Source organism: Hypanus sabinus, chromosome 8, assembly GCF_030144855.1.
Source record: "Hypanus sabinus isolate sHypSab1 chromosome 8, sHypSab1.hap1, whole genome shotgun sequence".
Classification (NCBI taxonomy): Eukaryota; Metazoa; Chordata; class Chondrichthyes; order Myliobatiformes; family Dasyatidae; genus Hypanus; species Hypanus sabinus.
In genome coordinates, this window is record NC_082713.1 from 52,104,965 (window position 1) to 52,177,053 (window position 72,089).

General features: G+C 42.8%; 1 protein-coding gene across 2 annotated transcripts; it reads left to right on the plus strand.

Annotated features, from left to right (window-relative positions):
* The first annotated feature begins 3,834 nt into the window (after window positions 1-3,834).
* Window positions 3,835-54,347, plus strand: glod5 (glyoxalase domain containing 5). 2 transcript variants are annotated; one of them, XM_059977169.1, is made up of 5 exons: window positions 3,835-3,940; window positions 17,768-17,911; window positions 47,961-48,098; window positions 49,962-50,126; window positions 50,609-54,347. In XM_059977169.1, exons 1-5 carry the CDS (start codon window positions 3,881-3,883, stop codon window positions 50,738-50,740), a joined length of 639 nt encoding a protein of 212 aa, XP_059833152.1. In that variant the 5' UTR covers window positions 3,835-3,880; the 3' UTR covers window positions 50,741-54,347. The 2 variants fall into 2 exon arrangements, with proteins under 2 accessions (XP_059833152.1, XP_059833153.1); XM_059977170.1 differs by lacking the exon at window positions 47,961-48,098 and having other exon boundaries at window positions 49,971-50,126.
* The last annotated feature ends 17,742 nt before the right edge of the window (window positions 54,348-72,089 follow it).

Genomic DNA, 72,089 nt, shown 5'->3' on the forward strand with positions numbered 1-72,089 from the left:
ATAAGGTTATTTTAGGGCCATGTGTCTTACTCTGCTTCCATGTTGGTTCTGACCCATAACACCACAGTCAAGCCTTTATTAAACGGTGGTCACGTGACCCACTAAACTCTGGTCCTTAAATGAAACCTTACATAAAATACTATAAGATGATAAAATAATCATGAATTTGTGACAAAAACAGGTAAACATCTCAATGAAACCTGTCTCTGAGACAGTTACAATACATATACAGTATCCCAGATTATTGTTTTTTTTTTAGGCACATCTACTGTATAATTGCAACTTATTCATGAGCATATTTCTTGTGTGGACAAGAGGATGCCCCTGGCATCAAATTGCATTTGGTTAACCTTGGCATCAAGGAGCACAAATCCAACAAAAGATCGCTGAACTGCCCACTTTGGTATTCATTAGCTTTGCTATTATCAAGTCCCTTACCATCAACATCCTGGTAGTCAACTTTGACCATAAACTCTACTGGACCAGCTAAATAAAGGCAATGACCAGAGCTGAGTATCCTGTGATGAATCACTACAAAATTTTACCCACATCTACCAGACACAAGTCAGGAGCATGATGGAATATTTTCCACTTGCCCAGACATCTTCAGCTCCAACAGTTCTCGACACAATCTAGGACAAAGCAATCTGCTTGATTAACATCCTATCAACCACCATCAATATTCATTCTGTCCACAACTTTGCACTGTGGTTAAAAGATTTGCCGTGGTTATCCACCTGGATGACTCCAATTGCTCCTCTTACACCCAAATTATTGATCACAGGCTTGGGGGTTCATAAGAAAATCACCAACTGGATGTTTCTCTGCAAGCTTCACACCATGTGGATTTGGAAATACTTTTCATTATCACTGGGTCTAAATTTTAGAACTTACTGCCCAGCACTGTGGGAGCATCCCCACTAGAAAGACTGAGGTAGCTTTAGAAGCAGATATAGCACATGAGCTAGTTTCTCAATGGATGAGGTTACATGCTACGAGTTTAGTGGGTCAACATTTGGAAAATTGCTAAGGTCAAACTACAGTTCCTGCTGGTAAACTGCATGCAGTAGCAAGGAATGTGGAGGAGACCAGCATCAACTTCCCTTGTGGCTTTTCACAGATGTAGTCTATTTTTTCCAGCGTTTATCTAATGGACTGTTCTACTAGCATATACACTTCCAAGTATTATGCAGTGTTCCATGCCCAGCTTCCAATCTAGAATAAACGGATGTAGCTAAGCACTGCATTGGAAGCTCAGCTCACCATGATCAATCTTCATTTTTTTCCCATCATGGCTGTGACTTTTCACAAGAGATTGTAGACTATCACAGATAATCAACAGATTACTGTCTTACTGAGGTATGGCCGGTAGAAGATATTCAGCTCATACCTACTACTCTGTCTCAGGATGGAAGCATTTGTAACACCAGTAAAGCTACACTTCCCACAATGCAGTTAACATGCAATTCCTTCCTGAACTTCTTGTTAAAAATTGTTTTCTGAAAACCCTGCTAAGATAGTACTTACTAACCCTTCCATCTGCTTCTCCTCCTCCTTTTTTGTGTCCACCTTAATGCTTATCTAAGGGAAATACCTACCAATGCCCCATCCCTGGGAGCAATTGTACATAAATCTCAACACCATAACAATGTCCATCAGCATTTGGCATGTTAGTCTCAGTAGACTGCAAAAAATTCAAAGAATACCAAAAAAAACATGGAACCTGTGGAGAATTGCAACAGCAGTCAGAGAAAACCTATTAGCACCTCTCTTACAAAGAAATGATAATCCTTTTAAACAGCTCTTGATGGAGAGGGAGGCAGGTTCACCTGTGCAGGGTTAAGGTAGAGGTCAGCTGGCTTTTAGTTATAGACTTGTAGAGTCTGCAATATACAGCAGATACAGGCCCTTCAACCCATACGAATACATCCATGCCAACCATGGTTGCCACTGATCCAGTTCCAGTGTCCTGCATTCAGCCAATCTATCTGTAAGCCACACCCTTCAATTCAGGTGCTTCTGCCTCAACCACTTTCTCTGGCAGCTCATTCCATATAATCACCACCCTCTACATGAAAAAGTATCCCCTCCAGTTTCTTTGAACCTTTCCGCTCTCATTATAAATCTATGTCCCCTAGTCTTTAACTCTCCTACCCTGCAGAAAGATCTGGAATGACAACAGTGGTATCAAATTGATGATTAACTATCTGCCTGGTCAACAGTGCTTGACCAGCCATCAGCACCACCAACAGTTACTCATATTAATATATTTGTCAATATGTTACCACTGTGTTGTCACTCGCCTTGGAAACCTCAACACAGCTGACTGGCATACAAAATGCCTGATTTCCAGAACCACCATTCATGATACTCAGACAGGAATGCAACCATTAGGTCCAAGGAAGTTCTATCATCTTCAAAAACCCGGAAAAAGAAGCACCTAATTTATATTAAATTACCATATATATGGAAAATTACTGAATTGTTTCTTGATTCTTCCAGTCCTGAGGAAGGGTCTTGGCTTGAAATATTGTCTTTTGGTTTCCCTCCAAAGATAAACACAGGAAAGTCTGTAGATGCTGGAAATCCAAAGCAATACACACAAAAAGCTGGTGAAACTCAGCAGGCGAGGCAGCATCTATGGAAATGAAAAAAAAACTCAGCATTATAGGCTGAGACCCTTCTTCAGGACCAAAAAAGAAGGGGGAAGATGTCAGAGTAAAAAGGTGGGAGGAGGGAAAGAGGATAGCTAGAAGGTGATAGGTGAAGCCAAGTGGACTGAAAAGATAAATGGCTGGAGAAGAATGAATCTAATAGGAGAGGAAAGTAGACCATAGGAGAAAGGGAAGGAGGAGGGTCCCGAGTGAGATAATAGGTGAAATGTTGGCCAAAGGTAATAGAAGAAGAGGGGGGTGGGGAGAAATCAATATTCGTGCCATCAGGTTTGAGGCTACCCAGACAGAGTATAAGGTGTTGCTCCTCCACTTTGAGGATAGCTTCATTTTGGCACAAGAGGTGGCCACAGAGCAACATGATGGAACGGGAAAGAGAATGGGAATTAAAATGTTTTGCTGCTGGGAAGTTCTGCTTCTGGTGTATGGAGCAGAGCAGCTTGACAAAGTGGTCCCCCAACTTACCATGGGTCTCACCAAAGTAGAGGAGGCTGAATCAGGAGCAACAGACACAATAGGCAACCCCAGCAGACTCACAGGTGAAGCATTGCCTCACCTGGAAAGACTGTTTGGGGCCCTGAATGGAAGTGAGGGAGGTGGTGAATGGACAGGTGTAGCAATTAGGCTGCCGGCAGGGTTAAGGACCAGGAAGGAGATTAAGTGGGGGAGGACTACCGGACAAAGGAATCACAGGAAGAACAATCCCTGCAGAAAGCGGGGTGGGGGGGGGGGGGTGCAGGTAAAGCATCCCTCCAAAGACACTGTATTCCCCCAGCGTTTTGCGGGTGTCCAATTGTATATTAGGTGTTTTTCTACAATGTGCGTTCTTTGTTTAAATTATTCTCTTGTATATATTAATAATATAGTATATAATAAATAAAATTAAATCAACTATTTAAATGCTTTAAGCGCGAAGTCGTGAATATTAATTACTGATTAATAAAGGTGTTTGTTATGAAGGATCAACGGTTTCACTGTATGACTGACGAAACAAAGAGGTTTTTGTAAGTTAATCAAAATACTAGAGAGACTTTATTGCTAATGCTATTTAACCTGGAGCTTATTGATATTCGGGGCAAAAGTATACTCAAGACACGGGCCCCACTGTACCCTTCCAGGTAGTTGTAGTCACTGTACTCTTTCGGGTTGTTATAGTACAGAGAATACGGTGCTACGAATCCAATCCAGGAAGTACTTCAGCAATCAACATGGCGCTTTTGAAAGGGCTTCTCCCCACAGTTTTGCGTTATTGTGGCGTTTATCCTCAGGTAATTTTATTTCAACATTATATGGAAAAATATTCAAGCGGCGAAAGTCGCGAATCGAGTGGTTTCACGGAACTTTTCGTGAGGCTCTGGTCACGGTTCGGTTTGAAACTATTCTCCGTTCTGAGCCTGATTACGGGACTGATTTGCGAGGAATGAATGCGGTCTCATTCCGGGTGGGTGGTCGTTCTGTCGTCTCATTCGTGATGTTCAAGGCTCCACTGAGTACCTTGGACGGTTCCAGACCACGCTCTCCAGAATCATGCTGTGAAAAGCACTTGACTGGGATTTATTCTGCTTGTTGTGCTGGTTACAACACGGGAAAGAACTCGTCATTCCATTCCCACACGAACTTCCCTGTTCCTGATTCTCTCTGGCATGCCCATCACATCCCCTGCTCGTGCTCTTCTCACCTGCCCTCACCATGGGGTGATTTAGGATGTGGATGAAATACGGAGCACAGGGGGAACCGGCGTGGCAGTGACGAGATCATGTAAGTTTTGCGCACAGCGGCAAAGAAAGATCAAATGGGGCCTTTGAAACAGTGAGGCAGCTGTTCTACCCACTGCACTCCTCCCCATACCAAACCAAGTATATCTTCAACTTCCACCACCTTCATAGGGAAGGCAATCCTGTCCTCAACAACACAGAGAAGTAAAACGCATACATTATGACGACGATTTTAATAACGTCTGATGTTTGAGGGAAATAGCATTTCTCTTTTTGCTTTCTCAACACCTCCAATTATTTTGGACACATCAATTGTCAACTCTTGGTTTTCTCTATTTGTAACTAATCTACACTGACTTTCTGTCCCCTTTCTAAGTCGATTTCTGTGTCTCAAGAATGATAAGTTTGGCATGAGATGGGGATTAATTGTGAAATTCCTGATGCTCTTGGTTCAATTCTCCATAAATAAATTGATCCTGGTTTGCTCAAAGGTCAGGATACCTTATTTCTGCTTTCAATTTTCATGTATAGAGTTCCTTTTAACTACCTAATTGGCTTAAGACCATAAGACATAGGAGTAGAATTAGGCCCTTTAATCATGTCTGATTTATTGCCCCTCTCCCCATAACTTCTGACACCCTGACTGACCGAGAGGCTGTCACCTTCCACTTTAAACAGACTGAATGCTTTGGCCTCTACAATAAATTCAACAGATGCATTAGCCTCTGGGTAAAGAAATTCCTCCACATCCAGGTTCTAAATGAACCTATCTCTATCCTGAGGCTGTGTCGACTGGTCCTAGACGCAGTCACTATAGGGAACATCCTCTCCACATCCACTCTATCTAGGCCATTCAATTTTGATAGCTTTCAATGATCCCCCATCCCCTCCCATTCTTCTAAACTCCAGCGAGTACAGGCTCAGGGCCATCAAACACTCCTCTTACATTAACCCTTTCATTCTCTGAATTATTCCTGTGAACCTCCTTTGGGCCTCCTCCAATACCAGCTCATCTTTCCATACATAAAAGGCCCAGAGCTGCTCACAATACTCCAATTTCAGTCTGACCAATACCTTATAAAGACTTAGCATTACATCTTTGCTCTTATATTTTGGTCCTCACAAAATGTATGCTGTTATTTAATTTGCCTTCTTTACCACCAACTCAACCTGCATGTTAAACATTAGGGATTCCTGCACAAGGACTCCCAAGTCCCTGTGCACCAATATTTTGAATTTTCTCCCCATTTAGAAAATAGTCTATAGTACACCTCTATTCTTTCTAGCAAAGTGCATGACCATACTACACTATATTCCATCCGCTACTTCATTACCTCCTCTCCCAGTCCAAGTTCTGCAGTCTCCCTGCTTCCTCAACACTCTGTGCCCCTCCATTTGTCTTCGTGTTGTCCAGAAACTTGACCTCCAAGCCATCAATTCTGTCATCCGAACCATTCACCTAAAATGTGAAAAGAAGCAGTCCCATCACCAACCCCTGCAGAACACCACTAGTCATGACAGCCAACCAAAAAGTCCCCTTTTATTCTCACTCTTTGCCTCCTGCCAACCAGCCAGTGCTCTCTCCATGCTAGTATCTTTCCTGTAATATCCTGGGCTCTTGTTAAGCAGTCACATGTATAGCTCCTTGTCAAGGGCCTTTTGAAAATCCAGGTAAAAAATAAGTACTGGCTCTCCTTCGTCTACCCTGCCTTCAAGCATTTCATCAGATTTTCCAGGCAAGATTTCCCCACAAGGAAACCATGCTTAGGCCTATTTTATCATGTGTCTCCAGGTACTGAAACTTCATCCTTATTAATGTACTCCAACTTCATCCCCATGACTGAAATGAGGTTAACTCGCCCATAAATTCCTTTTGGTTGAGGGCCAACCTCTTTTGCCACTGAAAAGATCTCCAGATGAGCAGAGCTAGGTGCGGAGTAAACTCAGGACTCGATAGTAGAAATCAATGATGAGGATTAATTAGGGGGATACTACAAGGAGTCATCAAACTAGGAGCTCACTTACTCAGGATTTGAGCGCACAGAACACCAGGTCACACAGAAATCAAATCCAGGACTCAGCGATGAGCACGGGTCCAGAATAACCTCAAACAGAACATAAAACACAGGAGACCTATGCAGCTCAAAATCAAAAACTAATCCCTTAAGAAGGAAAAGCTGAAGGAAATCATATTCGCATAATGAAAACACAGTCACAGCTTAATGATAAAAGTCGTCATTAAACAACTCTAATTAATTTTTAAAAATGACATTCAGGTGCATCAAGATGCCCCTCATTGGTCTGGATGGTTCATGACAGCCTCCCTCCCTTCTTAAAGAGCGGAGTGACATTTGCAATTTTCCAATCTTCCGGAACCATTCCAGAATCAAGTGAATGTTGAATGATCACTACTAATGGCTCCACACTCTCCTCAGTTTTATCTTTTAAAACCCTGGTGTGTAGTCCATCTGGACCAGGTGACTTACCTAGCTTCAGACCTTTCAGCTTCTCGAGCAACTTCCTCTTAGTAATAGCAATGGCACACACTTTTTCCCTTGACACTCTTGAATTTCTGGCATTATGCTAGCGTCTTCCACAGTTAAGACTGACACAAAATACTTAGGAAGTTCATCTACCATTTCTTTGTCTCCCCTTTACTTTCTCTCCAGCATCATTTTCCAGCAGTCCTCTATCTACTCTCGGCTCTCTTTATTTATCTGAAGAAATGTTTGGTACAGGTGTCCCCTGTTTTTCGAACGTTCATTTTACGACAACTCGCTGTTACGAAAGACCTAAATTAGTTACCTGTTTTCACTAACAGAGGTGTTTTCACTGTTATGAAAAAAGGCAGCGCGCACGCCGAGCAGCCAAGCTCCTCGCTGGGAACTGCGTTATAGCCGGCATTGCTTAAACACGTGCCTGTGAGCTTCTGTGCTTTATGTCGATTTATTTTGTGTATCTATTAGCAAGATGAGTTCTAAGGTATTGGAAAAGCCTAAAAGAGCGCGTAAGGCTGTAACACTTAGTGTAGAACTAGACTTAATAAAGTGTTTCAATCGTGGTGAACAAATTAAGGATATAGTGAGTTTGGCTAAGGGTTTGTGGAAGTTGACGAGGATGATGTTGAAGAGGTTTTGGCATCCCATGACCTAGAACTGAGAGATGAAGAGCTGATGATGAGGAAAGGATAACAATTGAAGCCGAACGCAGTAGCGAACGGCCAGAAAGTGAAGTCGTCCAGGAACTGTATGTGAAGCAATTTTGTGAGATTTTCGCTGCGATTGACAACGGTGCATTGAGTGCAGAAAAGTATGACTAATTTTGAAAGGGTACGTAGGTTTAGGGCATATTTGCAAGATGGTTTGAGTGCTTACAAAGAAGTGTATGATGGAAAAATGCGCGAGGCTAAGCAGTCAAGCATACTGTCGTTTTTCAAGCCTTCCACATCAGCCACAGCAGACAACGAGCCTCGATCTTTGATATCGAGGCAGGCAGACATTGAAGAAGGTGACCTGCCTGCCCTGATGGTAAAAGACGATGATGAGATGACACCTCAGTTTCCTCTACCTCCCACCACCTCAACCTCCGACGACTCAGCCTAACACACCATCATCAGTGTGTTCACTGTCTTCCTGATTCTGGTAAATGAAACTACACTGGACTTACATTATTTCTACTTTATATAGGCTGTGTATTTTTATGTGTTACTTGGTACGATTTGGCAGCTTCGTAGCTTAAAAGTTACTGGAAAGAGTGCTTCTGCCGTGAGTGCTTGTGCCGCGTGTTTCTGCCGGGAGTGCTTGTGCCGCGTGTTTCTGCCGGGAGCGCTTGTGCCGCGTGTTTCTGCCGGGAGCGCTTGTGCCGCGTGTTTCTGCCGGGAGTGCTTGTGCCGCGTGTTTCTGCCGGGAGCGCTTGTGCCGCGTGTTTCTGCCGGGAGCGCTTGTGCCGCGTGTTTCTGCCGGGAGCGCTTGCGCCGTGTGTTTTTGCCGCGAGTGCTGCCATGAGCACTTGCGTGAGATTTTTGCTGCGGTGGACAGTGCTGCAATAATTACAGAAAAGTATTCCTACATTATATAGGCTGTGTATTATCAGATCATTCCTGCTTTTAATAAATATTACTGTTATTTTCGGTTTTATGTGTTATTTGGCATGATTTGGTAGGTTATTTTTTGGGTCTGCAAACGCTCACACATTTATCTCATATAAATAAATGGTAATTGCTTCTTCACTTTAGGACATTCTGGCTTACGAACCATTTCATAGGAACACTCTACCTTCAAATAGTGGGGGAAACCTGTATCTTTCTTTATATTTATCTAGCTTCCATTCAGATTTCATCTTTTCTTTCCTTATGCTTTTTAGTTGTCGTCTGTTGGTTTTTAAAAGCTTCCTAATCCTTTACTTTCTCACCAATTGTTGCTATATTATGTCCCCTCTCTTTTGCTTTTATGCTGTCTTTGACTTACTTTGCCAACCATGGTTGCCTCATCCTCCTTTTAGAGTACTTCTTCATCTTTGAGATGCATCTATCCTGTGCTTTATGAATTGCTCACAGAAACTGGATTCTGCCATCATTCCTGCTAGTGTCCCTTTCCAAGCAACTTTGGCTAGTTCCTTTCTCATGCCTTTGTAATTTCCTTTATTCCACTGTAATATTCATACATCTGGCTTTATCTTCTCCCTCTTGAACTGCAGGTGAATTCTGTCATATTATGATCTCTGTCTCCTAAGGGTTTCTTTACCTCAAGCTCCCTAATCAAATCTGGTTCATTAGTTGGGGTAATGTACTAGGTCCGGTGCCCCCGGTGTGGCATGCTGTTTATCAGTGAGAGCTGACGTAGATTGGGAGTCCATTTTGCCAAGCACCTACACTCAGTCTGCCAAAAAATGAAGGATCTTTCAATGGCCACCCATTTTAATTCCACTTTCCAATCCCATTCTAATATGGCTATCCATGGTCTTCTCCACCGTCGTGATGAGGCCACACTTAAGTTGGAGGAACAACACCTTATATTTTGTCTGGGTAGCCTCCAACCTGATGACATGGACATCAATTTCTTGAACTTATGGTAATCCCCCATCCTTGCTTTCACCTCTCCCCATCCCCTTTTCTCCCTCTCACCTTATCTACTTGCCTGCCCATCACTTCCCTCTGCTGCTCCTCCCCCCTTTGCTTTCTTCCATGTCCACTTCTATCAGACTCCCCCTTCTCCAGCCATGTATCACTTTCACTAATCAACTTCCCAACTGTTTACTTCATTCCTCCACCTTCAGGTTTCACCTGTCATCTTGTGTTTCTCTCTCCCTTCCCCCCACTTTTTAAATCTACACCTCAGCTTTTTTCTGCAGTCCTGCCAAAGGGTCTCAGCTCAAAATGTCGTCTGATCTTTTTTCAGTAGGTGCTGGCTGGCCTGCTGAGTCCTCCAGCATTTTATGTGTGTTGATTTTCCCCTAGTGGGTTCAACCACAAGCTACTCTAAAAAGCTATCACAAAGGCATTCTACAAATTCCCTCTCTTGGGATCCAGTACCAACCTCATTTTCACAAACTACCTGCATATTGAAATCCCCCATGACTATCAGTTCAATGCCTCTTTGCATGTCTTTTCAACTTCCCATTGTAGTTTGTAGCCCGCATTCTGGCTACTATATTTAGCTCCCAATAGGTATTTTTACCCTTGTACCCATATCTGCATTTACATTCTACATCTTTTGATCCTACATCATTTCTTTCAAAGAATTTGATTTCATTTTTTACCAACAGAACCTCAGTACCCCCTCTGCCTGACTGCCTGCCCTTTCAATACAACGTGTATCCTTGGATGTTAAGCTCCCAACTGTGATCTTCCTTCAGCCACGACTTAGTGATGACAACATCATATCTGACAATTTCTAGCTGCACTACCTGATCATCTACTTTATTCTGCATACTGCGTGCATAAAAATATTAACACCTTCAGTCCAGTTTTTGTCACCCTATTTGAGTTCTCCCCCATTTTACACTTAAACTCATCCCATTGGCTGCAATTTTGCCCTATCATCTGCCTGTCCTTCCTCACAGTCTGACTACACATGTGTGCATTTATTTGTATACCAACTGCTCGATCACTCTGGTTCCCATTCCCCTGGCAAATTAGTTTAAACCATCTCCAACAGCTCTAGCAACCCTGCCCACACAGATAGTGTTCCCCTTGCGTTCAGGTGTAACCATCCTCTTTCCGCAAGCTTCGAAACATTAAAGTAACTCAAAGGAACCAATGGGAGTACAAAGTGCAGGTCCAGCTTCATCTTTACTCCCAGCAAGGAACATATGTACCATGTGGTAGAGGGATGATACATATTCTTAGATATACCAGTATCTGTAACCCGTAATGAATTATGTAAACGAACAAGAATGATTAATCTATATATATATATATATATATATATATATATATATATATATACACACACACACAAGTACTCACATTATTTAAATATTAAATACACAACAATATCTTCTGCAGAAGAGATGCCAATGATCCACAAATCTAATACCCCTCTCCCCGCACATATTCCTCAGCTATGCATTCATTTGCCAAATTATCCTTCTCTTACTCTCACTGGCATGTGCACAGGCAACAATTCAGGGATTACTACCTTGGAAGTTCTGTTTTTCAGTTTTCCACCTCGTTTTCTAAACTCTCTTTTCAGGACCTCCTCTCTTTTCCTACCTATATTGTGGGTAGCAATATGTAGCATGCCCTCAAGCTGTTCACTGTCCCCTTGAGAATGTTGACCTGATCCAAGACATCCCTGACACTGGCACCTGTAAGGCAAAATACCAACCAGGTATCCCTTTCACATCCACAGATTCTCCTGTATGACTATGGAATTCCCTATCATTGCTGCACTCCTCTTCTCCCCCCTTCCCTTCTGAGCCATAGAGCCAGACTCAGTCGTTGCAACTTCTTCTGGTAAATTGCCCTCTCCAACATTATGCAAAGTGGTATATCTATTATTGAGGGGAACTTCCACTGTGGTACCTTCACTGGCTGCCTAATCCCCTTTCCTCTTCTATAAGTCAGTTAGGCACCTGCTTCCTGTAACTTAAGGGTGACTACTTCCCTGTAGCCCCAATCTATAACTGCTTATGAGCTGAAGGACATCGACCTGCAGCTCCAGTTCCTTAACATGGTCTATAAGAGCTGCAGCTTGGGTGTATTTTATGCAGATGTAGTTAGTGGAGACTAGAGGTCTCCTAGGATACCCACAGCTCACACAAAGAACATACCACTAAATTCGGGCCAATTTCCAGTGCACTAGCTATGTACTAATAGACAAAAAGAGAGAAAAAAATTACTAGAAACTTACTTAGAACCTCAGCCTGTGCTTGCTCATTCCCATTTTAGCCCATTGAGCCAAAGGCTCCCACTTTAACACTGGCCCACTCCAAATGTGGCCATTCCAATAATGATGATGTTACATAGGAGCAGATTTAGGCCATTTTGCACATTAAGTCTACTCTGCCATTCAATCGTGGCTGATTTATTATCCCTCTCAACCCCATTCTCCTGTCTTTATCTCAGAACCTCAAAACCTATCAACCTCCACTTTACTACTACGTTGATTCAGGCCTAGGGGGCTGGCGTTGGGCATGATGACGGACTCTCCACTCCTCCCTCTCCCTTATCAGTGTGTTCAGTTCATCTACATTAGCTGCGCTGCTATCTTCTAGGAGGGTGTTGACCATAGTCTTGGGAGGGCGCCCGGGGTTCACCCTCCCACGCTTGGGCTCCCATGTAATGACTAGGCTGGCAGGTAGCTCAGGGTGGCGTAGATAGTGCCCTGCTAGTTGCAGTCTTCTCACCTTGATTTTAGTAGTGAGCATCGTTAGGTCGTCATAGAGCTCGACGTTCGTCATGTGCTGTTGCCAACTCACATCAGAGCCATCCGGAGCATTCGTGTATAGCAACCATCTAGTGACTTTCACATGGTCTTGGTGAGTGTCCGTGTCTCACATCCGTATGTGAGAAGGAACTCTGACTGCTATGAAGATCCTCTTTTTGAGCCCTCTGGTCAGGTTCGACCTCCAGATTCCCTTCACGTCATTCATAGCCCTCCACGCCAGCGCCTTCCCTGTATTTATGTCCTTCTCCAAACTCATCATTCTTGACCCGAGGTCCTTAAAGTCTAAGACTTTCTTAATGCTATCATTCTTTACGGTCTTGAGACTACCTTTGTCGCAGTTGAACGCCATGTACTCTCTCTTTTTAGCATTTAGGTGAAGTCCAACTTTGTTGCACTCAATTTCCACTTTTATCAGTAGCTGCTGTGCTTCCTCCATCTGGTCAGAGAGCAGGACTATGTCATCTGCAAAATCGAGATCTGTGAGCATAACTGGTCTGACCCTTTTGGTTCGTCCTGGTTTTAAATATACCTAATAACTTGACCTCCATAGCTGCCTGTGGCAAAGAATTCCACAGATTCCCCGCCCTCTGGCTAAAGCAATTCCTGCTACAGCTTGCATCTGCAGCTCTTGGACTGAATAATTATCTACGGCTTTCTGAATATGGGAAAGAGAAGCACGATAGGCCATTCACCCTCCAGATGATGACATTTATTTTCTCATCTCTATCCTGGATGTCCACTCCCATTTTTCCTTTGGTTCAAGAAATCCTTGTCATGGGAATCTTCATCCCCACATCCACACTGTTAGGTTTTGTAGGATTTTGTACATTACTGTGCAAAAGTCTTAGGCACATATATACAGCTAGGGTGGCTAATATTTTTGCACAGTACTGTACTCGTCATCATTGAGTGTAGAGTGAGTTTATAAATCTGGCAGGAGTAAAGGATGTTGGGAAATGGAGAGGGTGGAACGCTACGGGAGGGTGTAACACTGGTGGCACAGAGGAGTGCCTGGGCGGTGTTGGTGCAGGGACACTCATCCTCAGACACCAGACAACATTATTTGATTCCAAAGATTGCTTTATTGATCATTACAGAATATCTCTTTTGTGCTTCCTGCTCCCTCCCCCTTCCTTCCCCCTTTCCTAACTATGTGCCTAAGACTTTGGCACAGTACTGTATGTGCTAACTCCTCATTATTCACAAAGGCTAGGGGCTTCCTGTCATTAGCAAATAAGTATAGGTACCATAATGGGTATTGGCAATAGCACTGAGGTTGCATTCACATGGAGCAGTCAAACCCGTTGTGGATGTAAGGAGACACAAGAAACTGTTGATCTCCATTTAGGGTGGGAATGGAAATCCATCTCATGAGCATCCCTTCCTGCCAGGTGTGTTCAAAGGCAATGTTTTGTTGTGATTACAATGTATGCACAGGAGACAGCAAAAACCTGGACGCAACAAACAATCTGCTGGAAGAGCTCAGTGGGTCGAACTGTAGGGGGTAGAGCGGGAGAAAAGGAATCGACTGCGTTGTGAGTCGGAAGTCCCGGGGTTTCAACCAGAAACATACCTTCCCCTCGCACTCCCCACAGATGCTGCTCAACAACTGAGTTCTTTCAGCAGGTTATGTTTGTAACTCCTATTTAAGTTGCAGCAAACTAGATTCTGGCTTCAGTCACAGATCTCCTGCATTGCTGACTTCTTAGTGCCCCTAGCCCAGCTCCAGAGACACTTGCTTCAGACCTCAGTTGTTCTGGCTCACCTGGAGCCATGCTCCTAACACCCTGAGCTTCCCCCAGAACCAGCTCCAGCCCTGTTTGATATTTCAATATCTGCCAGCACGAGGCATCTTATGGCAGAGAGACCAGAGCACAGGGTTCTGGAGGAACAGCCTATGTTTTCCATTACTTCCAGTAATACAAGGCTGATCTTGTGAATATGAAGATCTGTGAATGGTCTGTCTGTTGCTAGCAAGGACCTAATTATATTTCACTAACAAAGCCTTTTGCACTCAGAGTAAAAGCCTAGTTTGCTCAATATCTTGTCATAGTACCACCGGCTCCCCCTATTCCAGGATTCAAACTGGTGAATGTTTGTTTTCTTCCTTCCCAAGTGTACCTTTCCTTTGGTGGGATGACTAGACCTGTACACAACATTCCAATTGCATAAGGTGTTTTTACTCCCGTGTTCAAACCCTCTTCAAATAAAGGCCAACGTGCTGTTTACTTTCCTAAATGCTTGAATGTTCTGTTTCAGTGACCCAAGAATGAGGACATCCAATTCCCTCTGAATGTCAACACTTTAAATCTCTCATCTTTAAATAAAAATCTTCACCTTTCTCCTTTTTCTTCTACCAAATTTGACAAACTCATATTTTTCCACTAAACATTCCATCTGCCACATCCTCGTTCACTTACCCTGTCGCAATGGCCCAGCAGTAGTTCTGATTTCTCCTCTAAATCCACACAATCATCCAGCTTTGTATCATCAACATATGGGCATGTGACATTTGAATCACTATAAATTATAAACAGCCATCAATTCCTTCAGTGCCCACTCATTCCAATTTATTCTTACTTCTGTGCTCCTTGATCCATGCCAGTTTGCCATATCCAAGCCTTGTGTTCTAGATTTAATCATTTTATATGTAACACTATCAAAGAGTTTCTGAAAATAAAAATACATTATGTCCATTGGTTTGCTTTTGTTTATTCTGCTGGCTACACTCTCAAGAACCCAATATTTTAGTAGAACATTATTTTCCATTCATAGTTCCAACCTTTTGTAATTTTTTAATGCCAGATACCCATTTCGTCAATGATGAATTTGCGCAAGTTCACTACTTCTAATTTCGGGTTCTCTGGACTAGTTTCCTGTTTTCTTTTTCTTGCCAGTCTTAGATCACAGCCTTATATTTACTATCTACTAATCTATGGAACCGTTCTAGACATTATCAAGTTTATTATCATATGCACAAGTACATGTATGCACAGGGCAATGAAAAGCTTACTTACAGCAGCATCACAGTCACTTTGCATCATATAAGCAGCATTCACAAGGAACACGTAGATTAAATATCAATTACTATATACACAATTTTTACAAGTAACCATAATTAGGGCAAAAAACAACCATTCTAGTGCAAGATGGTCAAAAGTGTTCATAGTGTTGCGAAACTATAATGATTAAGGTTTTTCCCCTGGTTGGTTTAAGAACCAAGTAGTTGAAAGGAAGTAGCTAATCCTAAACTGAGGCTGCGGGATTTCAAGCTTTTGTACCTCCTCCCATATGGAAATACTATAGAAACCTCTTTCTACATTTTAGGTTATAAATTAGTAAGGCTAACATTACTTTCATCTTTATAATTACATTTTGTGCCAGGCCTGGCATTCTGGTGATGTATGTACCTGGACATTAATAAGTCTCAGGGTTTCCACTTAACCTACTGACATTTATTTCTAATTCTTTTTCTCCCATATTCTTCGCCTATTTTACTAGCAGCATTGTGTCAATATCAAACTTAGACTTACAGATCTGGTTTGTACACATTGTTTAATATGATTGTATGTATATACTATACTTTGTTGTTGACTAACAATTCTATCAACCAGATTAGTAATTTGTGTCCAATTCCATGAATGTTCATTTTAGTTAAGCTGAATTCCTCTCTCATGGGACATACAAAGGCATCTCAATCTTGTGCAGCAATATGTGTTACCTTTCAGTTCCATGAAGTAGCTGTGGTCCTGTCAGTAGGCCTTTTCGATCCTTTCTAACTGTGCCTGATTATTGGAGATGTTTAGAAATAGATGAAACAAAAACTCACTCATCCAAAAACATGTGAGTTGATTAAAATCACTAATATCAATTAATTAACATTATTGATAAAAACTCATAGATTCTATTAACTTTTAATTGGAGATTATTAGCTCACTCAAATGAATGTGATTACACTAGATGTGCCAACTATGATCAGAGGGCCAAATATGGTATACCAGCACCTTGGCTCGGGTTGGTTTGGAGCTGCCACTGGATAAAACAACTTTTAAAAGACATTTGGATAGGTACATACGTGGATTGGAAAGGTTATGGGCCAAACGTTGGCATACGGGACAAGCTAGGATTGAGTATCTTGGTCAGAATGGACCAGTTGGGCTGAAGGAACTGTTTCTACACTGTGTAACTCGATGACCATGGAATAAGATTGCTCTGCACCTCAATCCTGCAACATAGACAACTAAAGTGTGATACACCAAGTCTTTGTTCTCTGAAGAAACTACAACTAGCCATTAACCTGATCCAGCTCATAGGTCTTTAAAACAGTTTTGGATGGCTTAATTCTTTACAAATTCACACTGGCACATTAATCAGCTCAAATCCATCTACATGCTCATGTACACCATTGGTGTGGTGTTTAAAGACTGGTGTTTTCCATAAAACCAAATAAGTGAAACTTAAAGCTCATATGTTCTCTTTAATACACATTTTTAAACAATTATTTCAAGTATGATAAATTATTTTTTTTATTGTGGTTGGAAATTGCTAAATGTGTTTGGGCAACTTTTTTTTGACAAGGTAAATGTATCCTTGACAAAGATCAAAGTTGTAATAAATGTAAGTACGGTAAAGGTTATAAAGTTCTGGAGGTTGTAGATGTATGATTCAGAGCAGTCCAGTATAGGAGTCACAGATTGACCCCTTTGATCCACCATGTCCATGTCAACTCTTTGGCCCTCTGCCCACACTTGGTCCAGTTCTAGTAGCCCATCCTCATTCCTGATCTCTAGTGCTGACCATGTGGAGTTTGTACATTTTTCCTGTGACTATGTGCTCTGATTTCCTGCCACTTCCAAAAGACAAGCTTGTTGATAGACTCATTGGCCAATTACCCCTACCATATAAGCAACAGGAAGAATCTGGGAAAAGTAGATGAACCAGCATTCTGTGAACCAACATAGACATGGTGAGCCAAAATAACCTCCTTCTATCTCATATGGAAATACGGAGCAGTACTGAGCAAATTGGTAAGTTGGTTTATTATCTGTCACATGTACCAAAGTATAGTGGAAAGGTTTGCTTTGCATGCTATTCATACAGATAATTTCATCACATCAATGCATTAAAATCTTACAAGGAAAAACAATAATAGAATGCAAAAGAAAGTGTTACAGTTACAGAGAAAGTATAGTACAGGCAATAAGGTGCAAGGCCATAACAAGATAGATTTTGAGGTCACAAGTCCATCTTATTGTACTAGAGGATTGTTTATTAGTCTTATGACAAAGGGATAGAAGCTGTCTTTAAGCTTGGTGTACTACCTGTATTTTCAGGCTTTTGTATCTACTGCCTCATGGGAGTGGGGAGAAAACAAAATGTTCACGGAGCTTGGCATCTTTGATTATGCTGGCTACTTTACCAAGACAGCAAGAAAATGTAGACAGATGTACCAAGTTTGTAAATTTTGTATTATGTATATTTTATACTGCAGATGTTAATCCAACTAAGTCGGAGAAACATTACTTCGCCAGTCCAGATCAAAGGAATGGATCACCTTGTTTTGACAGTAAAGAGTATTGAAAATACTGTCATGTTCTACTCTCAAACACTGGGAATGCAAGTTGTCACTTTCAAGGTAAATTTTCTGTTTATCAGTTTTTCTTGTTTGCCATTTGTATACTTCTTGATTTCATCAACACTATTCCCTCTACACTTAAATACATTCATAACCAAAACATCTTTCCAAATTTGGAAAAACTGTTCCAACAGTTCTCTTTCATATTCTTATAAATTTGTCAAATAGTTCAGTCTTACTTAAAATTTCAGGTAAAGCCTGTTGTTTCTCTCTCAAACATGCATACAGTAGGCCCTCCTTATCTGCGGGGGATTGGTTCCGGGACCCCTCGTGGATGCTCAAGTCCCTTATTTAACATGTATCAGTGCGGTGGTCTTTAGGACCCAGCGGAACCCCGGACTTTATTTAACTTGTCTCCGTGCAGTGGACATTAGGACCTGGCATCGCAGCTTTGAATCCGCAGTGTTTCTGTTGACGAAAATAATCACGATCGTGATTGAAAATAAGGTGGAAGTAATAAAGTGATCGGAAAGAGGTGAAACGCCATCGGTCATGGAAAAACATTAGGCTACAATCGGTCAACGATCGGAACAATTTTAATGGAGCATATGAAAGGCCCTGCCCCGATGAAAGCTACAATTATTACTAAGCAACGCAGAGGTTAAATTATTGAAATACGTATATTTCTTAAGTGTTTTATATGCATAGAAAGGTAAAATATGTACCATATACTAAGAAAAACGTTTGACTAAGTGATGCTAAATAATACCAGATGTACCTGTTCCGACTTCAAATCCGACTTAAAGACGGACTCAGGAACAGAACTCATTCATAACTCGGGGACTGCCTGTACTTTTAAGTCATTTCTAGATTACTTATAATACCTAATACAATATAAATGCTATGTAAATAGTTGTTATACTGTATTGTTTAGGGAATAATGACAAGAAAAAATAGTCTGTACATGCTCAAGCAACGAGTGCTGGAGAGAGAACTTCCAGGATTTCCCGATCCGCAGTTGGTTGAAACCGTGCAAACGGAATCTGCAGATAAGGAGGGCTGACTGTATTTCCTCTCTTTTGCAATTTGCCTTGGTTATCAATCAGATCAGGGTTTCTTTTATTACTCTAGAAGGTGATGCTGAGCTGTTTCCTTAGCATGAAGCATTATAATTATGACATTGAATTCTGACTCAGTAATAATAATAATGTTTTCAACTTCAGTTTCAGTTTACAATAACCATAAATTCCATGATATTTCAAGTGCTTATCTAACCCTACCTTATTTTTTTTAATGATCAAGCATCCACCACCCTTGGAAACAGAGAATCATGATTCACTACGGTTTGAGAGGAGAATTTCCATATACAGTAGTTCAGTTTGAAATGACCAGCCCCTGATTTTGCAGCAATGTGCCTTGGTTTATGGCTCTCCTTCTAGTGAAGACATCTCACCATCTACCCTGTTAGGCTCCTTTAAGATTTTTATAAGTTTGAATTAGGTCACTTCTCATTATTCTAATCCTCAAAAAATACAAATCCAAACTGTCTAGTTCTTCTTCTATCACACAATCCTTTCAACCTAGATATTAGCTTGGTGAAGCTCCTTAAGACTATTTCCAATGTTACTATAATTGTTTTTTAAGGGGACCACAACTGTCCACAGTATTCCAGATGTGGCCTCACCAGCACTGTAACAAAACCTCTCTACTCTTAAACTCAAACCTTTTTGCAATAAAGGCTAACCACCATTTGTCTGTCAGGTCTGCCCAGGCAGGCACACCCCAGTCTCCATTCAGCCAACAGGAGTTGCCTGCCATTGATTTCCCACTCATCACCTGCAACCTATTTAAACCCAGCACTCATTCACATTCTTTGTTCACCCATTGAACCAACCGGCCTTAACCAGTTGTTCCCAGACTTCATTTTTGCCCATGATGTTTAGCATATGTTCTTTCTCTTTTTATGGCCCCTTACGGCTTGTTATTTTTAAAGTCTTGTAGCGGTGTGCTACACGCAGCGCTAAAATAATGACACGGAGTCGGTAAACTGCAGTCAAAGATAACTTTATTCGAACTACACAGCCTTGCTTTTAAACCTCCCTCAACCTGCCCCCCGTGGGCGCAGATGCTCCAAAAGACACGTACTCACAAACCCCCGTAGACTATCTCCCTTAGCCGGAACGCTGGCTAATTGTGAGCCGGTTCGGATGTGCCAGGAAATGGGTCGCCACATAACCCCCCCCCACAGAACCAGCGATACACCCCCCAATGTCCACAGTCTGGACCGGACCCTGTTTGGGAGGTCGGCCTCTGCGCCGCGGTGCCGGAAACTCGACCGGTTGCACCACGTCCACATGGGCTGGTTTGAGTCGGTCCACTGTGAAAACCTCCTCTCTCCCCCCAGTGTCCAGCACGAATGTGGACCTGTTGTTCTTGAGCACCGTGAACAGCCCCTTGTAGGGCCGTTGCAGCGGTGGCCGATGCCTGCCCCTTCGTACAAACACAAACTTACAGTTCTTTGGGTACGCAGGTCGGGTTCTGCCTGTGCTGCGAAGTGGGTATGGGGGCCAGGTGACTGAGCCTCTCGCGTAGTCGGCCCAGGACTGCTGCGGGTTCCTCCTCTTGCCCCCTTGGGGCTGGTATGAACTCCCCGGGGACGACCAGGGGCACGCCTTACACCAACTCGGCCGACGAGGCGTGCAGGTCGTCCTTGGGTGCCGTGCGGATGCCGAGTAGGACCCAGGGAAGCTCGTCCGCCCAGTTAGCTCCTCGCAGGCGGTCCATGAGGGCCGACTTCAGGTGATGGTGGAAACGCTCCACTAGCCCGTTCGACTGCGGGTGGTAGGCAGTGGTATGGTGCAGCTGAGTCCCCAAAAGGCTGGCCATAGCTGACCACAGGCTGGAGGTGAACTGGGCGCCTCTGTCGGAGGTAATGTGGGCCGGTACACCAAAGCGGGACACCCAGATGGCGATCAGTGCCCGGGCGCATGATTCGGAGGTGGTGTCGGTGAGCGGGATCGCCTCCGGCCATCTTGTGAACCAGTCCACGATAGTGAGGAGGTGCCACACTCCTCACGACACTGGCAGGGGGCCCATGATATCCACATGAATGTGGTCGAAACGCCGGTGGGCGGGATGGAACTGCTGCAGCAGAGCTTTGGTGTGCCGCTGCACCTTGGCCGTCTGGCAGTGCATGCACGTCTTGGCCCATTCACTGACCTGTTTGCAGAGACCGTGCCAAACGAACCTGCTGGAAACCATCCGGACAGTTGTCCTGATGGAGGGGTGTGCCAAGTTATGAATGGAGTCGAAAACGCGCCGCTGCCAAGGTGCCGGGACGACAGGACAGGGCTGGCCAGTGGCGACGTCACAGAGTAGGGTCCTCTCACCTGGGCCTATGGGGAGGTCCTGGAGCTGTAAACCAGAGACTGCGGTTCTGTAACTCGGGATCTCCTCATCTGCCTGCTGCGCCTCTGCCAGCGCCTCAAAGTCTACCCCTTGGGAAAGGGCATGAATGTTAGGGCGAGAGAGCGCATCCGCCATGACATTGTCCTTACCCGAGACGTGCCGGACATCCGTCATGTATTCAGAGATGTACGACAGATGTCGCTGCTGGCGGGGCGACCAGGGGTCGGACGCTTTCATAAACGCAAAGGTAAGCGGTTTGTGGTCCGTGAACGCGGTGAAGGGCCGACCTTCTAGGAAGTACCTGAAATGCCGGATTGCCAGGTAGAGCGCCAACAGTTCCCGGTCGAAAGCACTGTATTTGAGCTCGGGTGGCCGCAGGTGTTTGCTGAAAAACGCCAGGGGTTGCCAGCGACCCGCGATGAGTTGCTCCAGTACCCCACCGACTGCCGTGTTAGATGCGTCCACTGTGAGGGCGGTAGGGACGTCCATTCTGGGATGTACTAGCATCGCGGCGTTCGCCAAGTCTTCCTTCGTTTGAATGACTTCGTTTGGGACTCCTCGTCCCAGGTAATGTCCTTGCCCGGACCTGACAGCAGGGCGAACAGGGGGCGCATGATCCGGGCAGCTGAAGGGAGGAAGCGGTGGTAGAAATTGACCATACCTACGAATTCCTGAAGGCCTTTGATCGTGGTGGGTCGGGGGAAGTGGCGGACCGCATCTACCTTAGTGGGCGGGGTGGGGGGGGTTGCCCCATCTTTCGTAATCCTGTAGCCCAGGAAGTCGATGGTGTCGAGCCCGAACTGGCATTTGGCCGGGTTGATTGTTAGACCGTATTCACTCAGCCGGGCATAGAGTTGACGGAGGTGGGCCAGATGCTCCTGACGACTGCTGCTGGCTATGAGGATGTCGTCCAAATAGATGAACGCAAAGTCCAGGTCACGTCCCACCACGTCCATTAACCGCTGGAACGGCTATGCGGCATTCTTCAGGCCGAACGGCATGCGGAGGAACTCGAAAAGGCCAAACGGGGTGATGAGAGCCATTTTGGGGACGTCGTCTGGATGCATCGGGATTTGATGGTACCCTCAGATGAGGTCTACCTTGGAGAAGATCCATGCGCTGTGCAGGTTTGCTGCAAAGTCCTGAATGTGCGGCACAGGGTAGCGGTCCGGTGTGGTAGCCTCGTTCAGCCTGCGGTAGTCGCCGCACAGTCTCCAGCCCTCTGTCGCTTTGGGCACCATGTGCAGGGGGGAGGCCCATGGGCTGTCGGACCGCCGGATGATCCCCAATTCCTCCATCCTCTGGAACTCCTCCTTCGCCAGTCGGAGCTTGTCCGGGGGAAGCCGCCGAGCGCGGGCGTGGAGGGGTGGTCCCTGGCTCAGGATGTGGTGCTGTACACTGTGTCGGGGCATGGCCGCTGTGAACTGTGGTGCCAGAGCCGAAGGGAAATCCGCCAGGACCCTGGTGAAGTCGTTGTCGGACAGCGTGATGGAGTCGAGGTGAGGGGCTGGCAACTGGGCTGCACCCAGGGAGAACATCTGAAAGGTCTTGATGTGGACCAGTCTCTTCCTGGGCAGGTCGACCAGTAGGCTGTGAGCCCGCAAAAAATCTGCACCCCGAAGTGGTTGGGCTACGACGGCCAGTGTAAAGTCACATGTGAACTGGCTGGAGCCGAACTGTAGCTGCACCTGACGGGTGCCATAGGTCCTTACTGTGCTGCCGTTCACGGCCCTCAGGGGGGGACCCGGTGCCCTGCTGCGGGTGTCGTAACTCGTCGGAGGTAAGTCACTGATCTCGGCACCGGTGTCGACCAAAAAGCGGCGTCCTGACCGCTTGTCCCACACATACAGGAGGCTATCCCGATGGCCAACCGCCGTAGCAATCAGCGGCGGCTGGCCCTGGCGTTTCCCGGGAACTTGCAGGGCGGGCGACAACGGCAGGCTTCTGCGCCCCACCGCTGGTGGAAGAAGCACCAGTGTTCATTGGGCCGGGGGTTGGCGGGCTCTGCGGCCGGGCCTGGACTGGTTTACTGCTGGGAGCGTGGCCGGGTGATCTGTGCGATGGATGCCCCACTCACCTTCTTGGCATTCCACAGCAAGTCCGCTCGGGCTGCCACCTTCCGGGGGTCACTGAAATCCGCGTCGGACGGCAGCAGGCGTATGTCCTCGGGCAGCTGCTCCAGGAATGCCTGCACAAACATGAGGCAGGGTGTCTGTCCGTCGGCCAGAGACAACATCTCATTCATTAAAGCCGATGGAGGTCTGTCGCCCAAGCCATCCAGGTGCAGTAAACGGGCAGCCCGCTCGCGCCGTGAGAGTCCGAAAGTCCTGAGGAGCAGGGCTTTGAATTCCGTGTACTTGCCATCCGCTGGGGGAGACTGTACGAACTCCGCGACCTGGGCCGCTGTGTCCTTGTCGAGGGAGCTCACCACGTAGTAGTAACGGGTGTCTTCTGAGGTGATCTGGCGAACGTGGAATTGGGCTTCTGCTTGCTGGAACCAGAGGTGAGGTTGCGGCGTCCAGAAACCAGGCAGTTTCAACAAAACCGCATGAACATCTGTCATCTCTGGTCCAAAAATCGTTTGGACCATCGGGGTCGCCAATTGTAGCTAAAATAACGACACGGAGTCGGTAAACTGCAGTCAAAGATAACTTTATGCGAACTACACAGCCTTGCTTTTAAACCTCCCTCAACCTGCCCCCCGTGGGCGCAGATGCTCCAAAAGACACGTACTCACAAACCCCCGTAGGCTATCTCCCTTAGCCGGAATGCTGGCTAATTGTGAGCCGGTTCGGATGTGCCAGGAAATGGGTCGCCACAGTCTATTATTAAAGTAATAGCTCATCCCTGAATCATCTCTGCTGCACTGCTTTTGGGCCAAGCCTTCTCTATGTTTCCTGATAGGATAAGTGAACAAGCAATTGACTCAGCAGTGTTTGCTCACCTAAATGAAGATTAGGTTGACATGAGCACATGATCCAGAAGCAGCAGGAAACCATTGACCATCTGCTTATCTTTCTCTTCCAACACTCCATCTCGATACAGTGACCTCACACCAGATTGCAGCTCCCTCTGAGCCCCGGATTCTGGCGTCTAAATGCTTCAATGGATCCCCAACCCAATGCCGCAATTTCCTGTCCCATTGCACCTTGCACTTTGAGTTCCACCCATATCTGCATTCTGTTGACAGAGCCAAGATCGCCTTTGTCATCTTTCTCTTGCCTGGGTAAGCTCCGACCTGGGTTGCCGCTATTGAGACAATAAGACCACTATTTGCAATAAGTATGAGGAAATCAGTGCTGGAGATGTGCTGATTTTCAACCACCCAGGAAATGGAAGGGAGGCAGCAGATTGGATACTTTCCCTGTGTCAAGTCCCATGCTCGGTGCTGGATTACACCGCGAAACTTAGGACCATCGCAGCACAGTGTGACTAGAATGCAAACATTCTGCTGGTCCACTGCCATCACAGCTTGTCAGAGTAGTTGAAAGGTGAGCCGTCTATCTGGGAGATGTCCACCGACATCAAAAGCCTCATCACTCTGGCCCTCCAAATTGACATTTAGTTCACCAGTTCCAATCCCAGAACCATTTCATAACACCCACTGGCCACTACGAATATTTGGTGCTGCCTTGTGGGCTCTCCAATGGTTCGGCTGTTTTCCAAGCCTTCATTAACAAGATCCTCTGAGACATGCTACAGAGACTCTGTGGGTAAAGGTTAGGAATAGGAAGGGGTCAATAACTTTACTGGGTGTTTTTTTATAGGCCACCTAATAGTAACAGGGGTATTGAAGAGTAGATAGGGAAACAGATCCTGGAAAGGGGTAATAATAATAGAGTTGTCGTAATGGGAGATTTTGATTTCCCAAATATCGATTAGCATCTCCCTCGAGCGAGGTGTTTAGATGGGATAGAGTTTGTTCAGGAAGGTTTCTTGACACAGTATATAGATAAGTCTACAAGAGGAGAGGCTGTACTTGATTTGGTATTCGGAAATGAAGCTGGTCAGGTGTTAGATCTGTCAGTGGGAGAGCATTTTGGAGATAGTGATCACAATTCTATCTCCTTTACAATAGCATTGGAGAGAGATAGGAACAGACAAATTAGAAAAGCGTTTAATTGGAGTATGGGGAATTATGAGGCTATCAGGCAGGAAATTGGAGGCTTAAATTGGAAACGGATGCTCTCAGGAAAAAGTACAGAAGAAATGTGGCAAATATTCAGGGGATATTTGTGTAGAGCTCTGAATAGGTACATTCCAATGAGACAGGGAAGTTATGGTAGGGTACAGGAACTGTGGTGTACAAAGGCTGTAATATATCTAGTCAATAAGAAAAGAAAAGCTTACAAAAGGTTCAGAGAGCTAGGTAATGTTAGAGATCTAGAAGTTCATAAGGCTACTAGGAAGGGGCTTAAGGAGAGCCAGAAGGGGCCATGAGAAGGCCTTGGTGGGCAGGATTAAGGAAAACCCCAAGGCATTCTACAAGTATGTGAAGAGCAAGAGGATAAGACATGAAAGAATAGGACCTATCATTTGTGACAGTGGGTAAGCGTGTATGGAACCGAAGGAAATAGCAGAGGCACTTAATGAATATTCTACTTCAGTAATCACTATGGAAAGTGATTGTAGTGATGAAGCAGACTGAAAAGCTTGAGCATGTAGACATTAAGAAAGAGGATGTGCTGGAGCTTTTGGAAAGCATCAAGTTGGATAAGTCACTGGGACCGGACAAAATGTACCCCAGGCTTCTGTGGGGACGGGAGAGGTTCCGGATGTTTGAAAGGTTGCAGATGTTGTTCCTTTATTCAAGAAAGGGAGTAGAGATAGCCCAGGAAATTATAGACCAGTGAGTCTTACCTCAGTGGTTGGTAAGTTGATGGAGAAGATCCTGAGAGGCGGGATTTATGAACATTTGGAGAGGTATTATATGATTAGGAATAGTCAGCATGGCTTTGTCAAGGGCAGATCATGCCTTACGAGCCTGATTGAATTTTTTGAGGATGTGACTAAACACATTGATGAAGGTAGAGCAGTAAATGTAGTATATATGGATTTCAGCAAGGCATTTAATAAGTTACCCCATGTAAGGCTTATTGAGAAAGTAAGGAGACATGGGATCCAAGGGGACATTGCTTTGTGGATCCAGAACTGGCTCACCCACAGAAAGCAAAGAGTGGTTGTAGACGGGTCATATTCTGCATGGAGGTCGGTCACCGGTGGTGGTGTGCCTCAGGGATCTGTTCTGGGACCCTTAGTATTCGTGATTTTTATAAATGACCTGAGTGAGGAAGTGGAAGAATGGGTTAGTAAATTTGCTGAAGACACAAAGGTTGAAGGTGTTGTGGATAGTGTGGAGGGCTGTCAGATGTTACAGCGGGACATTGATAGGATGCAAATCTGGGCTGAGAAGTGGCAGATGGAGTTCAACCCAGATAAGTATGAAGTGGTTCATTTTGTTAAGACAAGATCAGAGGGATCCTGGGGTCCAAGTCCATAGGACGCTCAAAGCAGCTGTGCAGGTTGACTCTGTGGTTAAGAAGGTGTATGGTGTATTGGCCTTCATCAATCATGGAATTGAATTTAGGAGCCGACAAGTAATGTTGCAGCTATATAGGACCCTGGTCAGACCCCACTTGGAGTACTGTGCTCAGTTCTGGTCACCTCACTACAGGAATGATGTGAAAGCCATAGAAAGGGTGCAGAGGAGATTTACAAGGATGTTGCCTGGATTGGGGAGCATGCCTTATGAGAATAGGTTGAATGAACTCAGAATGAAATGAGCGACAGAGGATGAGAGGTGACCTGATAGAGGTGTACAAGATGATGAGAGGCATTGATCATGTGAATAGTCAGAGGCTTTTTCCCAGGGCTAGAATGGTTGCCACATGTCTAAGGTCCTGGGAAGTAGGTACAGAGGAGATGTCAGGGATAAGTTTTTTTACTCAGAGAGTGCATGGAATGGGCTGCCAGCAATGGTGGTGGAGGCGGATAGATAGGGTCTTTTAAGATATATTTAGGTAGGTACATGAAGCTTAGTAAAATAGAAGAATATAGATAAGCCTAGTAATTTCTAAGGTAGGGATGTGTTCGGCACAACTTTGTGGGCCGAAGGGCCTCTATCATGCTGTAGGTTTTCTATGTTTCTATCTTCCAGGCCTCGTCCTTGGGATATCAAAAAGCGGCCAGTTATGAGGCCCTGAGCGCTGGTCCCATTCTTGCAAAGAACCGAAGTCAGAGTGTAAAGGTCAGGTCAGGGTCTTCAAAGAAAGCCCGCACACCCTGAAGAGAAAAAAAAAAGAGATATCAAAGATAGAAATAAAGTTGTTTCCAAAGATGCGAGCAAAGGAGTTGCTGCTTAAGACCATCTTAACTTTGCCCCAATTTCATGGCTTGTCTCAGGACATTGTGTTGGACTGGGGCCCACAATTTGTCTCCCGTTTCTGGAGAGCCTTCTGCTTCCTCATTTACACTTCAGTGAGCCTGTCCTCTGGCTATCATCCACAGATCAATGGTCAGTCAGAAAGAGCCAGTCAACAAGTGGGGAACTTTCAGAGATGCTTCACTGCCTCGAACCCTTCCACATGGAAGGAGTACCTGTTCCACATTGAATTGTCCCACGATCTGCAAACTCCTCTGTCACCCTTTCAAGTTTCCTTCATGGCTGCCCAACCTGTAGTAAGTGAGGAAATAGATTCGATTGGCCTCAAGGACAAGGATTCTGGACACGCAGCCTTGGTAGCGAAGGATTTTATTTACAGAAGGCAAACTTGGGAAAATGGCAGCAGAAGCAACACACACAAGTATGCAATTTACAGCAGTCAGATCGGCAATAAAACACACGTGGAGAATTACTAATGAATGTGGGGAAATCATGTGGTAATAAAGTACACGTGTACACACACACACAGGAAAAGTCAATACAATACCCGCCCCCCCCCCCCCCTTGACTCTGTGCAGGGACGGCTCTCTGCCTTTAGGGACAATAACCAATGTTCCCAACCCTATTCAATGCACAACTCACCAATAATTTCTCCCACACTGTTCCATGATTCTCAACCTGGAGTGAAGCAGGGTGATCCCTCAGATGGCAAAGAGAGAAAGGGCCCAGCACACGTGGCACCCTTTATAGTGCAGCAGGGCTGGAGGGTCCCACCCAGGTAATTCACTGGGGTGCCAACAGAGTTAAACTGACTACAAAGGCCAATTGCCCGAGGCGAAACACAAGGTTAATTAAAGGAGCCAATGGTTAGGTGTGTATTGATGGGTGAGGAGGGGTCAAACCTTGATTGGCAGGTGGTGGGTCTTTTGACCAGATAATGGGCATGTGACAGGCACAACCCCACCAATACAAACCCCCATTGATTCCTGCAGAGGAGCCAGTTGGTCGTATCCGCCAGGGCCCTGGTTTTCCACTGCTGGAATGCTTGGAAGAAAGCACAGAGAACCACCCTAGCTGCCAACCATGCCTATTGCCACCAGGCCAACCACTAGCAGTGCCCTGCCAGACTATGGCCTATGGACTGGCTGTCCACCTGAGATCTGCTTCTGTGTACCAACTCCCATAGACTCTCACCAGGTTCACTGGTCCCCTTAAGATTACCCAACACATCAGTCCAGTCACTTACCATCTCCAGAGGCCACCAGCCCTCAGGATCACACCTACTTTCCATGTGTCCTGCCTCAAGCCCGTTGTCCATGGACCACTCAAACCACCTGAATCTGTACCTCCAGAACCCAGGATGCTGGACAGCTCACTGGCTGATGGATTCACCTCGTCACCTTGTACAGCATTTTGTAAACTGGGAAGGGGACACCCTGGAGGAGATGCTTTGGATGCTGTCCAGTTACATCTTGGATCCATTGCACACCGAGGCTTTCCACTGGACCTGTCTGGATTGTCCTGGGCCATCAGGTGCCAGCTGTGGGGGGGGGGGGGGGGGGGCTGACAGGCCTGCACAGGTAGGCTCCTCCCAGCTTCTAGCCTCTTAACAGGAGTCATCTGCCACTCCTTTCTAAATCACCTGCAGCCTATTTCAATCCAGCCCACAGCAACTATTCTTGTTCACCCATCGAACTGTAGTATTGATGTGACTCAGACACCGCTGTAGATTGAACAACCACATTTATTCAACAGATTCCACCTTCTTAAACCCCCATTCTGACATCATAAGCACTCTGACTTACGAATACTCACAGTACATTACATCCCCCTTCTCAAGATTTCTTTACAACACTGTGATTTGCCAAAACAATGCCTTTCTTACATTGCAACAGCTGTGATATAAACTAAAAAAGATCTTAACATCTTATACTGTATTCAACATTGAATCTTACAATAATAACAGCAGTATATTTTCTTTTACTAACATAGACTAATAAACCTTTTATCTCACACCTTGGACCTTACAACATGTGTGACTTTGCCTCAAACTGTGAGACTGTAGGTAGATCTAGTCTCTGTATCTAGCTGGAAGTTTGACTTGTCTCCCAGACCATGTGTAACACAACTGTGACTGTGCTTGTCCTTCATCAGTGTCAGCCTCTCGAGTGACCTCTGTCTTTGCGGTCTGCAATCCCACCTCTGTCAGCCCACGCCCAACCTTCACCTTCATTGCGCCGTGGGGTTTCATCGTGCCCCTCACTCTTGGTGTTGTTTGTTCCCATGTCTGCATCTTTGGAAATGTCCTGTGCATCTGTACGTGGAAACTCCCTCTCGCCTGTCTTCAGCAGATGCTTCCTGTTCCTCCTGTAGACTCTTCCATCCGGCGTGCAAACTATGAAGGATCTTGGTTGCTGATGCCTGTTCACAACCACAGCTGGTTGCCAAGTGTCTCCTCTCTGTATTCTGACATTTTCACCTGTATGCAGATCTGGCAACTGTCTTGTATGTCTGTCATTGTAGCTCTTTTATTTGCTTGTACTTTTGCTTGTCATGTACTTGAGCATTACCTTAAGGAGTCAGTAGAGTTGGGGATGTTGGCAGTTTGGACTTCAGATGACGTCCCATCAACAACTGCGCAGGAGAGAACCCCACACCCTCAATCGGTGTGTTGCGGTATTCAAGCAGAGCAATGTAAGGGTCACCGTTGCTGCTTTGTGCCTTCAACATGTTCTTCACAGTTTGTACAGTTCCCTCTGCTTGTCCATTAGACTGAGCGTGCCCAGGACTGGAAGTAACATGTTGAAATTCCCAGCTTTCTGAGAAACTTCTAAGCTCACACTGGCATATTGTGGACCATTGTCACTAACGACAATATCTGGAATACTGTGTCTTGCAAATGTCGACTTCATTGCGGTAATGACACCTTGACTGAACGTGTCACTTGGTGATCTCCGGATATTTTGAATAGTCCACACAAAGCAGATACTCTGCACCATTGTAGTGAAAGAGATCTGTGCCAAGCTTCTCCCATGGTCTTCCTGGTAGGGGACGGGGAAGCAAAGGCTCTCTTAGATTGCTGTTTTTGTTTTCATTACAGACAGCACATTGAGACACGATGTCCTCTATCTGAGTTGACATACCTGGCCCATAGAGAATGTCCCTTGCTCTTTCTTTACATTTCACTATCCCCAGGTGTGACTCATGAAATCTGTTGAGCATTTCCTGTCTCATTTGATTTGGTACAATGAGTTTTGCCACTTTGAACATTAGTCCTGATGAATAGCTGATTTCCTCTTTAAATGTCCAGTATTTCTGCATTTCCTTCAGAACATCTTTTCTTTTTGTTGGCCATCCATTCATTGTAATGTTTCTTAGCATTTGCATTTCAGGATCATCTGCAGTCGCTTTCCTGAACATGTTCAACTTCTCAGAGATGAGTAGCTGAGGTGTAGCTCAATTGACCTCCAGCTCTCTTCCTAGCAACTCTTCCTTTTGCTCTTTGAGATAAGCACAGCTCAAAGCATCAGCAACGTGCAGTTCTTTACCTGGCTTATAGGTGACTGAGAGATTGTACCTCTGTAGCCTGAGAAGCATCCTTTGCAGCCTCATAGGAGCTTGGTGAAGTGGCTTTTTGAAGATACTCTCAAGTGGTTTGTGATCACTCTCAACCTGGATTTCTTTGCCATATACATATTGATGGAACTTCTTACACCCATAAACTATGGTGAGTAATTCCTTCTCGATTTGAGCATATCGGTGTTGACAGTCTGTAAGTGCTCATGATCCATACACCACAGGCCTCCCATCCTGCAGTATAACAGCTCCTATTCCCTCCGAACTGGCATCCACAGACATCGTCACCAGTTTATTGACATCATAGAACTTGAGTGCTGGTGCATTGGTAACCAACTGCTTCAATGTGTCAAAACTTTTCTTTTGTTCATCTTCCCAATGCCATTCAGTGTTTCTCTCTAGTACCTTTCGAAGTGGAGCACTGACCTCTGATAAGTTGGGAATGAATTTGGCAAGATACTGTATCATGCCCATGAACCTCAATAGTTCTAGCTTGTCTTCAGGTGGTGGTAGTTGTACCACAGCCCTGAACTTTTCATTATCAACGCTGAGTACGTGACCTTATGTATTTGATCTCTGTAGTTCTGATTGTAGATTTACTTTTGTTCAGTTTTAGGTTGTACTCACGTGCTCTCTCTCCAGGAGCTTCCTCAGTCTCTGATCATGCTCCGCAATTGTGTCACCCCATATCAGTAAATCACCAATGATGTTGACCACCCCGTCCAGGCCTTTAATCATTTGAGCCACGGACCTCTGGAATACCTCTGATGCTGAAGAAATCCCAAAGGGCAGACGCAGGAAACAATATCTCCCTGTGGGCGTGTTGAAAGTGCATAATTTGGAACTTTCTTCATCTAGCTTGATCTGGCAGAAACCTTGATTTGCGTCTAATACTGAAAAGTGTTTCGCATTAGGCATGCGGGAGACAACCTCTTCAACTGTGAGCAGCGATCAGTACTCTCTTTTGATGGCTCGGTTGAGATCTTGTGTATCCATGCAAATCCACATCTGTTTTTTCTGTGACCACTGTCACCATACTATTCATCCAGTCGGTGGGTTCTATTTGTCTCGTTATGACTCCCATCTATTACATTTTGATTAGCTCCTCCACTACTCGATCCCTCAAAGCTACTGAAATCTTTCTCGGGGCATGCACGACTGGTGCAATAGTTGGATCAATCTGGATATGGTGTTTCCCTGGTAAACATCCTAATCCAGAAAACAAGTCAGCAAAGTCTTTGAGAATGTCATTTTCTTTCTCAACGCCATAAATTTGTTTTACCAGGCCTAGCTTTGTGCATGTTGCTTTGCCCAGTATTGCTGGAACATGTTGCTGTACTATCTCAAACTCCATCTTGTGTGTTTATCCTTTGTACACACAGGTGAGTGTTTTCTTTCCCAATGATGCTGTCTTGTGGCCGAAATATACAACAAGTTTGCAGGTGGATTTTCTCAGTCTTCCTCTGATGTCCAGTGAGTTAAATGTTTCTGCTGACATTACATTGCACTTTGCCCCAGTATCAAGCTTAAATGTCACATTCCTCCTGTTTATTATCAGATCTTGTCCAATCATCTTCATCCTCCATCTCTGCATTGTCAATATTCTTGATGCATACCTCCTGTTCCACTTCAACTGTGCCAATGAACATGTCACTGTTGCCCTCACTCTGTTCCACAGCATGCGTTTTCCTTGCTTGCTCCTGCGATTTGCACATCTTTGCAAAGTGATTTTTTTTCCTGCATAATTATCAAAGGCTGGACATTTTCAACATCCATGTTTATAACCACATCTGTTGCAGTTAACTTCCTTTTGATCATCCTGTGGAGCTGGCTTTGTCCTACTCGTGTCAGTTCTCACAGTTTTTATTTTGTGCACTTCAATCTCTTCATTGAGCACTTTAACCTGACTTGACGTGATCTCACTGGCACGGTAAACATCAATTGCCTTTTCCAATGTAAGATCCGCCTCTCATTTGATCATCTCATATGCCGCATACAATCCTGTCGCATATTAAAGAATCATGCAGTTGTCCGAACTCACAGTTTCTTGCCTTGTTCTTCAAATCTGTTACATAGGCGTCTATGGTCTCTGTCGCTCCTTGAGCCCTCGTAAAAAAATAAGTGTCAGATGTACGGTAGGTTTTTTCTCGGTTCGCAGTAATCTTGAAACTTTTTCTTCAACTATTCAATTTTATCTTGCTCACCCTCTTGGAAGACAAATGTGTTGCAAACCTTTATTGCCTCTTCCCCGGCCACATGCAGAAACGTAGCACATTGCACTTTCTCCATCTTTTCAGCTACGCCACTAGCGGTGCAAAACAGCTGAAACTGCTGGATCCATACTTTCCAGTTCTCAGCAAGATTACCTCGTAGGCTTAAACTTGACGGTGGCTGTAACTGTGACATTTTTTACTTTTTTTCCTCGCGATTTCTTCTGACACCATGTAGTATTGATGTGACTCGGACACCGCTGTAGATTGAACAACCACGTTTATTCAACAAACTTTCACTTTCTTAAACCTTCATTCTGACGTCATATGCACTCTCACCTATGAATACTCACACAGTACATTACGCGAATCAGCTAGCCTCAACCAGTTGCTTCTTGCCTTCATTTACCTTACTGCCTGTGGTGTTTAGACAATAGACAATAGATGCAGGAGTAGGCCATTTGGCCCTTCGAGTGTCATGGTTTCTTGAAATAACCAGGAGATGCAGAAGATTCCTCGAGAAGTTTAGGCCTTTATTTGCAAACAAAAGCTGAGACAATTAATGAGCGTGTCACTAATTGTCTGCCGAGCCCTAGTTCACAGTATTCTTTATAGTAATTTCTTATCTTTGTTTCATTGGCATATACTTGTTCTAGTGCCTTGACTGGTTCTCACACCATTGCACGATCCTGTCTAGTCTACTCCTTGGAAGACGTGTCCCCCTTCCCGGCTTTGACTGGTTCCCATACCATCACACCACTCCACGATCCCATCTACCACCGTTATCTCTACATGCTTACTTTCACTGTTAGCTACATTCTGAAGGCACTGATGTGTTCAATAGTACAGAGACAATACAGAGATTACATTCTGGCTAGTAAGTGGGATGCATAGTAAATAGCAAACACAAGGCTGGTCACATAGTTCTGGCCACACAGCAAACGTTGCAACTTTATTCTTCAATACGAGCCAGCTCTGCCATTAAATGTGATCATGGCTGATCATCCACAATCAGTACCTCGTTTCTGCCTTCTCCCCATATCCTTTGACTCCACTATCTTAAAGACCTCTATCTAACTCTTTATGAAAGCATCCAGAGAATTGACCTCCACTGCCTTCTGAGGCAGAGTATTCCATAGATCCACAACTCTCTGGGTGAAATTTTTTTTCCTGAACTCCATTCTAAATGGCCCACCCCTTATTCTTAAACTGTGGCCTCTGGTTCTGGACTCCCCCAACATCGGGAACATGTTAGCGTGTCCAATTCCTTAATAATCTTATATGTTTCAATCAGATCCCCTCTCATCTTTCTAAATTCCAGTGTATACAAGCCCAGTCATTCCAATCTTTCAACATATGACAGTCCTGCCATCCTGGGTATTAACTTCCTGAACCTATGCTGCACTCTCTCAATAGCAAGAATATCCTTCCTCAAATTTGGAGACCAAAACTGAACACAATACTCCAGGTGTGGTCTCACCAAGGCCCTGTACAAATGCAGAAGGACCCCTTTGCTCCTATACTCAACTCCCCTTGTTATGAAGGCCAACATGCCATTAGCATGTTTAGTATTTTTTTTCTCACTCATTTTGTGGCCCCTTGTGGCTTGTTATTTTTGCGGTCTATTTTTAAAGTTATCGTTCAATACTAAATTATTTCTGTTACTCTGCTTTTGGGTCAAGCCTTCTCTATATTTCCTGACATTGCCTATAGCTACCTGTTAGACCTGCTTGTCACTTTTTTTTGATGATACATTTACTTGAACATCTAGATCCCTCACTCGCAGTCCCTCTCCATTTATATAGTAATCCGACTTTTGATTTCTCATACCTCATATTTGCCCTTGGTGAACTCTGCCAATTTTTGCCCAAGTGCTCAATGATTTATTATTCATTATTTATATAACTAATTAGATGGTGAATGCACAAGGCTTAGATTAGATTATGAGGACACTCAGTCCTCTTTTATTGTCATTTAGAAATGCATATAACCATATAACCATATAACAATCACAGCACGGAAACAGGCCATCTCGGCCCTCCTAGTCCGTGCCGAACTCTTAATCTCACCTAGTCCCACCTACCCGCACTCAGCCCATAACCCTCCACTCCTTTCCTGTCCATATACCTATCCAATTTTACCTTAAATGACACAACTGAACTGGCCTCTACTACTTCTACAGGAAGCTCATTCCACACAGCTATCACTCTTTGAGTAAAGAAATACCCCCTCGTGTTTCCCTTAAGCTTCTGCCCCCTAACTCTCAAATCATGTCCTCTAGTTTGAATCTCCCCTACTCTCAATGGAAACAGCCTGTTCAAGTCAACTCTATCTATCCCTCTCAAAATTTAAAATACCTCGATCAAATCCCCCCTCAACCTTCTACGCTCCAATGAATAGAGACCTAACTTGTTCAGCCTTTCTCTGTAACTTAATTGCTGAAACCCAGGTAACATCCTAGTAAATCGTCTCTGCACTCTCTCTAATTTATTGATATCTTTCCTATAATTCGGTGACCAGAACTGCACACAATATTCCAAATTTGGCCTTACCAATGCCTTGTACAACTTTAGCATTACATCCCAACTTCTGTACTCAATGCTTTGATTTATAAAGGCCAGCGTTCCAAAAGCCCTCTTCACCACCCTATCTACATGAGACTCCACTTTCAGGGAACTATGCACAGTTATTCCTAGATCTCTCTGTTCCTCTGCATTCCTCAATGCCCTACCATTTACTCTGTATGTTCTATTTGGATTATTCCTGCCAAAATGTAGAACCTCACACTTCTCAGCATTAAACTCCAACGTTCAGCCCATTCTTCTAACCGGCATAAATCTCCCTGCAAGCTTTGAAAATCCACCTCATTATCCACAACACCTCCTACCTTAGTATCATCGGCATACTTACTAATCCAATTTAACAGCCCATCATCCAGATCATTTATGTATATTACAAACAACATTGGGCCCAAAACAGATCCCTGAGGCACCCCGCTAGTCACCGGCCTCCATCCCGATAAACAATTATCCACCACTACTCTCTGGCATCTCCCATCTAGCCACTGTTGAATCCATTTTATTACTCCAGCATTAATACCTAACGACTGAACCTTCTTAACTAACCTTCCATGTGGAACTTTGTCAAAGGCTTTGCTGAAGTCCATATAGACTACATCCACTGCCTTACCCTCGTCAACATTCCTCGTAACTTCTTCAAAAAATTCAATAAGGTTTGTCAAACATGACCTTCCACGCACAAATCCATGCTGGCTACTTCTAATCAGATCCCGTCTATCCAGATAATTATAAATACTATCTCTAAGAATACTTTCCATTAATTTACCCACCACTGATGTCAAACTGACAGGTCTATAATTGCTAGGCTTCCTTCTAGAACCCTTTTTAAACAATGGAACCACATGAGCAATACGCCAATCCTCCGGCACAATCCCCGTTTCTAATGACATATTAAAGATCTCCGTCAGAGCTCCTGCTATTTCTACACAAACTTCCCTCAAGGTCCTGGGGAATATCCTCTCAGGACCCGGAGATTTATCCACTTTTAAATTTCTTAAAAGCGCCAGTACCTCCACCTCTTTAATTGTCATAGGTTCCATAACTTCCTTACTTGTTTCCCACACCTTAGACAATTCAATATCCTTCTCCTTAGTGAATACCGAAGAGAAGAAATCATTCAAAATCTCTCCCATCTCCTTCGGTTCCACACATAGCTGACCACTCTGATTCTCTAAGGGGCCAATTTTATCCCTCACTATCCTCTTGCTTTTAATATAACTGTAGAAACCTTTTGGATTTACTTTCACCTTATTTGCCAAACCAACCTCGTATCTTCTTTTAGCTTTTCTAATCTCTTTCTTAAGATTCCTTTTACATTCTTTATATTCCTCAAGCAATTCCTTTACTCCATGCTGCCTATATCTATTGTAGACATCCCTCTTTTTCTGAACCAAATTTCTAATATCCCTTGAAAACCATGGTGCTCTCAAACCTTTAAACTTTCCTTTCACCCTAACAGGAACATAAAGATTCTGTACCCTCATAATTTCACCCTTAAATGACCTCCATTTCTCTATTACATCCTTCCCATAAAACAACTTGACCCAATCCACTCTCTCTAAATCCCTTCGCATCCCCTCAAAGTTAGCCTTTCTCCAATCAAAAATCTCAACTCTAGGTCCAGTCCTGTCCTTCTCCATAATTATATTGAAGCTAATGCTATTGTGATCACTGGACCCGAAGTGCTCCCCAACACATACATCTGTCAGCAGACCTATCGCATTCCCTAAAAGGAGATCCAACACTGCCCCATCTCTAGTCGGTACTTCTATGTATTGTTGCAAAAAACTATCCTGCACACATTTCACAAACTCTAAACCATCCAGCCCTTTTACAGAATGAGCTTCCCAGTCTACGTGTGGAAAATTAAAATCTCCCACAATCACCACCTTGTGTTTACTACAAATATCTGCTATCTCCTTACACATTTGCTCTTCCAACTCACGCGCCCCATTAGGTGGCCTATAATACACTCCTATCAGTGTTACTGCACCTTTCCCATTCTTCAATTCCACCCAAATGGCCTCCCTAGAGGAGCTCTCTAATCTATCCTTCCAAAGCACCGCCATAAGATTTTCTCGGACAAGCAATGCAACACCTCCTCCTCTGGCCCCTCCTACTCTATCACACCTGAAGCAACTAAATCCAGGAATATTTAGTTGCCAATCACACCCTTCCTGCAACCATGTTTCACTAATAGCTACAACATCATAATTCCAGGTATCAATCCACACTTTAAGCTCATCCACCTTTCTTACAATGCTCCTAGCATTAAAATAGATACATTTAAGATTCTCTCCATCTCCTCCTCTCTTTCCATCCCTAACAATGCATTCAAATTTATTATCCTTTTCTTTCTTCTCCCCTACATCTTCGGGCTGAGCGCATCCCTTCTCCATCACCTGCCTTTCCTCCCTCACACACTGTCTATTTACTTGCTCCACTGGTGAACTAACCTCCTCTCCCATAGTCTCCTCAAATAGTCTCCCGCCCCCCCATCTTACTAGTTTAAAGTCCGCCCTGTAGTCCTAGCAAACCTCCCCGCTAGGATATTGGTCCCCCCACGATTCAAGTGTAACCCGTCCTTCTTGAACAGGTCACTCCTGCCCCAGAAGAGGTCCCAATGATCCAGAAACTTGAATCCCTGCCCCCTGCTCCAATCCCACAGCCACGCATTCATCTTCCACCTAACTCTATTCCTACTCTCACTGTCGCGTGGCACAGGCAGTAATCCCGAGATTACTACCTTTGCAATCCTTTAAAAAATGCATTAAAAAATGATACAGTGTTCCTCCAGAGTGATATCACAAAATAAAAAAAAGGACAAACCAAGACTCTCACTGACAAAACCACATAATTATAGCATATAGTTACAGCAGTGCAAAGCAATACCGTAATTTGATAAAAACAGACCATGGGCATGGTTTTAAAAAAGTCTCAAAGTCCTGATTGACTCCAATAGTCCCGACGATATCAGCAGCAAAAGAGAGAAACTCTCCCTGCCATAAACTTCCAGGCACTGACAATGCCTCGGAAGCACCCGACGACAGCAGACTCTGAGTCCATCCAAAAACTTTGAGCCTCCGACCAGCCCCTCCGATACAGCCTCCCGAGCGCCTTCGACCTCGTCCCGGCCGCCGAAACAGGCAAAGCCGAGGTCTCGGAGGCCTTCTCCTCCGGAGATTCCGGACCGCAAGGTAGCAGCAGCAGTGAAGCAGGCATTTCAGAAATTTCTCCAGATGATCCTCCACGGTCTCATGTCTGTCTCCATCACATCAGGATTGTGCACGGATCCCTACTTAACACGAAACAGATATCCATTCTCCAGAGAGGCCGCGTGCGCCGCCATCTTCTCCTCCTACTCAAAGAACTAAATGGCCTACTCCTGCACCTATTGTCTGTTGTCTAAACACCACAGGCAGCAAGGTAAATGAAGGTGAGAAGCAACTGGTTGAGGCTAGCTTGGTCAGTAAGTTTGGAGATGACACAAAAGTAGGATGTTTTGGTAATTGGGAAGTTATCTTAGATTACATAGGGATCTTGGTCTACTGGGGAAGTGGGCCAAGGAGTGGCAAATGGATTTCAATGCAGTTAAGTGTGAGGAGAAACAATTTGGAAAATCAAGCTATTGAAGTTGGCTCAGTCTTTGTTCCTTGGAACAAAGGAGCAACCTTATAGATATCCTCACTGAGGGTGGAGAGTGTGAGCAATTTCAAGTTCCTTGGAGTCAATATCTCCAAGGATCTAACCTGGTCCCAATGTATCAATGCAGCTATAAAGAAGGCAAGACAGCAGCTGTATTTCATCAGGAGTTTGAGATTTGGTTTGTTACCTAAAGCACTTGAAAACTTGTACAGATGTACCTTGTAGATCATTCTGACTGACTGCATCACTGTCTGGTGGTGGGGTGGGTAAGGGACTACTGCACAAGATCGAAGTAAGCTGCTAAGAGTTATACAATTAGACAGCTCCTCTATAATATCCCGACATCTTCAAGGAGCGGTGCCTCAAGAAAGGGGCTTCCATCATCAAGGATTCACACCTCCTAGGACATGTCCTCTCCTTATTGTTATCATCAGGAAAGAGGTACAGAAGCCTGAAGGCACATGCTCAGCTTTGGGAACAGCTTCTTCCCCTCTGCCAACTAATTCCTAAATGGACATGGAACTACTTTTTTAAATAATTTCTGATTTTGTCTATTTATTTTAATGTGACTATTTAATATACAGATCTATACTTAGTGTAGTTCAGTGTTTTCTATATTTATCATGTACTGTATTGCATTGTACTGCTGCCGCAAATTTAACAAACTTCACGCTATATGCCGGTGATAGTAAACCAGTTTCCGTTTCTGAAATATTTGAAATTATGAGAGGCCTGCATAAGGTGGACAGTAATAATCATTTTCCCCCAAGAGTAGGGGAGCCTACCACCAGAGGGCACAGATTTAGGATGAGAGGGCAAACGTTTAAAGAGGACCTGGGGAGCAAATTTTTCACATAGGTTCCATGCACAAAGAAAGTGCCCCTTTTTATAGCCTTTAAGATCCCTTAAATGTAATACTTACCCCAGTATTTTCTCATGATCAGACACCTTTGTACCTGTAACTGCACAACAACCTCATCTCCCTCAGACAAACATGTATTCATCTTTATCTACTCTCAAGGCTGCAGCCATGCACTCCTTTAAACCTCTCAACACAAACTCACTTCCAGACTAACACCATTTTGCCTCACTGACTTCCATTTTTATTTGAGGATATACCGAAGGGGAATCGTGTTTAACTCATTCCTTACACCCTGAAATCTTTTAAAAGCTAAAGGGAATTAACTGAAGATTTGTCACAGTATCCCATTCTTTGGCTGGACCAGATATAGACCACACTTCAACCTGTGCCATCAGTCAGTAACATCATGGCCAGCTCTGTACTTTGTCTGGTTTACTCTACAGAGCCCAGTGTGATCTTGGCTTTGAATATACTCATGGATCATCCACAGCACTCTGGGATAAACTATTCTAAAAAACTACAACATAAAAAATATTACTTTATGATTAACCCTCTCTGATCATATTTGCTCTCAATAAGATAATGCCATTTTAAAAAATGTGGGGGCTCTGACCCTGTTACTCCCCATCATATAATCACTTCCACCTAGTAATCAATCCAGTGAGGCAATGCTGGAACATGTTCGATTAATTCAATTCAATTCTTCCCTGCTCAATGCATTCTTCTGAGAAATGCCCCATTCAATTGCAGCATTAGATGAGCTAATGAAATGCCTGATAAATTTCTCTTGTTTTTCAATACCTTTACTATTAATATGGAAAGTGTTACGTATTCAGGCAACAATAAATATATGAGATCGGCAAGGGTTTCTTTTAACAAAAAACACGTTTATTAAACACAGAAAACAAACCCCCCAAAAGTAAACAAACACTACCGTAACCGGAAACAGCTGCCGAGCGGCTGTTCAAACAGTTCGTAAAGTGATATTCCAAAAACAGTTCTTTAAAGTGGTATTGCCAAAAGTTCGATATGCTCACAGTCCATTTAAAAGGAGAGACTTTACAGGATGATTTGAATTCTCTTTCACGTCGCTTGGCTTCGATCCCCGACGTCGAACTTCCCACGAAGAATTCACGAAACAGAACGGCTTAAAGGCACTGACCTTTCCTTCTCCACTACCTTCAATCCTTTCTAGGTAAACCTAGGGATTAACACGAAGATAGTCAACGAAATCCTTCCAAATAAGGATCAAACAAAGGTCGCCCCTGTTTCACTGTAGAAAGTGATTCTCCTCGATCTTTAACTTCCAACTTCGAATCTTCACTCTCCTCTAATTTCCTCGAACTAACAGAATCATAAAGAACCTGCTGGCAATAACCTTTTAAACTTTAGGCATTAAATAAAAACTTCATCCTTCAACCAAACTGCGTCATCTCTTAAAACACGCAGTGGCATGAAGTCAACCTGGCAAATCCAGCCACGAACTGCCCCTCCTCACAGGGTGGGGTCTACCTTTTATAACCTGTAAAAAAAACCCATCACATGATCTCTACTGGCGGGAAAATTACGTCACCACCATCACAAGACCATCACCTCAAGTCCAGTACAGCTTCAACCCCAGTCACATGACAAGGGCTCCACTGTCATGTGTCACGAGTACGTAACACCTCCCTCCAAAAAAACATTTTTGGTCTGACAAGAACAAAAATTTTTAACAATTGCTTACAAGAAAAACAAAGGTATAAATTTTATAACATACACAATATACAATACCATCATATAACAGCTTATAACTCACAATACAGTAGGAGTGTTACAATTGAAAAAAAAACACTCCATAAAAAAAATTACAGTGTATATTCAACATCGAGATAGACAATCAGCAACCACATTATCTTTACCTTTAATATGAGTTATCATGATATTGTACTCTTGTAACATCAAACTCCAAATTAATAATCTGTTTTTGTTTTTCATCTTACTCAGGAAAACTAACGGATTATGATCAGTGTAAACAACAAGTGGTTTCTGAGTTGTACTAACATATACCTCAAAATATTCCAAAGCTAAAACAAGAGATAACAATTCTTTCTCTATTGTCGAATAATTTCTTTGATGCTTATTAAATTTCTTAGAAAAGTTAGCTGCTGGATGATCAACCTCATCACCCTCATTCCTTTGCATTAATGCTGCTCCTGCAGCCTCATCACTAGCATCCACAGCCAATGAAAAAGGTTTTCCAAAGTCATGTGCCTTAAGCACAGATTGTTGACATATCATTGTTTTCAATTTTTCAAATGCTTCTTGACAAGGCACCGTCCATACAAACTTCTCATTCTTCCGCAGAAGGTTAGTTAATGGAAGGGCAACATTAGCAAAATTCTTACAAAATTTCCGATAATATCCTACCATTCCCAAAAACCTTCTGAGAGTTTTTTTCCCCGTTGGAGTGGGAATCTCTAAAATTGCCTGAACAGGAGCTACCTTACCTTGACCCACAACATAACCAAGGTAAGTCACAGTGGCATGTCCAAATTCACTCTTAGCTAAATTAATAGTTAAGCTAGCTTTTGAAAGCCTTTCAAACAATTTCTCCATCGCAATAATGTGTGCTTCCCAAGTATCATTTCCTGTCACTAAATCATCAATATAAGCATCAGTATCTTTCAATCCCTGAATCACAAAGTTAATCATCCTCTGGAAAGTACCTGGGGCATTCTTCATCCCAAATGGAAGAACATTATACTCATATAACGCAGATGGAGTTACAAATGCAGAAATCTCTCTACCTCTGTCTGTTAATGGAACACACCAATACCCTTTCAATAAATCAATCTTTGTAAGGAACTTTGCCTTTCCAACTTTATCTACACAATCATCTACTCTAGGAATTGGATATGCATCTGTTTTTGTTACAGCATTCACCTTCCTATAATCCGTACAAAACCTAATACTACCATCTGGCTTTGGCACCATAACACATGGCGAACTCCAATTCGAGTTAGAATGTCTAATAATATTATTCTCTAACATATATTCAATTTCTTTCTCAGCAAGTTCACATTTTTCCATGTTCATCCTATATGGATGTTGTTTAATAGGTTTGGCATCCCCAACATCTACATCATGTGAAGCTATAGTAGTCCTTCTCGGAACATCTGGAAACAACTCCCTATATTTAAAAATCAACTCCTTCATCTGTTGTCTCTGCTCTAACTGTAAATGTGCTAATTTTTCATCAATATTTTCCAGAATGGTTGAATTTGGTAAACTAACAGAGACAATGTTAGATTTAGAATGAAAGTCAGATGAATCATCTATCGTGTTCCTAGTTAAATCAAACTCATTCTCACTAACCACAACAGTCACAGTATCAGATTGTTTCTCAAAATATGGTTTCAACATATTTATATGGCAGAGTTGTGTTGACCTTCTATGATCTGGAGTTTTTACCACGTAATCCACATCATTGATTTTAGACACAATTTCATAAGGGCCATGAAATCTAGCTTGTAAAGGATTTGTCTGCACTGGGAAAAGAACCAACACCTTATCTCCAGGCTTAAACACCCTCATCCTAGCGTCTTTATCATACCAAGTCTTCATTTTCTCCTGAGCCAACTTTAAATTTTCCTTAGCTAAGCTACAAGCTTTATGTAACCTGTCCTTAAATTTCAACACATAGTCCAACAAATTAGTGTGTACTTCCTTATTAATCCACTGTTCTTTCAACAAAGCTAAAGGTCCTCTAACTCTATGCCCAAACACAAGTTCAAATGGACTAAAACCTAAAGATTCCTGTACCGATTCCCTTACTGCAAATAAAAGTAAGTTTATACCCTCATTCCAGTCACTTTCATTTTCCACACAAAATGTCCTAATCATATTCTTGAGGGTAGAATGAAACCTCTCCAAGGCACCCTGCGATTCTGGATGGTATGCAGACGAAGTGATTTGCTTAGCTCCCAATTTATAAGCTATCTGTTGAAACAATCCAGACATAAAATTACTGCCTTGATCAGTTTGTATCTCCTTAGGTAATCCAAAATAAGTAAAAAAAATTATAAGGGCCTTTGTCACAGTCTTAGCTTTTATATTCCTAAGTGGTACTGCCTCTGGAAACCTAGAAGAAGTACACATGATAGTCAACAAATTCTGATAACCAGTTTTTGTCTTTGGTAATGGACCAACACAATCTACAATAACTTTAGAAAATGGTTCACCAAATGCTGGGATAGGTTGTAATGGAGCTACTGGTGTAACCTGATTTGGTTTACCCACAATTTGACAAGTATGGCACATTTTACAAAACATCGCCACATCTTTTCTTAGACCAGGCCAGTAAAAATGTTTTAAAATCTTGTCCACAGTTTTCCTTACCCCTTGATGTCCACCTAAAGGCACACTATGAGCTAAAGTCAAAATCTCATTTCGATAAGCTTTTGGAACAACTACCTGGTAAACAACATTCCAATCCTCACTTGCAGGAATTGTAGGCGATCTCCACTTTCTCATCAACACTCCTTTTTCCAAGTAATATCCTACTGGCACCTTATCAATTTCACTATCTAGTAAAACCTGCTCTTTTAATTTTATAATCTCAGAGTCTCTATTCTGCTCTGCTATCATCTCCTTCCGAGACAAAGATAAATCTTTATAGTCAGACTTACTCCCAGAATCTTGTTCAAACAACGAAGATAAGAAAGTCTCTGACACATCCTCAAAACTCGAATCCTGAGTTGAACAGTCCTGAATAACAACCTCATTCTGCGCATCAATCTTTTTAGCCATAGCTCTAGTCACAACACAGAAAGAATCTGTGTTAGAATTCAACTCTGGTTCCTCTGACTCCATTGTCAAATGCACTTCAGGAAAAACTTGTCCACCTGCCAAGTCATTACCTAACAATAAAGAAATACCCTTCACAGGTAAGCTATGCTGTAATCCTACTTTAACAAATCCAGTAACTAACCCCGACTTTAAATTTACTTTATGTAAATGTACAGGCATAAAATCACTTCCAACACCTCTTATGTAATTTACCTCACCAGTACCAGACTCTTCATTAAACTTCAACACACTGTCTAACATCAATGATTGAGAAGCACCAGTATCCCTAAGGATTTTTATTGGCACCAGAGTAGATCCTTCCTTCAAGGATACAAACCCTTCAGTTACAAAATGATCATATCCCTTTCTAACTTGGTCAGACTCTGACAAAGCCTCATTTGTGTTTATCAAACCCTGTAACTTTACAGGTGCTTCAGTATGTTGCACACAAGTATCTGGAACTGCTTCCTTCTCTTTCTTTTTCAATTTGAAACAGTTAGCTATTACATGGCCAGGCTTCTTACAATAGTTACAAATAAGACCAAACTGTCTTTCCTTCACAGGCTTTCCTTTCTCATCAACTTTCTCATTAACCTCTGATTTAATTTCAGATTTACCTGGAGTCTCTTGTGTTATTTTTCCTCTTAAAAATTCTGCCCTGAGGAAATTTGTTCTTATGGATCAAAACATACTCATCAGCTAATCTAGCACAGTCCTGCAATTTATCAGTATCCTTCTCATTTAAGTAGGTCCTTACTTCAACAGGAATGCTTCTTTTAAATTCCTCCATTAAAATCAGCTCTCTCAATGTTTCATAGTCCCCATTTACAGTTTTAGAAGAAACCCATCTCTCAAAACACATAGCTTTATCATAGGCAAATTCCACATAAGTTTTTTCCACAGACTTTTTCAAACTTCTGAATCTTTCCCTATCTTCTGGGACTAACTCATATGCGTTTAAGATATGCCTCTTTACAATATCATAATCAAGTGCTTGCGCAGCTGTTAAAGCTGTGTAAACTTGTTGTGCTTTGCCTTTAATTACACTCTGTAACAACACTGACCATTTATCTTTCGGCCACTCTGACATCCGAGCAATAGTTTCAAAATGTTGAAAATACCTTTCCACTTCTGTTTCACTAAATGGAGGGACCAATTTAATTTCTTGACAAGCAACAAACGTTTTTTTAGAACCAGAAGACTGATTTCCAGTCCTTAATTCCTCCATTGCATATGCAAATTCTCTCTGCTTTTGTTCTGCCTCCAATTTACACCTCTCTAATTTCATTTGTTCGATTTGCAACTGCATCTCCAGATTACTTATTGGAAACGACTCTAAAATCGATTCATCAAAAACACCCGAATCCACATAGTGTGACACGATTTTCCTCTGTATTACAGCCTTAGAAGTAGTCTGCAAAATACCTTTAAGTCGCAATCTACTAGCTATCTCAAACCCCTCAGTTTTTTTCGCCTTCGCCAACACCTCCGCAGCTGGCGAAGCCAGAAACTCATCAATATTCATTGCTGCCGAATACCACAACAAGCCAAACAAAAGAACCGAGTAATCCCCGTTGCCAAAACACTGATTTAAAAGTCAGCAAGCATTTAAACTCAAAAGATTCGATCCCGGACGAGCCCCCATATATAATGTTACATATTCAGGCAACAATAAATATATGAGTTCGGCAAGGGTTTCTTATAACAAACAACACGTTTATTAAACACAGAAAACAAACCCCCCAAAAGTAAACAAACACTACCGTAACCGGAAACAGCTGCTGAGCGGCTGTTCAAACAGTTCGTAAAGTGATATTGCAAAAACAGTTCTTAAAAGTGGCATTGCCAAAAGTTCGATATGCTCACAGTCCATTTAAAAGGAGAGACTTTACAGGACGATTTGATTTCTCTTTCACGTCGCTTGGCTTCGATCCCCGACGTCGAACTTCCCACGAAGAATTCACGAAACAGAACGGCTTAAAGGCACTGACCTTTCCTTCTCCACTACCTTCAGTCCTTTCTAGGTAAACCCAGGGATTAACACAAAGATAGTCCACGAAATCCTTCCAAATAAGGATCAAACAAAGGTCACCCCCGTTTCACCGTAGAAAGCGATTCTCCTCGATCTTTAACTTCCAACTTCGAATCTTCACTCTCCTCTAATTTCCTCGAACTAACAGAATCATAAAGAACCTGCTGGCAATAACCTTTTAAACTTTAGGCATTAAATAAAAACTTCATCCTTCAACCAAACTGCATCATCTCTTAAAACACGCAGTGGCATGAAGTCAACCTGGCAAATCCAGCCACGAACTACCCCTCCTCACAGGGTGGGGTCTACCTTTTATAACCTGTAAAAAAACCCCGTCACATGATCTCTACTGGCGGGAAAATGACGTCATTCCACCATCACAAGACCATCACCTCAAGTCCAGTACAGCTTCAACCCCAGTCACATGACAAGGGCTCCACTGTCATGTGTCACGAGTACGTAACAAAAGTAAAGTTACTTTCAACAAGCCCAACCAGTTCAATTGACAATTTGGCACTCTCCATCCTTGCGTGGTGTCAGCAGCTTGTTTAAAAACAGAGCCTGTTTTTCTTTATCACAAACTAGAGAAAATCTGCAGATGTTGGAAATCCAAGCAACACATACAAAATGCTGGAGGAACTCAGCTGGCCAAGCAGCATCTATGGAAAAGAGTGCAGTCGATGTTTTGGACCGAGACGCTTTATCAGGACTGAAGAAAAAAAGATGAGTTAGATTTAGAAGGTGGGAGGAGGGAAGGAAGAAACACAAGGTGATAGGTGAAACTGGGTGGGTGAAGTTAAGAGCTGGTAAGTTGATTGGAGAAAGAGATACAGGGCTGGAGAAGTGGGAATCTAATAGGAGAGGACAGAATGCCATGTAAGAGGGGAAGAAGGGCTACAAGCACCGGAGGGAGGTGATGGACAGGCAAGGAGATAAGATGACAGAGGCATAAATGGAAGTTTGATATATTGATGTTCATGCCATCAGGTTGGAGGCTACCCAAACGGAATATAAGTTGTTGCTCCTCCAACCTGAGTGTAGCCTCATTACAACAGTAGAGGAGGCAATGGATGGACATGTTGGAATGGGAATAGGAAGTGGAATTAAAATTGGTGGCCACTGAGAGTTCCTGCTTTTTCTGGTGAAGCGGTCTCCCAGTCTATGCTGGGTCTCACCGATATATAAGAAGCCACACAGGGATCTCCATATACAGTTGATTACCCCAACAGACTCACTGGTAAACTGTCACCTCACCTGGAAGGACTATTTGGAGCCCTGGATGATAGTGAGGGAGGAGATATAGGGGCAGGTGTAGCACTTGTTCCGCTTACAAGGGTAAGTGCCAGGAGGAAGATCAGTGGGACGAGTGGACAAAGCAGTTGCATAGGGAGTGATCCCTGTGAAACGCCAAAAGTGGGTGGGGGGGGGGGAGGAGGGAAAGATGTGCTTGGTGGTTGGATCCTGTTGTAAGAGACGACGCCTGGATTAGAGAGCATACCCTATGAGAATAGATTAAGTAAACTTGGCCTTTTCTCCTTGGAGCAACGGAGGATGAGAGGTGACCTAATAGAGGTATATAAGATGATGAGAGGCATTGATCGTTTGGATAGTCAGAGGCTTTTTCCCCAGGGCTGAAATAGCCAACACAAGAGAGCACAGTTTTAAGGTGCTTGAAATTAGGTACACAGGGGATGTCAGGGGTAAGTTTTTTTCCCCCCACACAGTGGTGAGTGCGTGGAATGGGCTGCTGGCGACTGTGGTGGAGGTGGAAACAATAGAGCCTTTTAAGAGACTCCTGGATAGGTTCTTGGAGCTTAGAGAAATGGAGAGCTATGGGTAACCCCTGGTAATTTCTGAAGTAAGTACATGTTCAGCACAGCTTTGTTGGTTGAAGGGCCTGTATTGTGCTGTAGGTTTTCAATGTTTCTGTGGAAGTTACAGGTTAAATGCTTTTAATACATAATCATCATGGTCATGCACAATTTGTATGCAGCAAGGTCTCACAAATAGTAAAGGAATATAGGTTTTTAGCTGGTTACAAATGTATGTGTGGTTGTACATATGAACAAACATTTGGGAGGACAGTGGGATATATTTAGTGGCTACTGAGTGTCTGCAGGGTCCTTTGCCATGGAAACTCCGTTTCCTGCAATATCAGTACTCACTAAACACTTGGTTTCCTTGTGTTTTCATTTAAATATATTACCTGGCAGCCACATTTCCAACTTGCAACTGTTGGACTTCACCTGTACGTCCCTGGGAAGGACATGTAATAACTAGATCATCTATTTAAAAATTTTAAAAGCAGGCTGAATATTAGGCAAGACAGAAAATAATTTCCTTCATCTTCAAATCTTTAATGTCCACCTTTGCAGATGAACATAGCATTAAATTATGTCCAAAACGTGGGACCTCTAACAGTATAAATCTTCCTGACTATTCCATTGACAATTCCAACCTATGTATCCAAAACATAATGAAATTAATTCATGTTCTTTACTGAATGGTGACTAGCAAGATATTAAGAACTGATATTTTGAAAATGCTTTTTCCAAGAACGTGGGTAATATATTTTGTTTGGTGTACTTTCAACAGGGCAATCGCAAAGCACTTTCTTTTGGGAATCAGAAATTCAACTTGCATGAAATTGGAAAGGAATTTGAGCCAAAGGCGCACAAGCCCACAGCAGGATCCATTGATCTTTGTTTAATCACAGACACACCAATAAGCAAAGTGATAGAACATCTTAAGGTTGGTCAGATGCTTTTTAATCTATGCATTAAAGAAAACCACTTCTATGGATGGAGAAACTGATGAAATGCCCGGGATGTGGTTTAGAAGTTTAACTAGTTACAGGAACAGTTGTTTAAAAGTGTTTACCATTAGACCTCAAGTTGGAGCTGTAGTTCGAGATGGAGCTGTTCACTCGCATGGTTATGAAATGTTTGACTATACCAAAATGAAATTTGAAAATTTGCCTAATATTCTTTATATGAAATCTTGCTTTGCGAAGCCTGATTTAAACTAAATATATTATTGTCTACATAAGTGCGATGTTACAATAGACACTGGACAATACCTGTCTTCCATTACTTTCAGTTTGGCACATTGCATAAAATTGCAAAAAGAGTTATTTGGTGACCAGCTTTCTTAATAAACATTATTCATCATTTGCTCTGATCTATTTGTAGCATTTCTGAAAATAACAATGGTGTCTTCATTTTTTTAAATAGGTTTGTGGAGTTAACATTGAGGAAGGACCTGTTGAGCGCACTGGAGCAGTGGGTCCCATTACTTCAATCTATTTCAGAGATCCAGACAATAATTTAGTTGAAGTTTCCAATTACAATTCTGACCAACAGTAATCACAACAGCAAGTATTGGTCAAATCTGCACAAGAAAGGAACCAACAAGATCTATTACTCTACTTATAACTATACGGACACAATTCCATAATCAATATGCAATGCCATGGCTGAATCAAGGAAGTTCAATTTTGAGAAAATATGCATTCTGGTCTACCAATAAGGTGATAGAAGGAGGATAATATCAATCTTTGGCTGATTAAGCTTTTTAAGTGTTTTTTTAAACTCAATGGACAACAATTATTTTGTGATTATTGTAAATGAAAAATGACTGGAAAAGAGTAATATACAAAATGTCACACTCTGAAGATTCATAAATGATTACTATTAATTTTCATAGTATTTAAGAATTCAATGAACTATCAAGAATAAATCAATAAATACCCCTACGCATCACAAAAGTTAATGCCCAAGCTCTGTATTTCTAATATATCAACACAGTTCAGGTTGATAAGAAGGAAATGTCCCCTCAGGATGATTGGTTTGGCAAATTGAAATGATCACAGGATTGTTAAACAGGGTGTTCTCTGTACGGAAAGCCACTTAGTTCCCTGGGTCTTATACAGAGGAAGAGCAACCAGTAAGCTCCTGGATCTAAAGGTTTGTCAGCTGAGGAAAAGAAAATTAATACTTTTGTAACTGAATCCAAAAGCAAACAAATCTAATTCTCGTTCAGTAGACTGTGGGATGATGGATTTTCTGGTTCTCTAGCCAGAGAATTTCATTGGCAAATTGGGTCGTAGTGGATCTGGGAAGGCTCTACACTCTTTGGATGCACTGTGCAGATTCAGTATCAGCCTCACTCGGACTAGGGGAACAGGTAAAAGACTAGCAATGCTTCAATTTGAACAAAGTCCAGTTTGTTTGCGACTGTGAGTTACTGATATCTTATATCAGCTTGCTATCTTATATATGTTTGCTCTCTTTTGTGTGTTTTATGTGGTTTGTACTGTGTATGAGTGTTAGTACTGTGTTCTGAACTTGGGCCCCGGAGTGATGTGTTTCATTTAGCTGTATCCATGGGTATTCTGCAGGAGTTCCCACTGGACCCATCTGCATTGTCCTGGGCCACTGGGTGCCAGCTGTAGCAGGGAGAGTTCCTGTCAGACCTACACAGGCAGACACCCTCCAGTCTCCGTCTAGCTAAAAGGAGTCACTCATGTTCAACTCATCAGCTGTAACCTATTTCAACTCAACTTGCTTCCACAGTCATTGTTCACCCATCAAACTAACCAGACTCATCAAGTTGCTCTTAGCCTTCATTTTCCTGTTCCTGTGGTATTTAATGCATTTTCTCTTTCCTTTTATGGCCTTTTGTGCCTTGTTATTTTTGCATTTTATTATTAACAGTATCACTCATCATTCATTCGTTTCCATGGCTCTGCTTTTGCGTCAAGCCTCATCTACGTCCCTGACATTGCCTTGTTAACTGCCTGTTGGACCTGCCTGTTTTTTTTTTTATGGTTCATTCACTTGAACACCTATGTCCCTCAATCACAGTCCCTCTTCATTTAGATAATCATCAATTTTTGATTTCTCTAACCTCACACTTGCCTATGCTAAACTTTGCCAGTTTTTGTCTAAATGATCAATAATTTATCATTCATTGTTTGTATTATTGACTTGTTTGCAAACGCACAAGGCTTGGCCAGAAAGTTGGCAGATGATATCAAATCAGGATGTGTTGTTAATTAGTAATATATTATAGATTACAGGTGAATCTTAATCAATTGGGCAAGTGGGCCAAGGCAAATGGATTTCAATGCAAATAAGTGTGAGGTGATGCAATTTGGAATGTCAAACTGTTGCATGACTTCTACTATTAATAGTATAAGTCCCAGAGAGTGTCATGGAACAGAGGAACAGGAGTGCAAGTACAAGCTCCATTGAAAGCATCATCACAAGTAGACAGGATGGTGAAAAAGGTGGTTAGCACACCGGCCTTCATCAGTCAGGGTTCTGAGCAAAGGAACTGGGACTTTGTGTTCCAATTGTTGCGGCCGCACCTGATCTACTGTGTACTGCTTTGGTCACCCTGTTAAGGGTAAGGTTTAGTTCAGTTGGAAAGGGAGTAGAAAATATTTAGAACAATGTTGCAAGGTGTAGAGAGCCTGAGTGACAGGGTGAGGCTGGCTTGGTCTTTGATCCTTGGAACATGAGGAGCAATCTTATAGAAATAGCTACAAGAGGCTGAGATAAGTTGGATAGTAATAATAATTTTCCCCAGGGTATGGAAATTCAAAACTAAGATTCACAGATTTAGGGTGAGAGGGAAAAGGTTTAAAAGAGACCCGGGGATCAAATTGTTCACATTGATCCCTCTGCCTGAAAAGAAGTTTCCGTTACATAAAATGAAGAGCCTGTCAATATATAGAATCTAACATTCTAGTTATATTAATCGAGAGGACTGTTTGGTTTGGGTTTCTTTAGAAGCCAACACTGTTAATAAATTTCCTATTATTTCTCTTCTCGGATCCTCAATTCTTTTATCTTTATGTAATTTAACTGATAACTTTGTATAACATACTTTGAAGATTTGGGTACAATTTAGAAAATATTTTGGTTTATTGAGTTTTTCTCTTTCTAGTCCTATTTCTAACTTTTTTTTAAACTTTCTATGTCTGATGTAGTTTTTAAAAGAGTGGCATAGATTGGGTATTAAATGTTTTCATGATTTGTTTGTTGGAGATAGTCTCTCTTCATTTGAACAGCTGTCAGTTAAATACAGCCTACCGAGAATTCTTTTTTTCTATATTTACAATTTAGAGACTTTTTGCATTCTCAACTATATACATTTTCTAAAAGTTTAGATAAAAATTTACTTGATATTATTTTTAATTTGAGACCCTTCCAAAATGCATCTATATCTAATATTTATGGTATGTTGTTGGGAATGAGAAATATTCCTTTAGATAAAATTAAAAATCTTTGGGAACAAGATTTACAGATTTCAATTTCTAAGGACACTTGGAATGAAATGTTTTAAATTGGTTAATACCTCATCGTTATGTGCCTGTCATTCCCTTTACAGTTTAAAGTGGTTCATAGAGCCCGTACGTCTAAAGATAAGCTGTCTCGTTTTTATTCAGATATATCTCCCTATTGTGATAGATGTAATAATGGAGAAGCTTCACTAATCCATATGTTTTGGACTTGTCCAAGTCTTGAAAAATACTGGAAGGAAGTATTTCATACTTTTTCGGTGTTTTTTAAAGTAAATTTTAAACCTAATCCTTTGACTGCCTTATTTGGTATTGTTAGAGTAAAGAATATCATTTTGGAAATACATGATCACCATATTTTGGCCTTTATTTCTCTTATAGCTTGGAGGGTATTGTTGCTTAAGTGGAAGGATGCCACTCTTCCTACTCATACTTATTGGTTACATAAATTTAGAGAAGATTTGCTGTACAATTTCTGAACCTAGGCAAGATTTTTTAACATTGTGGGGACCTTTTTTGAATTACTTTCAAAATCTTTGATTTCCTACTAAGCAAAAATGTTGGCTTATAATATGTTTTACTGTAAGTAAAGGATTTTTTCCTTTTCTTTTTTTTAAACCAAACAGCTGGTCTTTTTCTGGTATAATAAAATTTATTTCTTTTCACTACTATGCTTAAATTTAATATTTATGGATATGGAGTAATTATACTTTATCAGTGATTTTAATATATTGTAACCTATATTATATATATAATATATTAAGGTACTCTGTATTTTTCTTTGTAAGAAATTATTAAAAATATTGAAAAAGAAAGAAATGAAGATCCCCTTCTTATACTTCAAGATCTCTCCAAAATTCAAATATAATCCCAGTGCTTTCTCATGATAAAGCAACATTTGGTACCTGCACCTGCAAAATAACCTCACCTTCCTTAGACAAACATGTATTCTTCATTATCTATTCTCAAGGCTGTAGATTTGCACTCCTTTAACTTTCTTAAAGCAACCTCATTTCCAGATTAGCACAATTTTGCCTTTATGACTTCCATTTCATTTTAGCATACATCAGAGAGGAATCCTGTTCAACTCATTCCTTATACCCTGAAATCTTGTGAAAGCTAAAGATGCATAACTGCAAGATTTGTCACAGTATCCTATTTCTTTGGCTGGAGCAGGTATAGACCACACTCCAACCTGTTCCATCAGTCTGTAACGTCATGGTCAGCTCTGCACTTTGTCTGGTTTACTCTCCAGACCCCTATACAGAAATCCCCAAAGTGTGCAAAATGATCTTGGCCTTAATATACTCATGGGCCCATCCATAGCACTTTGGGATAAACTATTCCAAAGAACTACAGCTTAAGAAATATTACGTCATAATTTACCCATTATTCCCTCTCTGATCATATTTGCTTTTAATAAGATAATACCATTTAAAAATGAGGGGACCCTGGCCCTGTTACTCCCCATCATATAATCACTTCCACCTAGTGAGGGAATCTGGAATACATTCAATTAATTCAATTCAATTCTTCCATGATCAATGCATTCATCTAACAAATGCCCTATTGAGTTGCAGCATTAGATTAACTAATGAAATGCCTGATAAAATCCAGTTGTTTTTCGTTACCTTTTACTAACAATATGGAATGTAAAGTTACTATTCAGCAAGCCCAACTATTTTCCCTTAAACAAGTTGGCACTCTCCATCCTTGTATAGTATCCACTGCTTGTTTTGAAATACACCCAATTTTTCTTTATATTCATATTCTGGGAGTTTTGAATAACTTGTCCATCACAGAAGACATGTCACATTGATTTTAATTCATTACCTACAGCTTACCTATGGTAAAGGAACACAGGTAGGCAGTAAAGGAAGACAGGTTCTACCAGGTCTCAAATGCTCAATGTACGTCTGGTCTGTATAGATGAACAAGCATTTGGGGGACCATTGGGATAGATTTACTGGCTGCTGATTGACTGCAGGGTCCTTTGCCATGGAAACTCTGTTTCATGCAGTATCAGTACTCATTTAACTACATGTTGCTCTTGGTTTTCTTATGTTTTTTTATTTATTGAAAGCAGGCTGAATATTAGGCAAGACAGAAAATAAAGCTACACACACAAAATACTGGTGGAACACAGCAGCCAGGCAGCATCTATAGGAAGAAGTACAGTCGATGTTTTGGGCTGAGACCCTAAAACAGTTGACGTTTTAAGCTGAGATCCTTCTTCAGGACTGGAAAGGAAGGAGGAAAACACCAAAATAAAAAGACAGGGGGAGGGGAAGGAGGATAGCTAGAAGGCGATAGGTGAAGCCAGGTGGGTAGGAAAGGTATATGGCTGGAGAGGAAGGAATCTGATTGGAGTGGAGAGTGGAACATACAAGAAAGAAAAGGAGGGGACCCAAGGGGAGATGATAAGCAGGTGAGAAGAGTTAAAAAGCCAGAGTGGGGAATAAAAGAAGAGGGGAGGGGGGATGGCAAACATTTTTTTTTACCGGAAGGAGAAATGGATACTCATGCCATCAGGTTGGAGGTTATCCAGATGGAATATGAGTTGTTGCTCCTGCACCCTGATAGTGGCTTCATCTCAGCAGAGGAGATGGCCGTGAACCAACATATCAGAACAGGAATGGAAATTGGAATTAAGATGTTTGGCTATCAGGAAGTTCCACTTTTGGCAGATGGAGCTGAGGTGCTCAACAAAGCGTTCTCCCAATTTATGGTGTGAATCACCAATGAAGAAGAGCCCATACTGGGAGCATTGGAACACAATAGAAAATCCCAGCAGGTTTGCTGGTGAAGTGTGCCTCACCTGGAAGGACTGTTTTGGGCCCTGAATGGAGGTGAAGGAGTAGGTGAATGGGCAAGTTTAGCACTTCGGACGCTTGCAGAGGTAAGTGCAATGAGGGAGATTTGGGAGGGATGAATGGACAAGGGAGTCACAGAGAGAGCAATCCCTGTGGAAGGCAGGGAAGGAGTAAGTTTAGGTATATGTATAGTGCTTGGATCCTTTTGGAGATGGCGGAGGATGTGGAGGCTGAATGGCGAAGTTTTTTCCCATGGTAGGGGATTCTAGGACAAGAGGGCACAACTTCAGGATTGAACGATGTCCTTTTGGAACTGAGATGTGGAGAAATTACTTTAGTCAGAGGGTGATAAATCTGTAGAATTTATTTCCACAAGTGGCTGTGGAGGCCAAGTCTTTGGGTGTATTTAAGGCTGAGATAGATACGTTCTTGATTAGCCAGGGCATCAAAGGGTATGGGGTGAAGGCAGAGGAGTGGGGATGATGAATGAATTGGGTCAGCCCATGATTGAATGGCGGAGCAGACTCAATGGGTTGAATGGCCTACTTCTGCTCCTATATCTTATGATATGTTGGATGTGGAGGCTCATGGGGTGGTAGGTAAGGACTATTAAGGTGACGGGAAGAAAAGGTGAGCACCCATATTAGGGAAATGGAGAAGATGTGGGTGAGGGCAACATCCATGGTGGAAGGAGGAAAACCCCACTCTTTGAAGGAGGAGGATGTCTCAGCATCTTGGGAAGGAAAGCTGCATCCTGGGAACAGATGCAGTGGAGAGGAAGGAACAGAGAAAAGGAAATAGCATTTTTACAGGAGGCAGGGTGGGAAGACATATATTAAAGATAACTGTGGAAATTGGTCGGTTTATAAAAATGGCAGTTGATAGTTTGCCTCCAGAAATGTCATAGTCCCATCTGGCAATTCCCCATCTTGCTATTATCTCATTGATTGTGCTTTAATTCCTGTTGGCTGATTCCCTATGATTGCTAGTCCCATTATTTACAGCACACCTGGTTCCCATTAGCGAATACAAGATAAAACTCTGGCGTCACAGCCACGCTCTGCCAGTTTGTTGGTTGACTCTAGTGTGAGTAAACCTTGTTTTCTGATTCCTTAGGACGGTTAGTTCTAAGCTCTGAATCTTTTCCTGGATACTCTATGTAAACCCTGTCTCTGTGTAAAGTCCCTCCTGGATACTGGTTCCCCGTTCGCGACGGTGCTAATGTGTTGCGACGGTGTCCATGCCTGCGTCCTGCACTTGGGTTCATCCCCAGCTACGTCCCTGCAACAGCACGAACTGGCCAAGAATGAACCTAGCGCTCACAGACCCCGTGCAACGGGCCCTCGTCAGCCAGGGCTCCCTACTGGGCGTACATGATCAACTGCTCAGAGAAGTCATGAACGATCTTTGTGCCCAGTCCGAGGATGTAAAGAAGGTCAGTGAGCAGGTTGACCGGGTATCCCCTCCCCTCACTCCATCCCTGCCAAGAACCCAGTCTGACCAAACCGCACAGCCTGGGATGGCTACGCCACTTGGGTCAGCAATACCATCACCTCGAGAGCCGTACGTACCCGAACCAGAACCCAACGCTGGGGACCTAGGGAAGTGCCGAGTCTTCCTGCTACAATGCTCCTTGGTTTTCAAGCAGCAGCAACGTACGTACACATCGGACAGATAAAGAATTGCGTACATCACGGGGCTGTTACGAGGGGATGCCTTGGCTTGTGCCAATCTGGGACAACCGGCCAAAGGTCTGTTCCTCCTTCGTCTCTGAAATGAATGGCCCATTTCTGGAAAGGACGCCGCCAAGCGCCTGCTAACTCTCTGTCCTGGTTCGCAAAGCTTGGAAGCGCCATACATTAGCGGCCGACTCTGGATGGAATGACGAGGCACTACGGGAAGTGTTTCGACAGGACCTCTCAGACAAGATAAAGGATGAACTGGCAGCGAGGAATGATGCGGACAGCCTGGACTCTCTGATCTCTCCAGCCACCAGTCTACATAATCAACTTTGAGAGTGTCTGAGAGAAAAGACCAGTCGTACCGCTCCTCGGGTCAGCCCACGGCTCATTTTACCATCTGCAACCAGCCCTAACCTCTCTCCCCCTTCCATTTCTCACAGAGCTTCCACTCCTAATGTTCTGGTGAGTCGGTCAACACTGTCATCAATTCTCCAAATCCGGATGCAGATCCCAGCTACTGTGAGCTATCAACAACAGTCCCTGTCCCTACCGGCTTTGGTGGATTCCGGTGCCAAAGGAAATCTGCTGGATGAGGATATAGCCTCCTGGGCTGGAATACCTCAGGAACCATTAAGTACCCCTCTGGAGGCCCGGACACTGGACGGAAAACTGCTGGCTCGGATCACCCACTGTACGCCACCCCTGACCTTGACTCTGTCTGGAAACCATCAAGAGAAGGTACAATTTAATCTAATCCATTCTCCTCAAGCCCCTGTAGTTCTAGGGTACACCTGGTTGAACCACCACAACCCCCACATCGACTGGTCTACCGGGAGGATAGCCAGCTGGAGCCCGTTTTGCCACGTCACCTGTCTGCAGTCAGCAGTAGGGAGGCTACTGCGACCTTGCCTGTCCTGGAACCCCTCGACTTGTCCAGAGTCCCTGCAGAATACCACGACCTGGGACAGGTATTCAGCAAACAATGGGCTCTTTCCCTGCCTCCACACCACCCGTATGACTCACTATCGATCTTCTCTCCCGGGCCTTGCTACCCCCCATTTGCCTGTATAACTTGTCCCGTCCTGAGAGAGAGGCCATGGAGAAATATATTAGTGAATCTCTCACGGCGGACATTATTCGACCCTCATCCTCCCTGGTGGGCGCCAGTTTCTTCTTTGTAGAGAAAAGGGATGGATCGCTTCATTCCTGTATTGATTACGGAGGCCTAACCAACATTACTGTCAAAAATAAGTACCCACTGCCCCTCATTAACTCGGCATGTGAACCGCTTCACAGAGCCACCATCTTATCGAAGGTGGACCTTTGTAGCGCCTACCATTTAGTCAGGATGAGGGAGGGAGATGGTTGGAAGACAGCATTTAATACACCATTAGGCCACTTCGAATACTTGGTCATGCTGTTTGGCCTCACCAATGCCCCCGCCATTTTTCAAGCCCTAATCAACGATGTGCTGAGAGACTTTATTAACCGCTTTGTCTACGTTTACCTAGATAGCATCTTGATATTCTCCAGCAGTCTCAGAAACACATTCAGCATGTCTGCCAAGACCTACAGAGACTGGGAGGACAAGTTATCTGTGAAGGCGGAGAAGTGTGAATTCCACGTTTCCTCGGTCGGCTTCCTGGGCTACATCATCGAGACCAGACAAATGAGGGCAGATGCTGAGAAGATCCGGGCAGTGGAAGAATGGCCCAGGCCCGCGACCCGCAAGCAACTTCAGCGGTTCCTGGGGCTTGCTAACTTCTATTGCCGATTTATCAGGGACTACAGTCGGGTGGCAGCGCCCCTCACCCGACTTACCTCACCAACAACACATTTCCTTTGGGACCCCGAGGGTGATTCCACATTCACTGACTTGAAGAGGTGTTTCACGACCGTTCCCATCCTCGTCTAACCGGACCCCTCCCGGCAATTCATTGTAGAGGTTGACACCTCTGACTCCGGGGTGGGAGCAGTTCTGTCCCAATGATCAGACGAGTTGAAGCATCATCCTTGTGCCGCCTTTTCTCGTCGGCCATCCCCTGCTGAACGAAATTACGACTTGCGGAACCGGGAGCTACTGGCAGTCAAGCTGGCGTTGAAGGGGGCGGAACACCAGTTTATTGTTTGGACTGATCATAAGAACCTTGGATACATCCAGACCACCAAACGCTTGAACTCCCACCAAGCCCGCTGGGCAGTGTTCTTTGGACGATTCAAGTTTACTCTCATCTACCGTCTGGGCTCCAAGAACGGGAAACTTGATGCGCTCTCCCACCAGTACAATTCCAAGGCGGACATTTCCAGCCCGGAGACCATCGTCCCACCACCCTGTGTGGTGGCAGCCCTTGCTTGGGAAATCGAGTCTATTGTTAATGAGGCCCAACAGGATGACACTGACCCCAGCAAAAGACCTGCCGATCGCCTTTTTGTGCCCGATTCGGTCAGGTTTCAGGTTCTCTGGTGGGAGCACACGTCTCGGTTCGCCTGCCACCCTGGGAGTGATCGGACACCGGCTCTCTTTGGTGGCCTTCCATGAATGCGGATATCCGTTCCTATGTCTCGGTATGTTCCCTCTGTGCCCATAGAATAGCCTCCCACCGTCTATCTGCCAGATTTCTTCGTCCCCTACCTGTCCCGAGTCGTCCTTGGTCGCACATCGCCCTAGATTTCGTCACTGGTCTACCCCCTTCACACGGAAACACCACCGTACTCACCGTGGTAGACCGCTTCTCCAAAACGGTGCATTTTGTAGCCCTCCCTAAACTCCCTTCGACACAACACACTGCAGACTTTCGGATTTCATCTCTGAACAGGGTCCCCAATTCGTCTCGCAGGTGTGGAGTGAACATAGGATAAAACTCGGGCAACACAGCCAGGCTTTGTCAGTTGGTCGACTCTTGTGTGAGTAAACCTCATTTCCTAATTTCTTAGGACTGTCAGTTCTAAACTCCGCATCATTTCCTAGATGTTCTACTTAAACCTTGTCTCTATGTAAAGACTGGCCTGGATATCGGTTCCACGTTCGCGACGGTGCTAACGCCTCACGACTCTATCTCCGCACCTGTGTCCTGCACTTGGGTTCATCCCCAGCCACGTCCTTGCAACAAGAAATGGAGACAGAGCAATCGAGAAAGGGGAAGGAGTCAGAAATGGACCAAGTCAATTCGAGGGCAGGGTGGAAGTTGGAGGCAAAGTTTATGAAATTGTTGAGTTCAGTGTGAGTGTATGAAATAGCACCAACGCAGTTGTCAATGTAGCGGAGGAAGCGCTGGGGAGCATTTGGAGAAGACTTGGAACATAGACTGTTCCACAATGCCAACACAGAGGCAGACATAGCTGGGACCCATGTTGGTGCCCATGGTTACCCTATGAGTCTGGAGAAAGTGGGAGGAGCCAAAGGAAAGATTGTAGAGAGTGAAGACCAATTCTGCAAGACAGAGGAGAGTGGTGGTGGAGGGGAACTCTTTGCTTCTTTTACTGAGAAAGATTGGGGATTGAAGTGTACATGGACTGGATATCCATGGTGAAAATGAGTTGCTCATTGCCAGGGAATTGAAAGTTACTGAGCAGATTGATATAATTCCCTTTGGGCATCTTGTCCTAGAACACAGTAACAGTCCTTAATTTAGTTAGTCACAGACAAAATCTCCAAAATTTTTCAAGATATAAATTTGAAGAATATCATTTAAACTTATGAAATGACTGGAAACCATTGTATGGCATTGGAGATCTATAACCTATATCATAATTAAAACAAGGGGAAAATGATCCACTTTATGGAACAATATGTTTAAGACTACTTAAACATCTCTCTCCACAATACCAACTCAAATTATTAATTGGTTACCAATGTTTAAAATATGGATGTTTCATATTCACAATTAGATATACTCATGTAACTCAATGTTAATCTAAATTGCACATGGCCATTCTGGAATGTTGACTTTATTCCATCCAATGTTGATTCTAACAATTAGCTATTACCAAATGCTATAAAAGATAGAACAAAAGAAAGGTAGACACAGAAATACATCGATCATGTGCTTGTGAGCTTCCTTCAAAGAATGATCATTCTTCAGTCTCTTTTGGTTTACGACTGGAAATAAAAATAAAATAAAGAACATTTCTCAACAGTCCAACCTGAGATATGCCTGGACAGTATTTGGTTATGCAAAGGTATCCCTTTGATTCAACCCTCAGTAGCACAGACTTTCAGCATGTGACTTGGAGTCAAATTACTATTTCCAGCCACTTTTCATTTAATAACTAGGTGCCTTTCCAAACCTGTCACAGCATATTGCTTTAGGAATATTCCTTTAGCCTTATTATGTATTTTATGTTAACTGTTGCACGGGGCAACTGAGGAGGACCCAAGTGCAGGACACCGGCACGTTGACTGAGTTGGGGAGGCTGGTGTAGACATGAACATAGAACAGCAAACCGGAGGAATCTTGACGGGGAGACAGGATTTACAAGGACTATATTGAATCTAGAGCAAAACTTAGAACTAACAGTTCTAATCGGACAAGGGAATGAAGTATCACATGAGAATAGACCAACAAACTGGCAACCTGTGATAGTGACACCAGTACTTATTCCACAGTCTCTGATGAAAACCAGGTGCACTGCAATTAAGTAAACTAGCAGTAATTGGAAATCTTAAGACTGAAATTAGTGCATAATCAGGGAGAAAGGAGCATTAAAGGGGAACAGCCAATCAGAACCATGACAGTTAACAACATCTTGCCAAAGGCTAACTGGTCAGTTTTTACCTTTTCATATATACAGTGCCTATAAAAAGTATTCAATACCATGCCCCCAGAAGCATTTGTTTTATTGTTTTACACCATTGAATCACAATGGATTTAATTTGACTTTTTTTTGACACTGATCAACAGAAAAAGTGTCTTTCATGTCAAAGTGAAAACAAATTGTACAAATTGGTCTATATTTATTACAATTATTAAGGACATAATGATTGACTGCATAATTACTCACCCCCTTCAAGTCAGTATTTAGTAGATGCACCTTTGGCAGCAATTTCAACCTTGAGTCTGTGTGTATAGGTCTCTACCTGCTTTGCACATCTGGACACTGCAATTTTCCCCCATTCCTCTTTACAAAACTGCTCAAACTCTGTCAAATTGTTTTGGGCTCATGAGTTAATGGCCCTTTCCAACTCCAGCCACAAATTCTCAATTGGATTGAGGTCTGGACTCTGACTTGGCCATTCTAGGACATTAATTTTGTTGTTTTTAAGCCATTCCTGTGTAGCTTTGGCTTTATTTTGGGGTCATTGTTTTGCTGGTAAACAAATCTTCTCCTAAGTCGTAGTTCTCTTGCAGACTGCATCAGGTTTCCCTCGAAAATTTCCCTGGATTTTGCTGCATTCATTTTACCCTCTAGGTTAACGAGCCTTCCAGGGCCTGCTGCAGTGAAGCATCCCCACAGCATGATGCAGACTCCACCATGCTTCACAGTAGAGATGGTGCAGTGTTTCGCTTATGTCAAACATAGGGTTTAGTCTGATGGCTGAAAAGCTCAATTTTGATTTCATCAGACTATAGAACCTTCTTCCACCTGACTTCAGAGTCTCCCACATGCTTTCTGGCAAACTCTTCCTAAGATTTCATGTGAGTTTTTTTTCCAACAGTGGCTTTCTCTTTGCCACTTTTCCATAATGCTGCAACTGGTGAAGCACCCAGGCAACAGTTCTTGTATGTGGAGACTCTCCCATCTCAGCTACTGAAGCTTGTAAGTCCTGCAGTTCCATAGGTCCCTGGTGGCCTCTCTCACTAGTCCCCTTCTTGCACAATCACTCAGTTTTTGAGGATGGCCCACTCCAGGTAGATTTACAGCTGTGCCATACTCTTTCCATTTCTTGATGAACTTAAATGTACTTCAAGGGATATTCAGTTACTTGAAAATGTTCTTGTATCCATCTTCTGACTTGTGCTTTAAACACCAACCTCTTACTCAATGTCAGCACAGAAGGTGACGAGAGGAAAGGACAAAGGAGCAGAGAAATGCACGTCTCCAGGATCAGAGACAAACAGCAGAAGACATGAAGGGACAGCGGATGAAAGGACTGCACATCTCCAGAATGACAGTGAAAGGCACAAGGGTGGCTTATCAACCAGAAATGTTGTCATTAAAAGTGTCCTTCGTTAAATGGGGAGCAATATTTCCCTTGCTACGCGTCTTTCTTCTTTAATAAACTGAGTTTTTCTTCTTCAATTTCCAAAGCAAAGTGATAGCAATAGCATTCAGGAAAATTTAATGTTCATTCTGGTCACATCAGACTGCACTACCTTTCTCTCAAACGGGCACCCAGTTGTCTAGTAACATATAAAACTCTGAGAAACTTCTGTAGGTATGTGGTGGAGAGTATATTGACCGGCTGCAGCACAGTCTGGTACGGAAACACCAATGCCCATGAATGGAAAATGCTACAAAAGGTAGTGGATATGGCCCAGTCTATCATGGGTAAAATTCTCCCACTCTTGGGCATATCTACACAAGGTGTTGTTGCAGGAAAGGAGCATCCATTATCAGGAAGCTACACTGCACAAGTGACTCTTTTCTCACCGCTGCCATTGGGAAGAAGATACAAGAGCCTCAGGACTCACGTCACTAGGCTCAGAAACAGTTATTATCTCTCAATCATCAGGCTCTTGAACTAAACGTCAAGTCACATTCCAGGTTATACTGTAAAATATATTCCAAGGTAAGTAGGGATAGAGAATAATTTCTGTCCTTGCTGGTAATTACAGTGTTTTGGCAAATCTGCTGGTACTCTGTGGTTGTACTCCCCCAATACATGGGCAGAGATTGAGGATTGTAATACCAAGTAGAGAGGATCACAAAGATATGGCAAAGGGAGGCAGAGGAGCATTTGTTTACAAGGCTGCTTTGAAACACTGGACTGTACAATATTTATGCATTCAACTTCAGATCGGAATGAATATGCCACATTCATCTTTGACTTCATCAAGACCTGCACGGATAATTGTGAGTCTCCAAGAACGCAGTGAGTCAACCTAAACCAAAAGCCCTGGGTGAACTGTGAGATTTGCAGTCTGCTGAGATCAAGGTTTGCGGTGTTCAAGACTGACGATCTAGATTCCTACAAAAAGTCCAGGTACAACCAAAAGAATGCTACCATGAGAGCAAAAAGGAAATTTTGTGTGAAATTAGAGACACATCCCAATACACCACAGCTACAGCAGGGTTTGCATGCCATTACATTCTAGCAGGCAAAGCCACACAGAGTAACTGGCACTCCTCCAGCGAGCTCCATGTGTTTGATGCACACTTTAAAAGGGAGAGAATGATCTGCTTTAGGGATTTTCTTCTCTTCTGTGTCAGTACCCCAAGCCCTTAGAGTTACCTTATCAGGAAGGGAGAATGGTTTTAGAGAGGAGTATGAATAAACACTGAGTAAATGGTTCTGGCCAATAAAAAGAGATTAGCTATACTTGTCAGATGTAATGTATATTGAAACAACAAAATGTGCAATGAAATACGTTATTTGCGTCAACAACCAACACATTCAGATATGTCCTTCGGCAACCTGCAAGTGTCACCATGCTTCCCAAGCCAACATAGCATGGCCACAACTTACTAATCCTCACCCGCATCTCTTCGGAACGTGGGAGGAAACCAGAGCACTTGGAGGAAAACCACATGATTCCAGGGAGAATATACAAACTCTTTCACCTTGACAGTTGAAAAAGTTTGGTGTGGGCCCCAAAATCCTAAGAACTTTCTACAGGGGCACAATTGAGAGCATCCTGACTGGCTACATCACTGCCTGGTATGGGAACTGTACTTCATTCAATCGCTGGACTCTGCAGAGAGTGGTGCGGACAGCACAGCGCAACTGTTGACGTGACCTTCCCACTTTTCAGGACATTTACAAAGACAGGTGTGTAAAAAGGGCCTGGAGGACCATTAGGGACCTGAGTCACCCCAACCACAAACTGTTCCAGCTACTACCCTCTGGGAAACGGTACCGCAGCATAAAAGCCAGGACCTACATGCTCCGGGACAGCTTCTTCCACCAGGCCATCAAACTGATTAATTTATGCTAATACAACTATTATTAAATGTATTTCTGTTATATTGAGTGTCCTGTTGTACATACTATTTATTAAAAATGACTATAAATGGCACATTGCATATTTAGACGGAGACATGATGTAAAGATGTTTACTCCTCATGTATATGAAGGATGTAAGTAATAAAGTCAATTCAATTCAATTGCAAGGAGTGTCTTTACAGCTTTGAATCAATATAGTTATACAACATGCAATACAGTCCTATTCAAGAGAAAATCTGCAGATGCTGGAAATCAAAGTAATATACACAAAATGCTGGAGGAACTCAGACCAGCCAGCATCTATGGAAAGGAGTAAACAGTCGATGTTTTGGGCCAAGGCCCTACTGTCCTAACGAAGATTCACGGTCCAAAACATTGATTGTTTACTCCTTTCCATAGATGCTGCCTGGCCTGCTGAGTTCCTCTTGAATTTAGTGTGTGTTACAGTCATATACTGCCTCTTCTTATTACTTCAACCTAGTCTGGAAACATATTTATGAATCTTTCTTACATCTTTTCTAGTTTAATGGCATCCCTCCTATAGCTAAGTGACCAGCATTGTAACCTCTAGTTTTGTTTAACCTCAGTTTGACACTTACTTAAGCTTCTATAGGTGCTTTAACTCAGCGTATGTGAAGTATCTATAATCACTTTGGTTTTATTTATTGAACAAACTAATTTTCTTAAAGTTTCTATTTTCATTTTGTGGCATGTTATAAAACAAGCAAACATGATAAACAAAGTGTAATAAATACTGACATCACATTGCTGTGACATAGTCCATTTTGATATACTGCAGAAATAAATCATGTTTGTCATAGATATGAATTACTTCAAGGGTGCAGAGAAGAAAAAGAATCACATTTATTATCACTGACATATGTCATGCTATTTTGTGCAGTACATAAAATGACAACTGTAGAGTGTGAGAAAAATAAATAAATAAATAATGCGAAAGAGGAATTGTGAGGGAGTGTTTACGCATTCATGAATTTGGAAATCTACTGGCAGTGTGGAATAAGCTGTTCCTAAAATATTGACTGTGGATTTTCATGCTCCTGTACTTCCTCCCCGATGGTAATAATGAGAAGAGTGCATGTTCCTGGCTGGTTGGATGGTGTCACAGAAAAACCACCTAGCACTCAGGGTCAAACCAAGGAATTGATTGTGGATTTCAGGAAGGGGAAGTCAGGAGATTTCAAACCAGTCCTCATTGAGAGACCACAGTGAGCAGCTTCAAATTCAAATTCATGTCAGAGGATGTATCCTGGGCCCAACACTATGATTCAATCGTGAAGAAGGCATACCAGTGACTTTACTTTATTAGGAGCTTGAAGAGAGATACTATATCACCAAAGACACTAGTAAATTTCTACAGATGTATGTGTGACTGCCTGGTATGGAAGTTCCAGTACACAGGATCACTAGAGGCTGCAGAGGGTTGTAAGGTGTGTCAGCTCCATTGTGAGCATAACCCTCGCACCATCAAGGACTTCTAAAAGGGTAGTGTCTCAAGAAGGTTTGCTTTAGATACAGATTCAGAATTATTAAGAGTAATAGCACCATATAACAAAGTTATGCAAGGTTCAAATAATAACTGGCTCCAATTTTTGAGCCAGTCAAGAATATAAATCAATTCTGTCATGAATTTTGCAGAAATATAACAGCACAAAAACTATAAAACAGATCTACAAAGACATACCAGAACCATCACGAAAGACAAACCACGCTTTGTTCCTGTTGCCTCCAAAAGACAAGTCTGTGGTACACCTTACAGAAGTCCTTATGATTATGAGGCATGGTGAATCTGGAGATGAATTAGAATTGGAATTGCAATTTGTTTATTATTTTTTCTTGTGCAGAAGTAGAATGAAAGTTTAGTTTTGCATACTGTTCATACAGATCAATGCATTACACAATGCATGAAGGTACTGTACATACACAAGGTAAAACTAACAGAACGTAGAAAAAATTTAACAGCTATATAGAGAAAGTGCAGTGCAGATCATGGACAATAGAGTGCAAGGTCTTCACGAGGCAGAATGCAAGGTCCATCGTACTGCACTAAGGAACCATTCAATAATCTTATAACAATGGTGTAGAACCTGCCCATGAGATTGATGATGCACTTTGAGGGTTTAAAAAAAAAATCAGCAATATAGAAGAGGGGAGATGAGAGAATGTTGGGGTCGGTGGGGTATTTGACTATGTTAGCTGCTATATTGAACCAGCAAGTAGAATAGATGTAGTCCATGGAGGGCAGACTGGTTTCTGTGATGTGATGATTTTATCAGATGATGATTCTGTTTGTGTGGATTGCAAAACTAGGTCATCACTGCTGCCTTATTTGAACAGAGGCAGCACAGTTCATGGTATTAAAAGGAATAAAAGGATCTGTGATATGGTACAAGAAACAAAATTTATATCAAATTTCATATTAAATTTATTGGCTGACACTAGATAGTCGCTTTTCAGCTTTGTTAAGGCAGATGATTACTACGGAATAATATTCAGTGACATTTTCAATGAATGCTTCATCCCCACTGACTCCTGAATTGTCAATGTGAAGAAGGAGCTTTCAAGGCAGCAATGGGAACCCCAGGGTATGTGCTAGATGCACAGGAGAGCCCTGTACAAGCAACAGAAGGAAAATGTCATCTTACAAAATACCCACATGTCTATTCCCCTTCCTCATCCCCATTTTCAGATCTGCCTATCTGTACAAAAGCTTATGTGATCTCATAAAATGCTTTAAAATCTACAAAACTAGAATAAAAGCAAGTCATTCTCTTCCCCAAGGAGCCACCAAAGAAGCTGAAGATGAAGTGCACCAATAATTCTATTTACGATACCAAAAAAAATATGATTAGACCAAGGTTAATAAGCAAACTAGTTGTAGATTTGTTGAATAATTCCCAAATACTCAAATAATCTGAACCAGTAGTTCAGAAAATAATATCTTATTTCTTAACTTTTTCTAGTAACAGTTAAATCCAAAGCAGTGCCACTTGAACCATGAAAAGTATAATCCTCTACTGTTACCATCACACAATGTACATCTGGATTAATTTCTCATTTAAACTGCCTGTTAAAATGACAGAAGTTCCACACTCTACTTTCTCTATTGTTCCCTAAATATCCATAGGACAAACTGGTGATCTTGGTCTTGCACTTGGATTATTCTGCTCAAGTGTTATAGGAGTTGAATTAGCTCCACCCAGAGTGCAATTGTTGACAAAGGAAAAGGCAGCAATGAAAAAATAACATAAGGGTAGACAATTTTTGGAAATTTGAATTTAATTTTGTCTTATAGTTCTGCTGTAGCAAGTAACAATTACTCAGAGAAATCAATACTTAAGTCAACTAAAGATGTGGCAGTGGAACAAACCTAAGTGCTGAACACAGGCACAGAGGCCGAGTCAACAGGCATTACTGTCGTAGCAAGCGTGGAATGGGTGCCAGGGGACTCTTTACCCAGAGTCCTGGTTTCAGTAGAGAATTCAGGAACAATGCTCCACTTAGAACTGATAGTCCTAAGGACCATTGAACAAGGTTACTCATACACAGGTCAACCAACAAACCATCACCTTCCAGTTGTGGTCACAGGATTCTTATGCAGCATTGGCTGATGGAAAGCAGGTGTTTGTAGTTATTGGAACCTGGGAATGATTGGGAACTAAACGAGGTGATTAAGGCCCAATTCCTGAGGAAGATAGCCAGGTGCCAGAAGGGACCATGACAAAAGAGGATTTATTGATTCATCTTTCATCTGTAGAATGGAGAAGAGCCTAATCACCATCCAGATATGGCCCACATACTCTCTTTGTAGGAAACAATATTTTTATACACATTTCATACATTTTCATGGAGATGAGGTACAGTGTCTCCATCAAAATATAGAGGTTCAGTTAATGTCCAAAACATGATCAGCAATTTCTCTACATGGCTCCTGGAGATCCCTGACGTTGATGAGTATCCAACCGTGTTGAAAGCATTTCTTCAATCCAATCAATCAATCAATCAATGTACCTGTCTGTTAGCACTAGACACATTTTCAATTGAATTCTCAATGCTCAGCAGGCATGTCACCCCTTCCTCCATTCCTACAGAGATCAAATATTTTGAATATCTCTTTTCCATATTCTTGGTAGCACAGTTATGTTAATATAGCACCAGTGATCAGCAATTGGGGTTCAATTCCTGCTGGAAGAAGTTTCTACATTCTCCTTATGGCTGCCTGGGTTTCCTCCAGTTACTCTTGTTTGTTTCCACATTTCAAAAGTTGAGGCCATGCTCTGCTGGTACGGGAAGCATGTCTCATTCGTGGGCTGCCCCTCAGCATTTATTTGGACACAATGACACATTTTACGTTTTGTTTTGATGTTTCACTGTACATCTGCTTACCTTATCTTTTAGACTTTATTATTGCACTGGCAAGGGTTCAAGATGAGTAAATGGTGCAAGCTAGTACCATTAAGGCAGTTTCATTGTAAAAAATTTATTGTGTCACTGCTACATATCTGTGATTTTATTGATATCATTATTATAATCTCAGATTAGAAAACAATAATGTAGTGTCTACTGCTCTCTGTAAATCACAGGATTGTCTAGACTATATGATTGCCTGTAACCCTTAGAGAACAGACACAGTCTGGTTAAACTCACATTTTACAAACCAATTGTCCCAGGAAACACTCTGATGAACCTAAGGTGTGATCATTCTGTCACACCTAATTCAGAAGACTGGACCTATCTTCAATACTCCAGATGTGGTCTCATTAGGGACTAATAGCATCTTTCTACTTCTACAAAAAACATTGTACAATAAAGACCAACATATTAGTGTCATCCTAATTACTTGCTGAGCCTACATGGTTACATTCAATGAGTTGTGAGCCAGACTAAATCTTTCTGAACACCGAAATCTTTCTCTTTCTCAATATTTGTAATATACCCTGTTTTCTTTAAATCACATGTAAACAGCTCATTCATCCATGACTCACTGGAAATCCACTCTCTGGGAAAGTACACTTCCTTGTGATGCCATTGACACAATAAAAAGGAAATGGATTCCCACCACTTGAGTAGGGAGCATTTGTATCATCCCAGATTCACCTGGCGGTTGCAAGCACAAAATATGGCTTTAACCAGCCAGACGATTCAGATGAGTGGTGTGAAAAGATTACAACCAATGTGAGATTCCTGTCCATGGTCAGAACATTCCAAGTACACATCCATGTTCATCAGTTGCAGCTGATTGATTGAAAGTGATTAACTCATGGGCAAATACTTGATGACAAATAAACTGCTGCACAGCCCGATGGAAATGGATGTGATTGTGGACCTTTGTTGGTAGCAAGATTTCCAAAGGCATTCCAGTGAGGTCTCCTCCAAGTAGAATGCAACAAAGCTAGCCAATTCATATGTAGGTCTTCCTCCAGTGGCACAGACTGATGATTATACATAGACTGCCTGGGGGCATAAGAGCCCGTTGCTGGTCCATGAGTTTGATGTCATCACTGAAGTACACAATAAACATCAGATGAAAAATATCCCAATATGTTTTGCAAAGCACTGTCAAGCTACGTTGAGCTTGGCAGTGGTAAATTAAATTGTGTTGTACAATACATGTCCGTGGGCAACATCTGTAGAACAAAGTTTTAACCTGACTGGCACGCGTTTCCTTGGGTGCTCATGGAATATCCTATAAAGCAGTTTAATGCAAAAAGGTCAGCAAATTTCTCTCCTTTCGTCATTATCAAACAATCGCTCAAAGTTGGGGTGGAGTAAACTTATGCCCCATAAATT

Coding starts and splice junctions, on each gene's coding strand:
- glod5 (XM_059977169.1), top strand. CDS start 3,881: ATGGCGCTTTTGAAAGGGCTTCTCCCCACAGTTTTGCGTTATTGTGGC. Junction 48,099..49,961: donor TCAGGACTGAAGAAAAAAAG/ATGAGTTAGATT, acceptor TGTTTGGTGTAC/TTTCAACAGGGCAATCGCAA. Junction 50,127..50,608: donor AAGTGATAGAACATCTTAAG/GTTGGTCAGATG, acceptor TTTTTTAAATAG/GTTTGTGGAGTTAACATTGA.